The sequence below is a fragment of the Ranitomeya variabilis genome, chromosome 2 (assembly GCF_051348905.1).
Source record: "Ranitomeya variabilis isolate aRanVar5 chromosome 2, aRanVar5.hap1, whole genome shotgun sequence".
Classification (NCBI taxonomy): domain Eukaryota; kingdom Metazoa; phylum Chordata; class Amphibia; order Anura; family Dendrobatidae; genus Ranitomeya; species Ranitomeya variabilis.
Genome location: NC_135233.1, coordinates 126,530,386 through 126,584,860, shown reverse-complemented (window position 1 = coordinate 126,584,860; position 54,475 = coordinate 126,530,386). Strand labels below are relative to the sequence as shown.

The following is a 54,475-nucleotide window of genomic DNA, read 5'->3' as shown; positions in this document are numbered from 1 at the left end:
TATGCACAACAGAGCACAGAAAAAAAAAACATGGATAAGACAGGTGACATGAAGCAGAATTACCATGAGTGATAAACAGGTATGTCCAAAAATATTGGACCACTTCTTAGATAAGGAATGTTTTATTGTCCTCTGATTGGGGTCTGGGTCTGTTGTGATGACTCCCTCATAGTCTGAGGGGCAAGTTAGTTGATGTAAAAAGACATAAATCCATGCGACACATTTATTCCACCACTAAGACAGTCAAAGGTCGTCATCAGTTTATATTCCCAGACTCTTCTGTCTCTCTGAGTTTTGAAGTTACCTTTTAACACAAGTAATTTTTTTTTTTAAACCAAATATTTTTTATTGTGCAAAAGATATACAACAATATCCATTCAAATAACAAGGTACATCAGTGTTTTTGATTTTAAAAGAAACAAACCCACCCATCCCCCCCCCCTTAACTACCAACTCCAACCATACAATACTCTTGGAAAGAAAAGATTAAACAATACATATATATTTATTATTAGCATCATTTTACCACCACCCTTCAGTTGTTCCCATCCAGCCATGGCTGCCACAGCTTTTGAAAAAATCCCATCCTATTCCTCTTATTATATATGCTTTTTTCAAGCTGGACAATATGATTCGCTTGTGCGATAAACTCTCGTCTAGTAGGAGGTTCCTCCCTGATCCAATACCTTGCGATCACCTTTCTCGCAATGAACAATAATCTAGCAATTGCCATTTTGGCAGTTTCGTCGGTCAGGATTTCCTCCACGTACCCAAGTACACACACCACCGGATCCCTAGGAATCGAACACCCATAAATCACCCCTATCTGGTTCAGTACGACAACCCAGTATGCGAACAATCTGGGACACAGCCACATCATGTGCAGTATACCAGCCTGAGACTGGGAACACCTGGGGCACCCAGAATCGCCTCTGAGCCCAGCTTTAAACAACATGTCAGGTGTCCTGTAGGCCCTATTTATCACATATAGTTGCGACAGTCTCCCAGGTTCACTCATCGACAGCTTAGGTATGTATTCCAGAATAGACTCCCACCTATCATCGTCTATTTGCCCCAGTTCATCCTCCCATTTCCCTCTGGCCTTAATAGGGTAATCCATTAGAAAGGTATGTAATAAATCGCCATATACTTCGGATATTGCCCCTTTCGTTCCGTTGTTATTTAATATAAAATCCAACAATAGATCCTTCTGAATCACTATAGGCCCTCTCTTTTTTTGTGCCTGAAATGCGTGCTGAACCCGTCTATATTGATACAACTTTAAGCCCGGGAAATGAAATTCCTGCTGCAGCACATCAAAAGATTTAAGATTCCCACTGTGAATCAACTGACCTATCAACCCAATGCCTTTTTCCCTCCACTCTCCCATTCCTTCCATATGATTAAATTCTTGAAAAGAGAGGTTATCCCAGATAGGCGAAAACTCAGTGAATTTCACAACCCCCCTTATACCTTTAATCGTCTGCCATACCTTATGAATTAAATTTATGGTGTGAAAACAAGTTCCCAGCTTCTTAAATATACCTGCTTCTAAACCCTGACCCAAGGGCCACCTGCCAATAATATGTACCAGGCTACTATGTCCCTGACCTTTCTCAAGTCCTTCCCCCCCACCCCGAAGTCACTTAACCCAACCCCTAAGATGTTGGCTTTGCGCAGATAAAAAGTATAACCAGGGATTAGGCAGGGCAAGTCCCCCTTCATCTTTAGGTCGCTGCAGTATCTCTTGCCTAATTCTAGGGTTCTTCCCACCCCACACCAATTCCCCAAATAATGATCTTAGTTTACGAAATCTGGTCAGAGGGATCCATACCGGCGAGTTATGCAAAATATACAAAACCTGTGGCATCACCACCATCTTAACTAGATTTACTCTACCCACCACCGACAAATGTAGCTTATTCCAAGCTGAGATTTTGGCGCGTAGTTTGTTTATTAAAGGCTCAAGATTAAGTTCCTCAAATCTAGTTAAGGGAAGAGCGACCTGAATCCCCAGGTATTTAAATTGCGTCACCACCCTTAATTTCGTATTCTGCTCCACCTCCCCCGTACAGTCCACTTCTCTATCCACCTGCATAACACTTGATTTATCCCAGTTGATAATCAATCCAGAAATTTGCCCAAATCCTTCAATTAATGCAATCACATTTCTTAGTCTCCCCAGGATCCTCAAGAAAAAGCAAAATATCATCGGCATATAGAGCAATTTTCTCCTCCATTTTCCCATACACAAACCCCTTTACCAATTGAGATCTTCTGATAGCCGCTGCCAGTGGTTCCACTGCCAGAGCAAACAGCAACGGGGACAACGGGCACCCCTGCCGTGTACCTCGAAAGAGCTGAAAGCTCTCCGACAGTGCGTTGTTCACCCTAAGTTTAGCCACTGGAGAGGAGTATAGGAGCCTCACCCATGACACAAAAACTGGCCCAAACCCAAAGCGACCCAGAACCGACCACAGGTATTGCCATTCTATACTATCGAAGGCTTTATGCGCGTCGAGGGAAACTACCACCCTCCTACCAGCATTCTCCGCCGGTATCTGCATATTGAGGAATAGCCTTCTCAAGTTGATGGCAGTGGATTTACTAGGCATAAAGCCGGATTGGTCCGAATGAACCACCTTTTCTATTACCTGAGTCAGTCTGTTCGCCAAGGCCTTAGCCAAAATCTTAACATCTGTTATCAGAAGTGATATCGGTCTGTATGACTCCGGCAACCGTGGGTTTTTATCAGGTTTAGGAATGACCACAATAGTGGCCTCCCTCATGGAAGCGGGCAATATTCCCCTCTCCAGTGACTCCTCAAACACCCCCAACAATCTGGTCAACAACTCTTCAGAAAGGACATCATAGATCTCAACAGGGACGCCGTCAGCCCCCGGAGCCTTCCCCCCCGCCATTGACCTCAAGGCACCCTCCAACTCCTCCACCGTAAGCGGCCTATCTAACGAATCTCTATCCTCAGCTTCCAGCCTAGGTAAATTTGCCTCCTCTAGAAATCTATTAATTTCATCTTCCCTTTGCCCCGTGTGCGATGCATATAATTTACTATAAAATCCCTTAAACCCTTCCAAGATTTGGGCCCCCTGTGTTACAATATTACCATTTTCTAATTCCAGAGCGTGTACATGTGTCGAGTCCCTCTGAGCAGATGTTATCACCGACAGTAGGTGACCTACTTTCTCCCCTTCCGCATAAAAGGCCTCTCTTTGGAAAGCTCTTGCCCTCTCTGCTTTGCGTAAATGTAGTTTATTAGCCTCCTCCTGAGCCATCTTCATACGGTTCATGGTGTCCTGAGTACGTACATTACTCAATGCAGCCTCCGCTGCCTTCAATTCCTCCAATATGATTTTGTCAGACTCCCTTGTTTTTGTTTTATGCCTAATAATCTCTTTAGATAGTATTCCCCTCAAATAAGCTTTCATGGTGTCCCATACCACATTCTTCGCTGCACTACCATCATTAAATTTAAAAAATTCCCCTATCTCTTCCCCGATCTTTCCCATATCAAGAATTTTTAACCAGAAAGGGTTAATTTTCCACCCCAATTTAACCGCCTCCCCAGGGCCTTCAATTTGCAGTGTTACTACCAATGGACTATGATCCGATAGTATTCTGGGCATATAGTCTATCTCCTGTACCATCCTATCCATTCCTTCATTACCCAGGGCCAAATCAATACGGGATAGAGAGCCATATGTCGCCGAATAACAGGAGAAACAGTATATGTCGTTGTTACGAACTCTCCACAAGTCCCTCCATGCCACCTCTTTTAAATAGCTACCAAATGCTGTTAAATTCCCCTCCTTCCTCAACATGGCATGCTGCCCCCTGTCCCAGTGATCATCAATAATATTGTTCATGTCTCCCATTATAAGTAACGGAACTCCTCCCCACCTGCCGGATAGATTTAGGATTTCCTGTAGTTTTTCCCTGAGTACGGTGGAGGAATATACACCGACACTACACACAACAGCTTAGCATATATCTTACACACAAGGAATACATATTGTCCATCACTATCTACTACCACCTCTACCTCCTCGAACGGGACACTTGTATGCACAAGTATTGACACTCCTCTAGCATAGGCCGAGAATGTCGCATGATATGCCCTTCTCACCCATCTTTTCTGCAATAAACCCGTCTTTTCTTTTACTAAATGAGTTTCTTGAAGGCATATCAGCGAGGGTCTCTGCTTCAAACTATATTGCAAGATAGCATTACGTTTGGTATCGTTCGATAGACCCCTAATGTTCCATCTCTAAATTTTTACTTTATCCCCCATCATTTTGTATAATGGTAAAACTGCTCAGCTTCCTTCCGTTGGTCTCCCTTATCCCCCCAACCTGGGCCCACCTACCCAAAACTCCCTCCCAAATCTTCATTATACAAAACAAAACCCTCAATACCTTCCTCCCCCAAAACTTTTTACCAATCAAGAAAAAGTCTCCTACTCCCTCTCTGTATGAGACAGGGGAACGCGCTATCGCAGTCTCAACAGTGGCTCAATAGCCAACACCAACTCCCAATGGGTTTAACACTCTCCTTCAGTCGTTCCTCCCTCCGCCTTTTAAAAGCAGAATATATAAACAGTTGCGCCGCCGAACACAACTTTAACGCACAGGAACCACATATCAGATTCCTCTAGTAATAAACCAGAATAAATCAACAACTCGATTTTCTTCCCCTCCCACAACTATCACAACAGCCTGAAGTTCACGTCTGATCTTCCTCAGCGGATCTTTTCTGCTCCAATACGTTTAGCATTCAAATCCAGCCAATGAGACACCTCCTCAGGATTTTGAAAAAAGTGGACCTTTTCCATGGCCACCACACGTAGTTTCGCCGGATACAGCATAGAATAAACCAGACCCAGTTCACGTAAGCGTCTTTTTGCCTCTCCGAACTTCATCCTGAGCTTCTGTACAACTGTGGAATAATCAGGGTATAGAGATATTCGGTTGCCATCAATAGATAATTCCTCCATATTCCTGGTTTTCCTTAGCAAAATATCTCGGTCTCTGTAATTTAGGATTTTGGCTAGAAAGGTCCGTGGGGCGGAGCCAGGGGGCAGAGATCTGGTCGGCACCCGGTGAGCCCTCTCTACTGCAAATAATTTAGTGAGACTGTCCCCTCCAACCTTAGTTTTCAGCCATGTCTCGATAAATTCAGTGGGGTTGTTTCCTTCGGTCTTTTCGGGCACACCTACAATCCTCAAATTATTCCTGCGCGAACGATTCTCCAAATCGTCAGTTTTAAGTTCCAACTCCGCAATGCGCTGGACATATTTTTTCTCTCTTTTTGCCAGTTCGGCAATTTGATCTTCTGCACCTCCCACAGGTTCCTCCAGCATTTCAACTCTCCCTTCCATCTTGTGCATAGCCGAGCGAAAAGAGGTAACTTCCCCTTTAAGATCATCCACCTGGGCAGTTAGGGTTGTCAATGCAGTCTTACAGAACAGTACTGCAGAAAAAATATCTTTCAGGGTTGGCTCCCCAGCCCCCTCATCTCTCACAGACCCCATTTGTGCAGCATGTTCCTGGGTCAGATCAGCCACCACATTCAGTGGAGCAGTCCTCCTAGTTGGTGCTGTAATATGTGTTGTGGAGGCTCCGCTCACCATCTCCTCTGCCTGTGCCCCAGACCTCACATCCACCTGCTCCCCCATGTCTGCCGCTCCTCCTGTTACCTCTCCACCAGCTCCCATCATCAGACGCTCTGAGTCCTCTGTTCTGGCGAACTGCTCCAGCCTGGCGATCACTTCAAGTCGCCTCTGGTATGCAGCATCAGCCCTTGCCGCCTCTTCCACAGCGCTGCCGGCGCCATCTTGGGAGCGCGTGCTGCCTGCCATCCCAACCTCCTTCTGCCTCCTACGGGTCATTCCGAGCCTTCCTCGCAGTGCGGCCGGTACCCTCCGTTCCCCGGATGTTCAGGAGCTATCTCTCCGGTTTTTGGCGTTCGGCGGCGCCTCTGATATGTCCGGATCACCGTTCGGGCAGCAGGGAGAGATCCGATCCACGTCCTCCTACATCTCCCGCTAGGCCACGCCCCTAACACAAGTAATTTCATGTCCATAATGTTATGATTTGGGAGACAAAAAATGTATTGCCACAGGTAGATCCATTCTTTTTTTCTCTTGTATGGTGGTGAGAATTCATTCTTGTTCTAAGCTTTTGCCCCGTCTCTCCTACATACAGACCCCCAGTTGCACGTTTAGTACAAATAATTAAGTACACCACATTAGAAGTGATGCAGCTGAAGGTACCTGCGATCTTGTAGTCCTGATGTGAATTGGGGATCTTTATCTTGTCCGTGGTCATTATAAATGGACAGGTTTTACATTTTTTCTGATTGCAAGGAAAGGTTCCTGCAGCTGTTGGAGAGGACAGGGAGCTCTTGACAATGATTCTTCTTAGATTTGGGGGCTGTCTAAAACACAGTAGTGGGGGGTCTGGAAAATGGATTGTAATCGGGCATCTTTTTGTAGTAAAGGTTGTAATTTCCGTGCAGCTCCCCTTAGCACCTCCAGATTTAGATTGTAGGTAACTACTAGAGGTACCCGGTTATTTTCTTCTTTAGCTTTGTAATGTAGCAGGTGATTCCTTGATATTCTGGTGGCTCTTGTAATTTGGTTTTAAATTGTTCTTGGATGGTAGCCCTGATTCAGGAGCTATTTGAAGGAGTGATTACCCATAGAACTCCTCTCGAAAGATTTTCCCAATCCAACCACCATGTAAGGGAGCGTACCACCTCTAAGGTTAACACAACTGTCTGATTTAAATGTCCTTTTATTAATGTCCTCTTCTAACACAAATTTCTGAAGTTGTCTCTTGTGAAATTGTGCCCACTGAACCGCAGGAATACATGAAGTTAGCGAACCTAGCAAGGACATGGCACTTCTTAATGACATACTGCGATCGCTAAGTTCACTTTATCAATTATGGAGGCCTTCTTGTCCTCAGAAAGCCAACATGTCTGGTCGACTGAATCTAGAAGGAGCCCAAGGAATTTTTGACATGCTACAGTCTGGATTTTTCCCAATTGACAATCCAGCCAAGTGTTTGCAAAGACAACACAACTTCTTCCAACCTTTGCTCACACTGGAGGGGGGTCTTACCTACACTCAGCAGGTCATCTAGATACGGAATGACCAGTGTGTGTTTTAACCTAAAGGTACCTTCACACTCAGCGACTTTGCAGCGAGAACGACGACGATCCGTGACGTTGCAGCATCCTGGATAGCGATCTCGTTGTGTTTGACACGCAGCAGCGATCTGGATCCCGCTGTGATATCGCTGGTCGGAGCTAGAAGTCCAGAACTTTATTTTGTCGCTGATCACCCGCTGTCATCCCTGGATCCAGCCATGTGTTCACTTGTAACCAGGGTAAATATCGGGTTACTAAGCGCAGTGCCGCGCTTTAGTAACCCGATATTTACCCTGGTTACCATTGTAAAAGTAAAAAAAAAACACTACATACTCACCTTCTGATGTCTGTCACGTCCCCCGCCGGTGGCTTCCCTGCACTGAATGTGTCAGCGCCGGCCGGCCGTAAAGCAGAGCGCAGCGGTGATGTCACCTCTGTGTTCTGCTTTACGGCCGGCCGGCGCTGACACATTCAGTGCAGGGAAGCCGCCGGCGGGGGACGTGACAGACATAAGAAGGTGAGTATGTAGTGTTTTTTTGTTTTTTTTTACTTTTACAATGGTAACCAGGGTAAATATCGGGTTACTAAGCGCGGCCCTGCACTTAGTAACCCGATGTTTACCCTGGTTACCCGGGTGCTGCAGGGGGACTTCGGCATCGTTGAAGACAGTTTCAACGATGCCGAAGTCGTTCCCCTGATCGTTGGTCGCTGGAGAGAGCGGTCTGTGTGACAGCTCCCCAGCGACCACACAACAACTTACCAACGATCGCATCGCTGGTCGTGATCGTTGGTAAGTTGTTTAGTGTAACGGTACCTTTAGAAAGGACATTACTTCTAATAACAATTTAGTAAAAACCCTCGGAGCCATAGATAAGCCAAAGGGCATTGCTCTGTGTTGTAGATGATGAACCTGATCATCTATTGAAACTGCTACCCGAAAAAACTGCTGGTGTGACCGATGTATAGGAAGATGGTAATAAGCATCCTTAAGATCCAGTACTACCATGTAACAATTTGGAAATACATTTTTTATAGCTGAACGAATGGATTCCATTTTAAATGTTTTGGGTTTTATGAAGGTGTTCAGTTTCCTCAAATTATAGTTCGGAAAGACCCATCAGGCTTGGTAATCAGAAACAGGGGAGAGTAAAATCCTCTCCCTATTTGAGCTGACGGGACCTTGATTAGAACCTGTTTGGTTAAGAGGGATTTAATTTCAATTTCAAGTGCCTCTTGCTGTGGCCTGGATTTTAAGGTAGTTAGAAGAAAAGAATCCGGAGGTGTCCGGATAAAGTCTAAAAGTACCTTCACACTTAAGCGACGCTGCAGCGATACAAACGATGCCGATCGCTGCAGCGTCGCTGTTTGGTCGCTGGAGAGCTGTCACACAGACAGCTCTCCAGCGACCAACGATGCCAAGGTCCCCGGGTAACCAGGGTAAACATAAGTAAAAAAACAAACAGTACATACTTACATTCGCGTCCCCCGGCGTCCGCTTCCTGCACTGTGTGAGTGCCGGCCCTAACAGCAGAGCGGTGACGTCACCGCTGTGCTGTACTTTGACTTTACGGCCGGCGCTCACAGTCAGTGCAGGAAGCGGACGCTGGGGGACGCGAATGTGAGTATGTACTGTTTGTTTTTTTACATTTTACACTGGTAACCAGGGTAAACATTGGGTTACTAAGCGCGGCCCTGCGCTTAGCAACCCGATGTTTACCCTGGGTACCAGTGTAAAACATCGCTGGCATCGTTGCTTTTGGTGTCAAACACGACGATACACGCCGGTCTGATGACCAAATAACGTTCTGAACTTTCTTCAACGACCAGCGATATCACAGCAGGATCCTGATCGCTGCTGCGTGTCACACTCAACGATATCGCTAGCCAGGACGCTGCAACGTCACGGATCGCTAGCGATATCGTGTAGTGTGAAGGTACCTTTAGGTGAGGCCTAAAGATATCAAATTTATCTCCCTCCATTGTTTAATAAATCTTAGTAATCTACCTCCCACCGGTAGAATAGGATTAATGGAATTTATCCGCTGATTTAAAGGGGTGTTTATTGAACACATTTCCCTTTTGCCTGAACTCCTTGTTACTCCAGTGGTCCTTAAACGCTCGACGAGCTGTATTAGTGAGGTTAGCTGTTCTGGCTGCCAAGCGGAGCGAGTCTATTGAGGCATCAGATATAAAGGCTGCAGCACCCTTAATCAAAGGAATAGAGGCACGCAATTTTTCCCTGGATACGCCGCTCTTGATGTTTTTATCCAGCTGCTCCAGCCAAACCAGCATAGACCTACTAGTACACGTGGCTGAGATTGCTGGTTTAAATGCGGTGACACAAGGTTCCCATGATTTTTTAAGAAGTGCGTCCGATTTTCTGTCCATAGGATCAGATAAGGAGCCCGCATCCTCTACAGGTAAAGAGGAACGGCGAGAGGTGGATGCTACAGCCGCATCAACTTTAGCCCAGGTGGCCAAGTCCTCATTGCCAAAGGGGTAACGCCTCTTACAAGATATTGGTACAAACCCCTTCTGTCCCTTACTCCATTGCTTTTTGACAAGGTCTTTAATGGCCTGATTTACAGGAAATACATGACCCTTCCGCTGAGAGAGACCTGCGAACATAAGCTCCTGTGGCGTCTGAGGTTCCCTTGACTCTGATAACCCCATTGTACTCCTTACTGATTTCACCAAATTATTCACACCATCAGTAGGAAAACAGACATAGTCCTCTTCTTCTGAGGAACAAGAATTCTGAGATGTCTGAATCAATCTCCCCACTCTCTGCTCTAGGTGAATGTGCTCTCCTACTTCTCCTCTCCACATTCACAGATGGACCACCACCTAAGGACTGAAGCTCTTCACAAATCATTAGGCGTATCGCATTCATTTTAACAGACCCCTCCTGCTACAAGGTGTTATTTATACAACTCTGACAGTTTTTTAATATAAGAATCAGGCAGGGGCTCGGTACATATTGCACACTGCTTGTGCTTAGACTTCCTCGTCCTCTTTGCCTACAAAAAAAACATAAGCAAGAGACTACCATAAGCTTCCATGAAGCCCTTTATACACTCACCCGGAAATATATTTATATACCGGCTGTTGGGTTGTTTGCTCGGCCTGGGGTGTGGAACGGGACGACTTTTTCCCCGATTTGTCAGTGGAGTCACTCACTTTTGAGTGTCCACTACTCTTCCTCCTGGTATCACCCACGGGTAATATTAGCTCCTCCATGGGGCACTCTGTGACCTCCTCCTGGGACGACATGATAGCTCCACAGAGGGTTGTGTGCGCACGCTATCTTTTATAATACAGGCTCGTTCCAAAGTACACCCCTTCCTACCGTTCCTTGTTTTTTTATTTTTTTTGTTACCTCAACCTGTGAATCCGGGCTTCACCTCCAGGGTGGATCGGATCACTCAGGTGCCTCCATCATGGCGTGTCCCCCAGAAATAGTGCTCAAGCCCTGCGACCCCGGAAGTTCAACCAACTACTTCCAGGGCGCCGACGCCATCGTGTGCCCGAAATGCTGCTGGACCCTGGACGCTCTGCATCGGCAGCTTTACCGTCACATGCCGGCTCCTTCTGTCCACTGATCCCGCACTCTCACCAGCCCTGCACGGTACACTGAGAAGCTGGAAGGTTTACAGTGTCAGCGCTCCCCCGCACTTGTTTGCCGTTCAGGTCGGCCAGGCAGGCGCCGCTATGCACCTTCCCTCGGGTTACAAACCGCATCCCAGCAGGGATCTGTTTGATATTTCACCGCCGGATACCAGATGAGAGGGGAGCCAACAGGATCATTCCCCCGACTGTTTACCCGCTCTGGAGCCCCCACCGCTCAGCAGAGACAAACAGGCGGCAGTCCAGGCAGGTTTTCCTTTGTCCATAACATCCACTGGAGTCTTCTCTGTGGGTTCCCATCTAGAAACCGGAAACCAACTAAGGAGCGATGGGGGGCCGCCCCTTTTATCTCTGTAGGTTTCCTGTTCCTAGGGGCAGATCCCCTCTAGTGGGTGCTGTCGTGGCGAATAGAAAACATTCCTTATCTAAGAAGTGGTCCAATATTTTTGGACATAACTGTTTATCACTCATGGCAATTCTGCTTCACGTCACCTGTCTTATCCACGTTTTTTTTTTTCTGTGCTATGTTGTGCATAAATGTGATTCTTCAGAATTTGTATTAGTCTATGCCTGATGAAGAGACCTGTGTAGTCTCGAAAGCTTGCAATTTGTTACCTTTTAATGGCTAACTGAAATGATGGTATCAACCACTGAGGACTCAATTCTAAATATTTTTCTTGACTTGTATATTCCCCTTGTGTCTGAGGGCAGCCGGACTAACAAGATCTCTATTGATCTCACCTGACGAACTTATGCCAGGTATGTACATAGATGTCTTTGGTCATACCCCACAGTAAAATCTCCCAACAGGTTACAACTTTTTTTTTTTTAAATAACTTAAAGTGGTTGTCCGATGTAGAATGACTGACTGCAGATCTGTGAATCCTCCCAGCTCACAGCATATTGCATTGCTTGACCATCGTTCCTGGCACTGACACCAGGGAATCCTCGCAGCGCTGTATAGGTGTGTGTAATACAGCCATTAATTAAGAAAAATGTTGCCCACAATATTGTAAGTTTCTACATTTTTATGGCGAGAATGCACATAACCCTACTTGAAAGTCTGATTGAGAACTGTTTATTTTAATTCCCGGTTATTTCAGGCTACCAGTGTCAGCAAAATCTTGTTATTGGTAAGATTTGCATGAGAATCCGCCTACAGAGCTTAGTTTCAGGACAGGAGCCGTTACCAGTGTGAGACATGTACTGTAATGACTGACAGTTCTCTCCTAATCTACATGTCTCCCACTGGTATCATCTCCTTTCCTTTACAATATTCTCAGGAGGCAGATTCTCATGGAGATCAGTGTCTGCCCAATAGAATTTAACGGTTCATTTATGTATTAAAAGGGAATCTGTCACCTCATTTTTGGCCTATAAGCTGCAGCTACCGCCATCAGGGGCTTATCTACAGCATTCTGTAATAATGTAGATAAGCAGACCCCCCCCCCCCCCCCCATGTAACCTGAAAGATAAGAACAACAAGTTAATTAGTCACCCAGGGGCGGTCCCGGTCCGATGGGCGTCGCGGTCCAGCGCCTCCCATCTTCATACGATGACATCCTCTTTGCTTCCTGTCGCGGCTCCTGTGCAGACGTACTTATCTGTCCTGTTGAGGGCAGAGGAAAGTACTGCAGTGCGCAGGCGCCGGGAAAGGTCAGATAGGCCCGACGCCTGCGCACTGCAGTACTTTTCTCTGCCCTCAACAGGGCAGACAAAGTATGCCGGAGCGTGAAAAGAAGAGGACGTCATCATAAGAAGATGGAGGCCCCGGAGCGGGACACCCATCAGACCGGACCGCCACCCCCAGGTGAGTATAATCTAACCTCTTTTTCTCATCTTTCAGGATACATCGGGGGCATATCTACAGCATTGCAGAATGCTGTAGATAAGCCCCTGCTGCTGGTGGGCTTAGCTCATCTTCGATTTTGGGAGTGACAGGTTCCCTTTAAAGTGTTTTCTCCTGCAGTTCTACCACCAATTCTCTGAATGCTGAGCTCTGTATAGCCCCATATAAACAGCACTGATTGACAGCTTTGTGTGCACTGTGCATAAGCAGACAGCGACTCATGAGAGGTTGGACTTACCCGGCAACAGATTTACTAGTCCTCTAGTGATAATTGCTAATAAAACCAGTGATTTTATGAAAACTACACTAAGAAGCCCATTAAGTGACATCAGTAGTAAGGGTCTTTGTCTTTACATCATGCTTCTCAAATTTTGCAAAACCTTGGTAAACCATTTTTTTAAGTTTCTCATGGTCCCACAAAATAGGTCTTTTATCTGGTTTCAAAACCAGAACAAGCAACTCAAACACTGCATTGAAGAGAACAGCAAACAAGGATATTTGAAAAAGAAAACTTTATTTAGAACATCTCGTATGCTGAAGTTCCAAAATCTGCAGTTTTAAAGCTCTACAGTCAGATTGAAAAGTGCTTTCCTTTCTTTATACAAGCTGCTCAGGTAGGAACAGACCACAGCACAAATCATTTAACAGCACAACATAGAAATGCAGAATCATGTTAGGGCAAAACCACAAAGGACCCAGAAACCATACTGCAATTGATCAGATATAGCACATGTCAGGCGAGCCACCAGTCTGTCAAGAACATCACATCCAAATTATTTGTTTACTCAAGAGCGCAAGTAGCCATTTGGATCAGGCAAGTTGTTTTTTTTTTTTTTATACACCTGTTTTAAAATGGGTCTTTTCCCTCATGCACCCACAAATATCCCTGCACGTTTTGGATAGGAAATTCTAGTCGTGACAGGTCACATTCATTGAACATGTACTTTTAATTTAAGGGTACAAAAGTTTCACTTTCAGATGACAGGATATAACATACATTGTACGCTAGCCTACCAAAGTGACTTAAAAACAATTCAAAGGTGAAAAAAATATGTCTGGCAAGTAAATGCCATAGCAAGTCTGTAAAAAAAAGAAGAAAAAAAAAAAAAAAAAAAAGAAAGTGTAAAGAGTCTAGCCATTCCTCTCTGGGCTTATGCTCCTTCGTGGGCTCCGGGATGGTGAGCGGCTGCAATTAAGAGAAATCAATTACTATCAAGTGAATTAAAACTTCCCCAGAGACACATTTTTATAAAAAAACACTATAACTATGTGTTGAGGAATAGAAAGTGAGACATACCTTCTTTTGGGAGAAGCAGATCTCGACTTTGATCTAGGAGTTAAAAGAAATTAAAAAGAAAAAAAAAGAAAATTTAGAAATGTCTTCAAGAACCATCAATAAGCAATCCTTGAAGTCACTATTTTGCCGATACATTCATTTTACAGCTGTAAGACTCAGGTAAGCTTATCTGTTCATGTAGCAGCATATGGACAATAAATTGGTTCACCACATTTCACTAGAAATAGCTGCTGCTACAAAAAGGTGCACCCCAAATTTGTTAGTAGCTCAAATCCCCTTACCCTCATGTTAAAAGGGGTAATCCACTATTCAGATAACCTTTTCTGAATAACCATATTCTCTTGTGTAAAAAAAGGCCTAAATTTATCTCCAGTGCTAGCAATGTCCCAGGAAAAGATACAAGTCTTACGTGATGTTATGCCATGTGAATACAGTCAGCAGCGGCTTCATTCACTTTCTTTGGACAAAATGGATACATGGAGGAAGTGAGCTGTTGCTGTCATCTGACTTCCTCCAAAATGTCAATTATGTCCCAAGAAAGAGTGAAGTGGCTGCCGAGCTCACATCACACGAGCCCTGGAAAAGCCCATCGCTGAAACTGCAACAGAGTACAGGTTGTATTTATTTTATACGAGGGAATATAGCAATTGAGTAGTGGTTGTCCGAGAAGTGGACAACCCCTTTAACTGATAACATGCAAAAAAAAAACAGTAGACCCCCCAACAGATTTGATAAGATTATGACCATCTATGAACATTTATGGTCGCTCCAGTATGGAATGATCTATCCTTGTAATTATGTGCAGGCGCCAGAGGTAGGAGCCACATCTGACTTATGTAGTGTGATCCCTGTCCACAGTACAGTATATATTTTACAGTGGAGTAAAAATCCTACAATTAGCAACTTTAAGGATTATTTTTAGCAAATAACCAAAAGTTTTAGCAAATCAAGTTTATATTACATAGTCATGCACTTATTTAATAGCATTAAAGGGAACCTGTCATGTGAAAAAAAACCACCACACTTGACATGCAGATATGGGGTTAACAGCATTCTGAAGCTGTGCATCCATTGCACAGAGTCTGGCAACTGAGAGGACGTGAACATTATACATTATGCCTCCCGTAAGCATCTGGCTTCAATCACTGCCCAGTACATAGTGAGCAGCAGCTGTAACTAGGGCTCAGACTGACGGACAGCCTACGCAGCAGTGCATCTATCAGTGCACAGCTGTGATTCCCTTTAACATGTCACCATTTATGGAAGGAGACATAACTGTACTTGGAAACATTGTTATAAAAGTTCACATAACATCTAGAAAAGGTTGTGCTACAACATCAAACCAAAAGAATTTCCTGCCCACTACCCCATTTTTAAAAAGGGCTTGTACACTTCTAGCCCAGTTTTAGTTGCTGCATCTTACAGTGCCATAATTATGTAACTCATGTTCTTCAGATAGCATCTCTGTATACTCACAGGTATTCTGATAATCTCATGTGCCCTATTATTGGCTACCACCTTCACTGGTCAGTAGAAAAAAGTCAGTCCTGTTGTGACAATAGTTAAAGGGGTATTCCCATCTCCAACATCCTAGCCCAGGGGTCCTCAAACTATGGCCCGCGGGCCACATGCAGCCTGCCGAGGACATTTATCCGGCCCCTGCAGACATTGAACTTCACTACAGTTTAATGCCAGCAGGCCCCGTTATTGCAGGCAGAACGACGAGGTAAGGCGATGCGCGGCCCTCCGAATGCAGCACAGACAACGTGATTGTCACCACGCCACCTGTGCCAGAATAAGACGGAGTCGAGTGGGCGCCTCTTCAGAGCAGCGGGGTATTTGTTTTTTTTGTTTTTTATACGTCAGGTCTGGACTGTGCTGCCTATTGGGAACTCTCGCACTACACCAGTCTGAGCCTGAGGTAAAAGCAGAGTTCCACCAGTATGGGCACTGGTGAGACTGAAAGGATATGGACTGGCAAGGCTGCATTGATGGGCACTGATCAGACTGCATTGATGGGCAGTGCAGCCTGTGTGGGCAATTTTATTGCTGGTATATTGTCTTTGTAGAAAAAAAAAAAAATAGCCGGATTACTTACGGTAATGCTCTTTTAATGAGTCCATGACAGCACCCACTGGAGAGATAGGGATCCGCCCCAAGGAACAGGAAACCTACAGAGACATAAAAGGGGGCGGTCCCCCTCTCCTCCTCAGTTTAATTTCAGAGTACCCGGAGGACCGCCAGTGTTAGTCAATCATCACAATGTATCATCAGAATATAAACTTCATAGAAGTAATTACATTGGCTTTTATTAGGGAGGGATGTGACTGGGTGCTGTCATGGACTCATTAAAAGAGCATTACCGTAAGTAATCCGGCTATTTACCCTTCGCCATGACAGCACCCACTGGAGAGATTTCCAGAGACCAACACCTAGGGGGGGACCACCGTGCTGAGGATAGTCCTGCCAAAGTGTAGGTCAGAGTCAGAAGACAGGTCGAGCCTGTAGTGATTATAGAAAGTGGAAGGAGCCAACCAAGTTGCAGCCTTACATATATCTTCGATTGGCACGTTCCCTTTTTCGGCCCAGGAAGAAGCCATGGCTCTGGTGGAATGTGCTTTGATGCCCTCCGGAGGTTCTTCGTTTTTCATGGAATAGGCCAACCGGATAGCGTCTCTTATCCACCTGGATAATGTTGCTCTTGTGACTCCATATCCTTTCTTTTTGCCCTGGAAGGATATGAACAGAGCCCTACTCTGCCTCCAACTACTAGTTTTCTCAATATATTGCAAAACTACTCTCCTGACGTCTAGAGTATGGAATTTTTGTTCTTCAGGAGTAGAGGGATCTTTAAAGAAAGTAGGAAGATGTATCTCCTGTGACCTGTGGAACTTCCCTGCTACCTTAGGAAGGTATAGGGGGTCCGGTTTTAAGATTAGTCTGTCATGAAATGTGAGAAGGTAAGGTTGATCTATCGACAAGGCCTGAATGTCGCTGACTCTTCTAGCCGATGTTAAGGCTACTAAGAAGGCTGTTTTTAACGACAAGTGTTTTAAAGATGCTGTGTCTATAGGCTCAAATGGGGATTCTGTTAGAGAGTCTAAGACTAGATTTAGATCCCACGGAGCTACTCTAGGTATGTGGACAGGAGTAACTCGTTCACAGGCCGTGATGAAGCGGGATACCCATTTATTACCAGCAATATTATGGCCATAGAGGGCACCCAGAGCGGACACCTGGACCTTTAGTGTGTTAACTGACAGACCTAACTCTTTCCCTTTCTGTAGAAATTCTAGTATAGATTTTATTGGGACTTCAGAGGGGTTTGAACTAGTATGGAACTGAAGAAACTTCTTCCATACTTTGGTGTAAATTTTTGTTGTAGATGGTTTCCTGCTAAGCAGGAGTGTATCAATTAGGCCTTTTGAAAACCCCCTGGAATTTAATATCTGCCTTTCAAATTCCAGGCCGTCAGGTGGAGGCTGTCCACCTGAGGGTGGAAGAAAGGTCCCTGGGAGAGAAGGTTTGGGATTGAGGGAAGGACCCAAGGATCCGTCACCGACATCGACCGCAGGCACGAGAACCATGGTCTCTTGGGCCAGAATGGCGCTATTAGTATTATCCTGGCCTGCTCTTCCCTGATTTTCCGTATTACTTGTGGAAGCAGAATTATCGGAGGGAAAGCATACGCCAGCTTGAATTGCCAGGGTGTTTGAAGAGCATCTAGAATGTCCGGGTGATCTGCACGGGACCGAGATGCGAATTTCTGGACTTGTTTGTTTTGTTTTGTAGCGAACAGGTCTATTTGGGGTTTGCCCCATAACAATGTTATCTTGTGGAAAATGTGAGGATTGAGACACCATTCTCCTTGATGAAGAGTGTGTCGACTTAGGAAGTCCGCTTGTTGATTGTCCTCTCCTTTGATGTGGACTGCCGAGAGGGACAACAGATGCTTTTCGGCCAGGATTAAGGTACTGTTTGCGGAAGACATTAGAGCGTCTGATCTTGTGCCGCCTTGTTTGTTTAAATACGCCACTGTCGTAGTGTTGTCTGAACAGATTCGGACGTGGCTTCCTCGTAGCTGTGGGAGAAATTGACGCAGTGCATAGTTTACCGCATTCAATTCTTTTAGGTTTGATGAATATAAATCCTCATTCTTATCCCAGGTTCCCTGGCAGAATCTATCTCCCATGTGTGCGCCCCACCCGTGGGGACTAGCGTCCGTAGTTATCGTGTGGGATGGTGATATTACCCAAGGGACACCCCCCGCTAGGTTGTCTTTATTTAGCCACCATTCTAAGGAGGATAAGACTTTCTCGGATAAAGTTATTTTCGATTCAAGGTGCCCCAGAAATTTTCTCTGTTCCCGAAGTATCTGATGTTGTAATGTTCGGGTATGAAGTTGTGCCCACTGAACGGCTGGAGTACAGGAGGAGAGGGATCCTAGCAAGGACATTCCTGCTCTCAGGGACATTTGAGGTTTGTGAATGGCCGCCACAACTTTACCCTCTATAAGAGATATTTTTTCTTGGGGAAGTAGACATTTTTGCTTTATGGAATCTAGACTAAATCCCAAAAATGTCTGAAGAGAAAGTGGGGTGAGTCTGGATTTTTTATAGTTGACGATCCAGCCCAGGCTTTCTAAGGACGAGACAGTGTCAGCTAATCGTTCCGCACACTGAAGGGATGAGTTTCCTACAACTAAAAAATCATCTAAGTAGGGAATGATTAATGTGTCTCTCTGGCGAAGGTAGGCCATTACTTCTAACATTACCTTCGTGAAGATCCTGGGTGCCGTGGAGAGACCGAAGGGCATGGCTGTATACTGGAAATGATGAATCTCCCCCTCAAGAGTTACTGCCACTCTTAAGTATTTTTGATACCTACTATGGATAGGGAGATGGTAGTAGGCATCTTTTAAATCAATGCCGCCCATTCTACAATTTGGAAAAAGGAGCTTAATGGCCGATCTAATAGACTCCATTTTAAACGTATAATTTTTAATAAACGTATTGAGTTTTTTAAGATTTATAATTGTTCGAAATGAACCATCGGGTTTAGGGATTAAAAATAACGGAGAGTAGAACCCTTTACCCTCTTGTCCCTTTGGCACCCTAACTAAAACATTTTTAACTATAAGACTTCTAATTTCCAGTTCAAGGGCCTTCTGTTGCACTGGTGAGGAAAGGGCTGTTAAAATAAAGGAATCATGGGGAATTTGGAGGAATTCTATTTTCATTCCTTCCTTAATAATATTTAGCACCCAGGAACTTGACGTGATTTTTCGCCATTGGGGAAAGAAAAATTTTAACCTGCCCCCTACTGGGGTGTCTGGTGTTTCAGAATTTGTTGTCTCTACGGAAGGGGGGGCCTTTGAACATAGTGCCACCCTGTTTTCCCTCTCTTGTGGCCCATCGTGACGATCTTTCATTTTGTGTTCTTTTCCCGAACGGCCTCTTCCTAAAGGTCTTCCTATAGAAAGGAATTGAGGGGTCAGGGAAGGCTTTTTTCCTCTCTTTTGCTTTTTTGAGGATCTCGTCTAATGCTTTCCCAAACAAAAACTCACCCTCACACGGAATAGCGCAGATCTTAGCCTTTGACTGCGTATCCCCCTTCCAGCTCTTCATCCATAACGCACGTCTGGCATTATTAATTAGACCGGCTGACCTTGCTGCGAGGCGAAGGGAGTCAGCTGAAGCATCGGCCATGAATGCTGCTGCACCTCTAATTAGTGGTATCGCATCCCGCAATTTTTGTCTGGAGACCCCCTGTTCGATTTGTTGATCCAGCTGATCAATCCACACAAGCATGGATCTAGCTGTGCACGTGCTGGCAATTGATGGCTTAAATATGCCCGTGGAAGCCTCCCATGATCGTTTCAGTGACGATTCTGCCTTCCGATCTAAAGGATCAGAAAGTAGGCCCGCATCCTCGACTGGTAGGGCTGACTGTTTTGAGGTGGAGGCGACTGCAGCGTCCACCTTAGGGATTTTAGTCCATGAAATTAACTCCTCATCATTAAAGGGGTACTTCCTTTTGGAGGCTGACGGGAGGAAACCTCTCTGGTCCTGTTTCTCCCACTCCCTCTTTATCAGAGCCTTAACCGCAGGAATTACTGGGAATGCTCTTCTCTTCCTCTCCGCCAACCCTGCAAACATGATGTCTTGTGCAGTTTGGTCGTCTTTTGTATCCTCACAACCTATAGTATTCCTGATGGACTTTACTAGGTTGTCCACCCCATCAAGAGGAAAACAAGCTCGACCCTCAATGTCGGAATGTGTTGAGGAAGAGGATGACGCCTGCGAGGAGTCTGAGTGGATAACGCCTTCCTCCTCGGACTCAGAGCTGGATATAGCCTTTTCTTTCCCGGATTTTTTAGGGGGGGTACTGGCTTGTGAGATGGCCTGTAATTCCTCTCTAATTATGGCCCGTATATCTGTGACCGACATAGATGGACTCTGCATTGTTTCCGCCATACACTGATTGCAGAGTTTTTTGGGGTGGGAATCTGGGAGAGGCTCGTCACATAACGCACATTGCTTGTGCTTAGATTTCTGTCTCTTTTTGGCCTGGGAGAAGAAGACATTTGTGGAAAAGGGTGTCAGCTTTATAGGCAGAGGGGAAATCACACTCACCCAGTGAAGCTGTACGGTACCGAAATAGGAGGCTGCGACTTTCTGGATCTTGAATCCTTGGTCTCACTCCTGTGGCTGGCATCTGAGGACCTTCTGCTGGCTGGCTCACCTGCTGGGTCCACAGTCTTGCCTGGGGACGACATGTTGCATCGCCTGTGCGTTTGCAACTTCCCCCTTTTTATAGGCCAGGATCCGGTCAGTAAACTTTTTTTTTTTTTTTTTACTCTGCAGCGGTGCACTGCGCATGCGCGAAACCGCGCTTTTCCCTCCACCGCTGTGTGAGTGACCCGGAAGTGCTCCTCTACTTCCGGGTCATTCTGGGGATTCTTACACCGCTCCACGCATGTGCGGCCGCCATTATCCCGGCCTGCGCTATGGAGCGGTGTACCGGCTGCCGCTGCAGCTGTGCCGCAGATCCCGGACCCTTTTACCTGGTGGTCCGCGTCTGGAGCCTGTTTCAAGCCGCACCTCTGCAGCGCTGCTCCTGTGGAATCGGCGTCATCTCTCCCGGACTCAGCCATCCCACATGCCGGCCAGACGAGGGGGGAGCCGTCTAACGGAATCTCCCCCGACGCTGCATCTGGACTGCATCCCCTGCCGTTCGCGCAGAAACCGCACAGGCGGATGCTCCTAGCCCAGGTATGATTTCTGTAGTCTTCAGAGATCCTGTCCCCTGGGAACAGGAAACCTAAACTGAGGAGGAGAGGGGGACCGCCCCCTTTTATGTCTCTGTAGGTTTCCTGTTCCTTGGGGCGGATCCCTATCTCTCCAGTGGGTGCTGTCATGGCGAAGGGTAAAAATTAGTTATATATATTTTACTAATAGCAATTTGGAATCCCTGGGAACCCATGATATCAATAAAGATAACAATTGCTTCACTTATTACGCCCAGAAGTGACAAATATGGAACTGGACATTGACCATCTCATTAGCCAAAAGCCGTTCCATAGTTCCCATTGAACTACAGATAAGTTTGTTGATTTAACTTTACTTGTTCATTTTAAATATTGTATTTGTTCATGTTTTGTTCCTTTACTTCAAAATAAGACATGTGCAGTGTGTATAGAAATTTGTTCATAGTCTGAGGGACCACGAACTGGCCCCGTTTAAAAAGTTTGAGGACCCCTGTCCTAGCCCAATATGTAGTAGGTGTAAAAAGCAAATCTCAATGAGAAATGTTAGGGCTTGTTCACACGTTCCTTTTTTGCTGCGGATTTTTCAGGTCCTGTTTTGCAAAACCCGCAGTGCAAAACAGCGTTGCTTTTTCCCTGCGGTTTTTTGTGCGGATTCCACTGCGGGTTTCCAACTGCACTTTCGTATTGGTGCAGGTGGAAAACAGCCGCGGAATCCGCAGAAAGAATTGACATGGTACTTCTTTTTTTTCCGCAGAAAATCCGCGCGGATTTTCCTGCTGAAAAAAGGAACGTGGGAACTGTGGATTTCGTTTACCATAGGGTAACATTGTACTGTACCCTGCATGGAAAACGGCTGCGGATCCGCAGCCAAAACCGCATTGTGTGAACATAGCCTAACAGTTCTTCAGATTACCCATGTTGACAAATTCATGTGAAAGCCATTGCAGTAGTTTGGGTATCCATGGTAACAACCACCAAGTAACTAATTACTGCAATGGCCTGCACATGAGGCAAGTGACATACATTTTAGGCTCATATCAGAACATCTAAATGAATCATTAGAGAAGAGAAATGCACTCTTACCTGCTTCTAGGGCGTGACCTGGATCTGGAGCGAGACCTAGATCTGAAAAAAAAAAAAAAAAAAGCAAATATTTTAGATGTCCCGCCAAGTAATACAAATCCAACACTACACACAACCCAGTAAAGTTTTATAATTTACACTTACCGGGACCTTTTAACTGATGGAGATCGTGATCTGCGTGGAGTAACAGATCTTGACCTACGAGGTGAGCCAGACCTAGACCTACGGGGAGATCCAGACCTAGACCTACAAAACATTACACAACACAAGCTTCAGACAGTTTCGGAAAGAAAGCAAAGCATTTACCCTGCTGAATTTGTGCTCCATAAAGAAGGTAACCACCAAAGAAAAGCAAATACAAGTAGTTTTACACAGTGTGCTTGACAGCAGCCCATCTACAAAATACCCATAGAACAGGTTCTATAGAAAACCAGGGAAGTGCTACCCTTGTTGGCCCATTGGGGTCAAAGCAGAAAAAAGCAATTTGAAACAAAACAAAAGCACCCCAAACAAATGACAAGACCAACATTAGATGCAGAAAGTTTTGAATAATACTTTTGTTAGCTAGTATTTGGGCTAAACCAGGCATGAACTGGCTTCAGTACATAGAGAGCAAGGCTCTGCACCTTGCTGTGGACATGGATTCAATGTACTCCTGTAGTGCTGGCTCATGTACTAGTACTGATAAAGTTACTTTCTACAGTCGAAGGACCACGATGAGCTCTTCAAACTCACCTTCTTCCTCGGCTTCTGCTTCTAGAACGAGTGTATCGCCTTCCCCGGGATCTTGAGTGAGACCGTGACCTGGATCTGAATATTTAAAAGTAAAGTTAAATTCTATTTAGAAATAGTCAATTTGGTAGACTACAGTCAGACAGCATTGAGCGTCTGATATCAGGAAACCTATTTTGCCTTGAATAGATCTACCTAGGAGAAACTGGTTAAATAAAAGGAGTTTCACTTTACAATAAAGTTAAAATAAATAAATAGAAAAGAAAAACAAAATAGATAAAAACAAAAAAATAAATAAAAAATAAAATAAAAAACAAGACTAGAATTTGTAGTAAATAAACCTTGCAAGTCTGCAGGTCGACCCTCTTTGGCCTCAAGGTCTAGAAGATCTAGACGTCTAGAAGGATCTACCAGCCGATCACTTCATCTACTGTAGGTCTTCAATATAACGACGATCATACTGACAGCCATATGAGCCAGGTGAGGCTTGATTGACGTTTTTTCTAGTTGGGAATGTGGTCAATCTGTAGTTCTTTTCTAATGCGGAGGGGAGCCCCAATTGTATGCCAATATTACTCTGATACGGCGATCACAGTAGATCGTAGATTTCAAGGCCTCTACAGAATCTTAAAGGATGATCTAGTTGTAGAAGGCTTGAGGGGATCTGGCCTCTTATTGCTGATCACCTCAAGGTCTAGCAGAATCATAAGGTCGGATTTGCAAGGCGCCTCAGCATGAAATCTTAAGGCTCGTGACATTCTGAATCAAGTCGACTGACTCAAACGAAGAAACCTGTAAGGTTTTGACCAGGTTGATTATTAATATATTTGAACAGTGCAAAGTCATAACATAAGCCATAATGCATAAAAAAAGCAGCAGTCCACAATGAAATCTATTAACAGCTACAGCAGCCCATTACTAACAAATGCTCATTTCCTCCCCACACCCAACTATCACACCAAGTTTCCTGTAGGCTGCAAGCACATGCACACAAAGCTACTCGAGGTCCTATTAATATTTAATCCAAACATGTCAAACATTTGGCCTTAGGGCAAAAATTTTTAAAAAAGTACCATCACAGACATTTTGCCTAGGTGACAAGTTTAATTTGCCTCTTAGAACTTTGTTGAGCAATAGAAATCTTATGTATCAGTACTGCGCTGAAGAGAACCATCTTTTCTGCATATTAAACAGCACAGGGTGGCCTGTTACTATGACTGCCAACAGACTTGAGGACATTTGCGCATGCCAAGAACTATTCTTTAGTGTGAACCTGCTAACCACCTTCTTCTTCCCTAACACTGCACTAGGTCCCATATTCTTCATTCTATCCATCAAAAGCAGCTGCTGCTTTAGGACTATCCCTGAACATCTAGCTACTCGTCAAAAACCTAGTGTATCTGCTTCTTCTATGTCGGCTGTACCTTAGGCAGTCATAAGCATAGTGACCCTTTTCACCACACTCATAACATCTATCACTTGGGTCAAAAGGACGACGTGCTGGGGGTCTGTCATAGCGAGATCGCCGCGGCATGCCTGTGGACAGCTCTACTCGAACTCTTGAGCCACAAATCACTCTGTAAAGATAAAAGCAATAACTCACAATTACTGTATTGTTAGAAACATGACGAAGATATACATGGTATTTCGGGGGGAATTTAAAAAAAAAAAAAGGGAGGAACATACTTTCCATCTAATCCACGCACAGCGTCTTCAGCATCCCGTGTGTCTTCGAACTCTACAAAAGCAAACCCAGGAGGGTTGCGGGCAATCCAGACTGTACGCAGGGGGCCGTAGTAACTGAATGCACGTTCCAACTCTCCTTTGCCAGCTCCAGTTCCTAGATTACCGACATAGACTTTTGCTTCTTAAAAAAAAAAAAGAAAACCAATATAACAAATCAGTGTGAATGTAAGGCCATGTTCAGTATTTTAACTCCGTATTTGTAAGCCAAAACCAGGAGTGGAACAATCAGAAGAAAATTGTAATAAACACATGCAGCACCTCTGCATTCTCCTGGTCTTGGCTAGGGTGCTTTCGCACCAGTTTGTTGACTCCCTTCAACCCTAAAATGGGATTCAGGCATGTAAGCCAACAGAGCCACAGAATACAATGGTGGTGACGAGTGTCCGCATCATTGTCGAGCATATACGCCTACTTGGGACGGACAGCCGTATGCAGTCTACTACATCTGGTTGTCCGCCTCAGAAGACGCATGCCAACCAAAATGATGCAAGGCAGAATACATTTACTCTGGCGGCACCATTACAGTCTATGGCCCCATCGGTGCATAGACCCAAAGACAGTTTTGCATTTAGATGTAAGCCATGATGGGACTAATGGTAATGATCTGGTTACAAAACGCAGTGTGAAAGCACCCTTACAAATGCTGTGTCCTAGGGGGCTGTACTGTTGCTTACAATGAATTGTCTGTCAATATTTGATTTGTGGGGGAAGGGGCTGGACCAGAATTGAACCCCACTAATGAAAGCCACAACAAGCAGCCTCCTTCATTGTTACCAGGCCGTGGGACATAATTCCAATAGTGGTCATGCCCAATGCAACAAATCAATACCGCTCAGGCACATTGACAAGACAAAGTTGCAATATCAAAACAAAAAATACCTTCTACAGGATGAAATGTTATATCCTATACATGGCAAGATAAAGGAGGTCTTGATTTCTCATTATCTGATTTGGACGCTGTAGGCTATATTTCTACAAAAGTTGCTAGTCTCAGACCCAAACCAAGGTATAAAGTCACGTCTGTATCCAGGGTTTAGACCAAGATAATAAGCCATTGCAGAAATCCCAAGGATGGGGCCCTGAAAAACGGCGTAATGTGGCAAAGGACAGACGTGTGCACCTCCATTCAAGCTCTATATGACTGGGTGAGTAGACAATGCATGGAGCTGGGTGCAGATGCTTGACCTTCGCACCATTCAGAAGTGCTTTAGAGAGCCTAAAAAACCCACCACATATGGGAGCAATGCTGCCCTGACAAATTAAAGGGGTTGTTCACTACTAAGACAACCCCTTCTTAAACTAAATGTTTGGCTCCAATAAAATAATAAAGTCTATACTCCCCTCCCGTTCGGGAACTTGCAATGTCGGGGATGTGATGCGGTGGAATGACATCGGCACCCAATCAGCGCTGGCCTCACTGTCTCTGCCTTCAGACATACTGAACATGAATTCATGAAGTCCAGGATCAGTTGCAGCCTGATGTTCAGTTTGGAGACAGTGACACCAAGCCAGGACTGATTTGGTGCCGAGGTCACAACACCACAGCCTGAAGAGGAGTTCAGACAAGGCGGGAGTGGCGAGAGCACAGCGGCGAGTATAGACTTATTTTATCTGGGGCGAATATTTAGTTTAAGAAGGAGATGTCTTAATAGTGGGCAACCCCTTTAACATGAAATTAAAAAAAATAAATTATAATTGATAAATATGTCCACTTCTGACCTGGATGTTTTCAGGCCTGGTTATTTCTAGCAATCTGCTCTCACAATACACTAAGCAGCATTCACACAGCCATTATCCACACAGATCATACTTCACAAGGATGTGTGAATGCCGCCTTGCCAGGGACACTGCGTAGGAGGCGGTGACCCAAACATGGAGGCTACAACAGGGGCAGGATTCAATTCAGTGGCTGCAAACCAGTCTAGAAAGCAGAGAAGACAAGATATGAGGAGCAGGAGGGGAACTACAGGCCAGGAGGGAGGCCGCAGACCGGGGGAGCATGGTACGGGGAGCGGGCGGGGAACTACAGGCCAGGAGGGAGGCCGCAGACCGGGGGAGCATGGTATGAAGAGCAGCAGGCAGGGAACTAACGGCCAGGAGGGAGGCCGCAGACCGGGGGAGGATGGTATGGGGGGCGGGCGGGGAACTACAGGCCAGGAGGGAGGCCGCAGACCGGGGGAGCATGGTATGAGGAGCGGGCGGGGAACTACAGGCCAGGAGGGAGGCCGCAGACCGGGGGAGCATGGTATGAGGAGCGGGCGGGGAACTACAGGCCAGGAGGGAGGCCGCAGACCGGGGGAGCATGGTATGAAGAGCAGCAGGCAGGGAACTAACGGCCAGGAGGGAGGCCGCAGACCGGGGGAGCATGGTATGGGGGGCGGGCGGGGAACTACAGGCCAGGAGGGAGGCCGCAGACCGGGGGAGCATGGTATGAGGAGCGGGCGGGGAACTACAGGCCAGGAGGGAGGCCGCAGACCGGGGGAGCATGGTATGGGGGGCGGGCGGGGAACTACAGGCCAGGAGGGAGGCCGCAGACCGGGGGAGCATGGTACGAGGAGCAGCAGGCGGCGGGGAACTAACGGCCAGGAGGGAGGCCGCAGACCGGGGGAGCATGGTATGGGGAGCGGGCGGGGAACTACAGGCCAGGAGGGAGGCCGCAGACCGGGGGAGCATGGTATGAGGAGCGGGCGGGGAACTACAGGCCAGGAGGGAGGCCGCAGACCGGGGGAGCATGGTATGGGGGGGCGGGCGGGGAACTACAGGCCAGGAGGGAGGCCGCAGACCGGGGGAGCATGGTACGAGGAGCAGCAGGCGGCGGGGAACCAACGGCCAGGAGGGAGGCCGCAGACCGGGGGAGCATGGTATGGGGAGCGGGCGGGGAACTACAGGCCGGGAGGGAGGACGCAGACCGGGGGAGCATGGTACGAGGAGCAGCAGGCGGCGGGGAACTAACGGCCAGGAGGGAGACCGCAGACCGGGGGAGCATGGTATGGGGAGCGGGCGGAGAACTACAGGCCAGGAGGGAGGCCGCAGACCGGGGGAGCATGGTACGAGGAGCAGCAGGCGGGGAACTACAGGCCGGGAGGGAGGACGCAGACCGGGGGAGCATGGTATGGGGAGCGGGCGGGGAACTACAGGCCAGGAGGGAGGCCGCAGACCGGGGGAGCATGGTACGAGGAGCAGCAGGCGGGGAACTACAGGCCGGGAGGGAGGACGCAGACCGGGGGAGCATGGTATGAGGAGCAGCAGGCGGGGAACTACAGGCCAGGAGGGAGGACGCAGACCGGGGGAGCACAGGACTGACCGCGGGTACAGTGATGTGAGGCGCCGCCCGCCTCACCTCGGGCTCTCACTCTCCGGTGTTACACCCTGCACCATAAACGGAGCCGGGAGCGGAGTTCCGCACACAGCCTGCACGTGGCTCCCGCCGCCAGTGCGCGGGACGTAGCAGGTGTTGTGTTTTCTGCCGCCCATTAGGCCTGGCTGGTCGGCACACCGACATAAGGAGCACATGTAATGTAACACGAGGAGCCTACACCGCGATCCGCCATTACCGAGCAGCGCTGCACAAAGCGCCAAACACGTGACAGCGCACACTGCAAAATGGCGACTGCAGGCCTACCGCGCTACCAGAGGCAGGAAGAAAGGAAACCCGCCCGCCTCGGAAACCTCCCCGGGTACCTCGTACACACTTACCGCCACTGTACCGGCCGTACCGCGACATGTCCGCACAATGCAAGCTAGCACACCTCCGCCGTAGTCTCTAGAGCGCTGCAGCGCGTCTCCCCGCTCTTTATCAGCCACCAACGGTCGTTGAAGCCAGCTATTGGCTAGTAGGCGATTACGTCACGTGCAGCTCCTCCTCCTTTCGGGAGAACGTGCTTTCCTGCAGTTACCTGGCAACTAGGGAGGGGGCGTGGCGTGCGGCGCCTTTGTTGTGCCCATAGTGTGTAATGGCGGCCACTGCTGTGTTCTCAGTCCTGTCTGACTGCCCCTAGGAAACCGGTGAGGTACAGTGGCCCCCACGGGGAAAAAAAACGGTGGTTATTACAGCCTGCAGCCAGTCACACGCTTCTTATAAGGCTATGTGCACACGGTGCAGATTTGCCTGTGGTTTCCGCAGCAGTTTTCCATCAGGTTTACAGTACCACGTAAACTTATGGAAAACCCAATCCGCTGTGCCCATGGTGCGGAAAATACTGCGTTGAAACGTTGCATTGTATTTACCGCAGCATGTCAGTTCTGTGTGCGGATTCCGCAGCGTTTTACACCTGCACCTCAATAGGAATCCGCAGGGGTAAAACCGGAGGTGAAATCCCCACAAAAAACGCAGGAAATCCGCAGTGCGTTTTACCTGCGGATTTTTGAAAAACAGTGCCGAAAAATCCGCACACGAATCCGCAACGTGGGCACATAGCCTCAGGCATCTAGTCACTGAAAACTGAGCGGATTGAGGGCACATTTTATTTTAAAGGGAGTGTGAACAATGATGACGAGTCCTCACTTCCCTGTTAGGTGACTGTCGCCAACTCTCCCATACACAGGAGCACTGGCCCTGCTGCCCATGTGTACTCTGAGCCGCAGCCAGAGCCTTATCCCCCCACATCATTCAGGCCCCCCAGCCACAATAGTGTCATGTGTACAGGACAGGGTATGAATCACCAGGGTCAGATACCCCACAAGGCAGTGGTCGCAGGACTGCAGCTCCGCCCTTGTTCTGTACCCCACTGATCTGATACTGACCCATCTTGGAGCCAGTCGTACACACAGGCGCTCCACTGGGCCAGACATTCATGAGAAAGCTGCAGCCACCCTATCACCTCTGCAAACAAGAGGGTCAGGCACTGAAATTCCCCGTCCTTCTTGCAACCAGGGCTGTGGAGTTTGCAACATAGACCAACTTCTAATATATAATACATTGAGTAGAGTAGTACAATGCAGTATATGCTGTAAATGTTTCCATAAGAATTTGGTAAAGTTAATAATAATAATCTTTATTTATATAGCGCGAACATATTCCATAGCACTTTACAATTGAACAGTTCATATACAACAGTCATAAGTAAGGGCCCCTTCACACTGTGCAATCAAAGTCTGAACGAGCGTTCGATTTGTGACGTTTATCCGTCCTCGTTCCGAGGTTGCAAAGTGTGACATGGCGTTACGATTTGCGACGCAGCCCAGCATCGTACGATGTGAAAGAAAGAGCAGAACTTTCTTTCGTCGTAAATGTCTCGCTGTGGCGGTCGAAATCGTAGTATGTGACGGCGGTCATACGAGCTCGTAATGCGACTACGTGGGTTGGGCTTCCGCATACCTGTCTCCTGATTGGGCGTGACGTTTTAGCACGCCCATGCTGGTAATACGTCACGCTCGGAGTCGTAGGACTATGGCGGTGTGAAGGGTAGCGTACGATTGCGACGCGTGACGTTCACATCGCAACTACGTCAGAAAAAGCGTTAACATCGTAGAGTGTGACCGCTGGCTACGAGCTCGTACTGCGATGTCGAATATGACGCAAATGCGTCGTAATCGTAGCAGAATCGACCAGTGTGAAGGGGCCCTAAGAAATCAAAGATAATACAATTAAAGCAAAGATAATGATGACCCTGCTCGTAGGAGCTTACAATCTACAATGAGGTGGAGGAGACACAAAGTACAGGGGCTTATTTGCAGTGATGGTCCAGCCATCTTGAGAGAATGGGAGATAAAGGCTGCAGGAGCTGGCCACCAGCCAATATTTGTGGTGCTTTTGGGTGCGGTGGAGTTTGGAGTGTTATTTTCAGATAAATATTGAATGTGATATATATATATATATATATATATATATATATATATATGGACTTCGATTAGGGAATGTGATAGGCTGCTCTAAACAGATGTGTTTTTAGTGAAACTATGGAAGTTGTGGTTAGTCCTAATTTCTTGGGGTAGTGCATTCCAGAGTGGAAGTTGTGGATAGTCCTAATTTCTTGGGGTAGAGCATTCCAGAGTATTGGCGCAACTCGGGAGAAGTCTTGGAGACGGGAGTGGGAGGTACAGAGGTTAAGAAGTTATGAAATGTCTGTTCGCTTCCTAATCTCAGGATCTCGGCTTGTAGTTGAGATGATTCTGTGCTCCACTATTTATGTACATGCTCAGTAGTGACCAGTTCTGTGGAGTCAAAGTCTGGGAAATTGAGGAGTCAGAGGTTTTCCCCTTCTTCTTAGAACCATAACTTTTTTTTTATGGGATGAAATATACTTTTGAATGGCAAAAAATTCCAACTTAGGTAAAATTGCAAAAATTGTGCAATTCCACAATTATTTTTTGTCTTTTTTTTATTGGGGTAGATATGATGTTTTGATCACCTGTTATTGCAATGTTGCAGCAGCCAAAAAAAGTAATTCTGGCATTTAAATTTTTTCTTGTTACGCTGTCTACCGATCAAATGTATTTTATATTTTGATAAATCAGCCATTTCTAGATGCAGACATACCAAATATGTGTATAGCTAAAGGGGGGTGATTTGAACTTTTTTTTAAGCTTTACTGTATGTAATAGTCCAATTGCTTGTGCTATACATAGTGAGGCTTCAGCACTGCCTAAGGCTACTTTCACACTAGCGTTTTTTGCAGTCCGTCGCAATGCGTCGTTTGGCCGAAAAAACGCATTCTGCAAAAGTGCTTGCAGGATGCGTTTTTTCCCCATAGACTAACATTAAGCGACGTATTGACACACGTCGCAACCGTCGTGCGACGGTTGCGCCGTGTTGTGGCGGACCGTCGGCACAAAAAACCGCTACATGTAACGTTTTTTGCTGCCGACGGTCGGCTTTTTCCGACCGCGCATGCGCGGACGGAACTCCGCCCCCACCTCCCCGCACCTCACAATGGGGCAGCGGATGCGCTGGAAAATGCATCCGCTGCCCCCATTGTGCGGCGTATACAACGCTAGCGTCGGTAACCTCGGCCCGACGCTAGTGTGAAAGTAGCCTTATATAGCAGAAATCATGTTCTGCTATCAACACCAGCCTTCAGCAATGGATCGTAATCACAGGCACGGAGTCATCACCCTACCCCCATTTTGTTCTGACCACCCATCAGCACCTTGCATTAACATCATGGGCACATCAATGAGACTGTGAAGTGGCGAGCGCCCACCAGTGCATGTTAAACAGCATTACTTTACCCCTGGCTGTTAAGACCACATGAAGGCTAAATAAATCAGTCGTCACGTGTGAGGAAAGATTCAGGCTAAGCATGTGTGCCCACAAAAGGTAGGGGCACATCTGATGTCAAGTTACATATGTTGTGGTTAACACTAGTGATGAGCGAGTGTGCGCGTTTCTGAGTATTTCAGCATGCTCGGAGATTTAGCTTTCTTCTGTCGCAGCTGCATGATTTGCGGCTGCTAGACAGCTTGAATACATGTGGGGGTTGCCCGTTTGTTCGGGAATCCCCACATGTATTCAAGCTGTCTAGCAGCCGCAAATCATGCAGCTGCACCAACAAACTAAATCTCCGAGCACACCGAAATACTCAGAGACCACCCGAGCACACTCGGAGAAACTGGAGTAATGAGCACTCGCTCATCACTAGCTAAAACCTTAAATGGGTTGCCCACCTTTAGGGACAATTTTTTCAACTCTTAAATGTATAGAATTGGGGCTACAGAAATAATTTTTGAAACTTGGTTCAATAAACGATTTTACACTGTTCTTCTATAGCCGCTGTATTACTGTCAACTGCTGAATGAGTTATCACTGTCTGCCACATTACCTTTACTTTGTTTTTTTGGGAACATGATTTTGTGGTACTTATTATAGAAGTATGACAGGTTCTTCTCCTGTACTTTAAAGTTTTGCTTTCCTCACTGCACAGCTCTCCAGTCCATACAATGGCTGCTGGTGGAGGAACATGTGACCAGACCTGTCCATCAGTCTCCTCCAATTGTAAAACACTTTACAGGGCAAAACTGCTTTTCTATGAAAGGACAGGTCTAGTCACATGTTCCTCCACTAGCACCATTGTAAGGCCGGGAGAGCTGTCCAGTCTGTGAGGAAAACCGCAGTAACAAGAGCAGGAGAAGAAGCTGTCATACCTGTATAATAGTGCCACAAAATCATGTCCCCAACACATCTGTGAAAAAAAAGAGAACTCACTCTGCAGCCAGCAATAGACAGAGTAAGGCCGGGTTCACATTAGCGTTTGAGTCCACAGCGTGGTGCTGCGGACTTCTTTCCTTAAGCTCTGCCTACTTCCACATGCGTCCTGCGTACCTATCTTTAAGGCTACTTTCACACTAGCGTTTTTTGCAATCCGTCGCAATGCGTCGTTTGGCCGAAAAAACGCATCCTGCAAAAGTGCTTGCAGGATGCGTTTTTTCCCCATAGACTAACATTAAGCGACGTATTGACACACGTCACAACCGTCGTGCGACGGTTGCGCCGTGTTGTGGCGGACCGTCGGCACAAAAAAACGCTACATGTAATGTTTTTTGCCGCCGACGGTCCGCTTTTTCCGACCGCGCATGCGCGGCCAGGACTCCGCCCCCACCTCCCTGCACCTCCCAGTGGGGCATCCGCTGCCCCTGTTGTGCGGCGTATACGCTAGCGTCGGTAACCTCGGCCCGACGCACTGCGACGGGCTGAGCCCGACGCTAGTGTGAAAGTAGCCTAACAGTGGGTACGAAGTGACATGCGTTGTATGCGGACGCATCCACGTGCGTTGTTATAGATACGCAGGACGCCTACGGAAGGAGCTAAGTAAAGAAGTCCGCAACACCACACTGCTGACTCAAATGCTAATGTGAACGTAGCCTAATACAGCAGCTATAGAAGAATAGTGCAACATTGTTAATGGAACTCATGTGTAAAAACTTTTTTTGGCTACTTTCACACTAGCGTCGCTTGCTGTCCGTCGCAATGCGTCGTTTTGGAGAAAAAACGCATCCTGCAAAGTTGCCCGCAGGATGCGTTTTTTCTCCATTGGCTTAAATTTGCGACGTATGGCCACATGTCGCATCCGTCGTGCGACAGATGCGTCGTGTTTTGGCAGACCGTCGGCACAAAAAAAGTTCCATGTAACATTTTTTTGTGCGTCGTGTCCGCCATTTTTGACCACGCATGCGCGGCCGAAACTCCGCCCCCTCCTCACCAGACATTACAGTGGGGTAGCGGATGCGTTGAAAAACTGCATCCGCTGCCCCCGTTGTGCTTTTATTTCACAGCATGTGTTGGTACGTCGGCCGAAGCATGGCGACAGCCCCGTACCAACGCTAGTGTGAAAGTAGCCTTTAGCCCCAATTTCATCCATTTAAGATTTCTCCAAACGTGGACAACCCGGTCAGTGATCTGCATAGCTACATGTTTCCATAAACATGACGGTGTAGTGTGGTCAGGCGCTGTGCCTCCGCCATACTGTGCAGGCTGTGTTATACAGCCAGCGCCCACCTCTAGCAACACTGATGACAGCCCGGGTTGCCACCTTCAGTGGTTGTAATGGTGCAGGCAGCTGCATGACCCCCGCCCCACCAGTAACTGTGGGGCTCCAATGTGTCATGGAAGCTGGGAACCGGTCACCCCCAAAATCAAAGATGAGCTAAGCCCACCGGCATCAGGGGCTTATCTACAGCATTCTGTACTGCTGTAGATAAGCCCCCAATGTAACCTCAAAAGATGAGAAAAAAAGGTTATATTATACTCACCCTGGAGCGGTCACGGTTCTGTTCCGATGGGCATCGCGATCTGGGGCCTCCCATCTTCTTACGATGACGTCCTCTTCTTGTCTTCAGGCTGCGGTGTACTGTCTCTCCTGTTGAGGGCAGAGCAAAGTACTGCAGTGCGCAGGTGCCGGGAAAGGTCAGAGAGGCCCAGCGCCTGCGCACTGCAGTACTTGGCTCTGCCCTCAGCAGGGTGGACAAAGTATGCCTGTGCAGGAGCCGCAGCAAAAGGACAAGAATAGGACGTCATCGTAAGAAGATGGGAAGCCCCGGACCGCGATGCCCATCGGAACAGAACCGTGACCGCCCCTGGGTGAGTATAATCTAACCTTTTTTTCTCATCTTTTGAGGTTACATTGGGGGCTTATCTACAGCAGTACAGAATGCTTAGCTCACCTTCCATTTTTGGGGTGACAGGTTCCCTTTAACGTAATGTTGATGGTCCAGTGTACAGCCATAGACAGAGCGGTCAATACTCGCAGATAACGCGCCCTTCTCCACCGTACGTTGCCGCCTGGTCACACAGGACAGTGTTAGGACGGACTGCACACACGAGGCGCAGCTTTAGTGCCTGTCTGTGCGTGTTATACCCGCCGTCTGTTCCCACTCCCGCCATTACTGACTGGGAACTGCCGCGCTGAGCATTCTGGGACGGGTGAACGAGGCGGAAGTGACGTCACCGCGCGGCGAGCTCCAGGTGTGCGGGGGTCACGTGATGTGCCCGGGGTGCGCGGCCGCCTCACTGCGCAGGACAGGACACTGTATGGACGCTGTGAGTAGCACATGATGGCGGCAGGCTGCGGGGGGAGCACAGACGTTACTGGTACCTGTGTGCTGCCTGTACATGGGCTCCTCTTCCCGAGCTGGTACACGCTAGTGTCCGCTGTTGTCAGCCGTTTGTGGTGATCTGATATCTCCAGCACTGTGAGCACCATGCTCTTTGTGTCAGGGGTTTTCTCGCTAGGGGATGGAAATATCAGAAGGCTGAGGGTACACAGGTCGCCCACCTTTATGGATGATCATTTTTTTTTACATAAATAATTTTTGCATTTGAGTTTTATGTACAATATTTCACTATTTACCTCCTGTAGCCAGTTTGTTGTGATGTCTATTGCTGGCTGCAGAATGAGCCAACTGAAGATCTGCCAGTGAGCTCATAGGATTTGCAGATCATCTTTTATCTGTCTCTTAGCTGCTTTCTAAGCGCTGGCCCATGAACACCAAATATTGCAGTTTTTAATGAAACCCAGTTGGAAAAAATGTTTTTGAGATACAATCATGTGCATTAAATAAAAAAATCCTCAGTAAAGGTGGACGATTCTTTTAACATGTTCAATCGGGATGAGGCTCTGTCCACAGCAGATCGGAACCAGAATTCAATGTCCCAAATCCGCTGAGAGTCATTGGGCGCCATTATTAGGAGCAGAACAATGCAAGAAAGCCGTAACCTGACCTCTGCTGCCAGATGGAGGCCGCCCGGCGTCTCTCTGCATGGCCGTCTATGGAAGGGTGTAAATTGGGCGCACTCCTGATGCAGGAAAGGGGAGCCCGAAGTTCACACAGGCTTCACTCCACATGGAAAAAGAGGCGGACACCATGTTAATCACCGGGAGCGTTCACATGAATGTTTTTCCACACTGGGCAGCAGTCTGTGGAAGAAAATCTCAGCATGCGCCAGTCTTACTGTCCTCGGCTGGTTGTGTCGTGTCCCCAGACCATTCAGGTCAAGCATGCACTAAAGTGTGGGGGACTGAGGGACACTTGTGATTTATGTGTAGAGGCGGTGGGGCCATCACAGGAATGTCAGCAAGTGAGCAAGGCGAGATACAAGCAGGCAGAACATGTACATAGATCATCATGGCCCTACAATGTCTGGACCACTCATTGGTATCTAACAGTATCCTATTATTTATTTATATAGCACCATTAATTCCATGGTGCTGTACAAGAGAAGGGGTTACATGCAGGGTTACAGTACACAAATTTCTGATGACAGACTGGTACAGAGGGGCAGGGACACTGTCCTTGCGGACTTACATTCTTCACCTCTATTATGTAGAGGTGATCAAAAAGAATGAATCAAAGGCCCTCAATCCAGTGGCCACTAATGATGAGCGAGCTCGGATAAGGTGTTATCCATTCTCAGGTGCTAACAGAGTGTCTTCGGCGTGCTCGAATAATGTTTGGGTCCCGCGGCTGCATGTCTAACAGGCAGGCAATCCCTGCATGTATTGTGGCTGTCGAGCAGCCGAAAGACATCCAGCTGTGGAGACTGGAACATATTTTTTCAAGATCAAAACGCTGAAGTCACTTGGTTAGCACAAGAGCATGCTGAGATAACACCTTATCTGAGCTCATTTGCTCATCACTAGTGGCCATGTTAGTAGTCCGTGGCAGATAGATGGGAGCTCTGAGAAACTCCTCCCTGCTGACATCCCCTGCGCCTCTGGATTTGTAGGCCTGGCTCGGCGTCATTATTGCGGTGTGATGCATGGTGTCGCATCATGCCTGCTAATAAGCGCTGAGGATGCTGTTAGGAAGGAGGAGGTTTGCGGAGTTCCCATCTGGTGGCCATGGACTCCTGACATTGCTGCTGGACGAGGGGCCTGCCACTCTTTCTGATCATTTCTAATGGCCAGGTTTGGATTGGCTTCTCCAAAGCATTGCATTGACAGCAGAGTATTGGTGCTGAATCCTTGGTTCCTACAAATAAACACAACACAGTTATATGAAAAGATGGCTGGAACGTGGCCGCATTATGTGCTCGCATTGCAGATATAAAGCCCAGAATAATGAATGCTCCCACAGATTGTTTCCATTAGTCTATAAGAGTTTTTGTGTATGTTCAGATTGCTGCTCCATCCGTCACCCAGTTTAGTAATGGCAGCGAAGACACTTTCTATGGTTCGTGCTGAAGATGATATTTTTTGTATAAATCAGGTTTATTGAAGCAAATAAACAATACGAAGATGATATTTTTTGATTGGTGTGTTGTGTTTTTATGTTTTGTCCACCTATGTAATCTTTATTGATGTTTTCTCTTTCAGATATCAGCCAGTTGTTGTACAGTGCAATGGATACGGATTTAGCTCCTGAAGGTAAAATGCAATATATTGTAACATACTAGAATTAAAGGGGCTTTCCAAGATTTTGATGGTCTATACTTAGGGTAGGCCATCGGCATCACAGCATTGGAGTTCTCACTGTGGACTTCCCAACAAATGAGCAGATTAAAGGTCCTGGGGCACCAAGTCCCCCTCATTTTTTCTTAATGGGTATAATTTCTTTTAATTTTGTAGTTTATGCGCCTGATTCAAGGCAATCTGAACTGTAATACCAGGAAGTACTGTAACCAGTAATAGGGGACACTGTTCTCTCCGACATACCTTCAACAGTTTCACGCTCTATTGCTAAGAAATATTAAAAAAAAAGACAGCCATCACTTAACAAAAATAAAATGTGTGGAGGCCTCTCATGGTCCTCAGATTGGTGAAATATATAAGGTAACGTAAAACCGAGAACACAGTCTGGCCTAGAAATAAGACTTCTATTGTTATATTCCCTTTTACATGGAGGCATATGGAATATTCTGCTTTACTTTATGAGGGAAAAAAAGCGTGTGGCTCAAGAGGGTGAAAATATCTTTAATAACACAATGGACCCGATTCATCAAGTTGTTTATGCCAGTCCTGGCCAGCTTCACCATAGTGTGCAGAACCGGGATGGTAATTGGCAATGTTTGCCCATCAAAGTTATCAAAATTTACAATACAGTGGCGTAAATTATGCCAGAAATGTCCTCGTTGTGACGGAGGCACTCGGCAGCTGTCAAGATGAGCGCAGCTCATTAAGTTGTTTGCACTTTTTAATGAATTCGGTACATCATGCTCCTGCAGTGCCTTCATTGAGGGTATGTGCCCATGATCCGGAGTTGCCCCGGGTTTGACACTGCTTACTTATGAAGCGTCAAACCCGCAGCGGCCAGATGTTACACCATAGTGGATGGGATTTCAGCACTTTGGACACAACGGATATGCGCTGCTACTTCCGGATCATATGCACCCGGCCTAAGATTGCCGTACAAAGGAACATTCTTCATGAATCAGGCCCAATGTGTCTGGCTAGGCTGGAATATCTCGGACTCTATTTTTATATCCGGTATGTGTGTTTTACGTTTTTTTTAAGTGACTTGGTATCAAGCATTATACAGTGCGCAAATAAATAAAGAAAACACTTAACAGAATATAACTCCAAGTAAATCACACTGTCCACTTAGGAAGCAAAACTGTTTGACAATCAATTTCACATTCTGTTGTGTAAATGGAATAGACAACAGATGGAAATTATTGGCAATTTTCAAGACACCCTCAATAATGGAGTGGTTCTGCAGGTGGGGACCACAGACCATATCTCAGTACCAATGCTTTCTGGCTGATGTTTTGGTCACTTTTGAATGTTGGTTGTGCTTTCACACTCGTGGTAGCATGAGACGGACTCTACAACCCACACAAGTGGCTCAGGTAGTGCAGCTCATCCACAATGGCACATCAATGTGAGCTGTGGCAAGAGGGTTTGCTATGTCTGTCAGAGTAGTGTCCAGAAGGTGGAGGCACTACCAGGAGACAGGCCAGTACACCAGGAGACGTGGAGGGGGCCGTAGGAGGGCATCAACCCAGCAGCAGGACCCAAACCTTAGCCTTTGTGCAAAGAGGAGCACTGCCAGAACCCTGCAAAATGACCTCTTGCAGGCCACAAATGTGCATGTGTCTGCACAAATGGTTAGAAACCGACTCCATGAGGATAGTCGGAGGGCCCGATGTCCACAGATGGGGGTAGTGCTCACAGCCCAACACCGTGTAGGACGCTTGGTATTTGCCACAGAACACCAGGATTGGCAAATTCACCACTGGCGCCCTGTGCTCTTCACAGATGAATGCAGGTTCACACTGAGCACATGTGACAGAGTCTGGAGACGACGTGGAGAGCGATTTGCTGCCTGCAACATCTTTCAGCATGACCGGTTTGGCAGTGGGTCAGTAATGGTGTGGGGTGGCATTTCTTTGAAGGACCGCACAGCCCTCCATGTGCTCACCAGAGGTAGCCTGACTGCCATTAGGTACCGAGATGAGATCCTCAGACCCCTTGTGAGAACATATGCTGGTGCGGTTGGCCCTGGGTTCCTCCTAATGCAGGACAATGCCAGACCTCATGTAGCTGAAGTGTGTCAGCAGTTCCTGCAAGATGAAGGCATTGAAGCTATGGACTGGCCCGCCCGTTCCCCAGACCTGAATCCGATTGAACACATCTGGGACATCATGTCTCGCACCATCCACCAATGAATAATGAGAGAAAAAGCATCACTCCAAATATGCATACCACATACACAAAAATAAGAGACATGATAATAAATCGTATATGAAAAACAAGATTTTTATTGACACACAACACACAATATAAAACAATTAAAAACAGCAAAGAGCCTTGTCCATACACAATCATATAAATCTGAGTATAAGAGTGAATACCCAACAAAATAGTGTGATAAGGACTACCTAAATGCAGGCCTGTGCAGCTATAGGCAAAAGGGGTTAATAGAAGTAAGCACCATCCACCAATGTCACATTGCACCACAGACCATCCGCCACCTCATCAGGAGCATGCCCAGGCGTTGTAGTGAGATCATACAGGCACGTGGAGGCCACACACACTACTGAGCATCATTTCCTTGTCTTGAGGCAATTCCACTGAAGTTGGATCAGCCTGTAACTTCATTTTTCACTTTGATTTTGAGCATCATTCCAACTCCAGACATCCGTGGGATATTAGTTGTAATTTGTGTTGGTAATGTTTAGGTTTTATTGTTCTCAACACATTCCACTATGTAATGAATAAAGATTTACAATTGGAATATTTCATTCAGTGATATTTAGGATGTGGGATTTTAGTGTTCCCTTTATTTTTTTGAGCAGTGTAGAAAATATCTTAGTTCATAGAAAATTAAAGTTTTCATATGCAAAGCTAGAAACCCCTTCAACCATTGATCTTTCCATCGTTTTTATAGTATCCGTATATTCGTTCTTTGCATACTCGGTCTCTATAGTTTACAAGTACATTAGGCTCTGTTCACATCCAGCCAAATCTGGAAATAAAAAACAGTATTCTTCTTTATTACAAAAGCTTAAAATCCTCTTGGAGTAAAAATATATGTACAGCAGGCACACAGACCGACGTGCTGCAGGCTAACATCGTTTTTAATCATGGTTCCAAGAACAATGTGATTGCAACGTGTAGGTTTCTGAACCTGCTCTAAATAAGTTTTTAGCTAAAGATGGATTTTAAAGGGGTTTTCTCGTATCAGAAAAGTCCCCTGGCTGCAGTTGTTTAAAAAATAAAAAGAAAGTTTGCTTTTTTTCACCCTCTCCAGGTCCAGTAGTGAGTTTCCGCCGCTTCTCTGTGTTTATTTTCTGCTGTGCCGACATCACATCGACAGCGCTGCAGCCAATTTGTGAACTCGGTCTCAGTTGACTATAATGTAAGAGCTGTTGAGCTCACTGATTGGCTCAGCGCTGGACCCGAGTTGGGTGAGGAAAGAACTGTCGAGGACATGGAAAAACATCTTGAGATTTTAAAATAAAGAATAATTCAGTTTTTTTTAGTCTCTAAATTGGCTGCCACATCTTGCTTGGACTCTAATTATTGGCACGGTTAGTGACGCTGTCCATTATCTCACCCAGGATGCTAGTTCAGTTTCTCTTTCAAATGCATTTGTTTGCATCTGTCATGGTTTCCATTTCTAATGGACACCATGACGCAGTGTTGGTTTTGTTCTCTGTCAGGACTGCATTTTCTTACAATAATAGTTTGACGTATGTGGCGCTGAAGGCAAGAATTATAGGTCATGCTGTGGTATTCCTTCTATCAAATCTGCGTCGGAGGCTCACAATACAGAACGGTTTCAGATTTTTCTAACATGATCTTAGTTACAAACTTATTCAGATTAGCTTGTTTGAAACTAAATGTAATCAAGGACTGCCATCTCCAACTGTATCCGCTGCGCAGCTTCGAGAGGGATTGGCGGTAGCATTTTCGATGCATATTTATTATTCCATTGAAAACAGACAAATGCTGCCTATACTTCCTAAGAGAATACAACAAAATAAGCATTACTCCCTTATTCACTCCTTGCTGATTCTGCACTTGGGATCACTGGGGTCAATCTCTGCCTTGATGGACATCCAGGTTTGGCACTATAGTCTTTTCTTTTTATTGTTATTATTTTGTTTACTTATTTTTATTTAATAGAGGAACAGACTATTGTAACCAGTTGGACGGAGAAAACCCCACTGGAATGGCAAGAATATGTGAATAAAGAGGTCACAGTTATAGCTGATGAGAAGAACGAATACCAGGGTTGGGCTGTAACCATTGATCCAGTGTCTGCAAGGTAAAGATCATTACATTGGCTGAACAACAAGGGCATAGCTGGTAATGGACTTATTGGCTTCAGACACACAGCATATATTCTAGAGGAGCTAAATATTCAGGTGGGTTCATGGGCCCCCAGGTGCCATAAAGGCATGGATACTCATTCTAAAACACCTTTTCTACCTATGGACCTGCACTGCAGTGATTGTCAATGATTGTGAGGTTTTATTATGTAGATTTCTTGTTCTTTTGTACAGAAAGGTCACATTACCAATTCTGCAGAACTAGCTTTATGACCTCAGGCCTTAGAAAGCAGGGTTGGGCATGTTGAGTTTCAGCATAGCTCAACCATTTCTGTTTGCAAAAAAGCTTTTGTTGTAGTTTGTAGACCCATATACCTATCGCCTCCTAGTTTTTGGGTTCTAAAACTATCTTTGAAAAAGGGTCCTCCTTCGTAGGGTTGGAAAACAAAAAAAACATTCAGCTCCCATGGGCCAAATAAAATAATGGATGGCTTTATTGAATAATCATTCAAAAATATGAACAAACAGTGTAGATATGCAACGCGTTTCAGATCAATTTTGATCTTCGTGGCTCCTTAATAGGGTTGTCCAGGCTTGGAATAAGAGTTTCAGTCTCTCTGACTCCAGCTGCGGAAACCTGCAGACTAGACTCCTGATCTTCTCTCAATTAGCTCCTATTGAGAAAAGCCAAATGCATTTAGGGGGCAAATTACACGACCGCCCACTCGCAACGGGAATATCAACATATCTAGACAAGGGTGCACACCGCAATTTGGTAGTCTGCAGCCACATGGAGTAACTGCAGACTCTTGTCTCAAGCATGGACAGCCCAATAGAGGCATAGAACATGATCACTTTTTCTCAAAAAAATACAATTAAATGGGATGTAAAAAAACCCCCAAAACCCTCCCATACTATGTGTGTGAATGCTCCCTTCAGCACTAATTCATGGCATATCTCTTTTAGTGTTGTCCTGGTTAACTTTGAAGACGATCAGAAGATATCCGTCCGCATGGTGATGGGGCACGCAGTGCAAAAGGTGGAAATACTGAAAGACTCTGATGAAGTCACCAAACAGAAACTTCAAAATATCTTCAACCTTCAGGAAAGCAGCAGCGCCTACAAGAAGGAGGATCTGGAGACCAAAAAGCTCAATCTGAAAGGCTGGCTGCAGCAAAACAACATTCCCGTCACCGAACAGGGGCAGTCTACCAGGACATTGTGTGTAGCGGGTGTATTCACCATTGACCCTCCGTATGGCCCAGAAAACTGCAGCAGCACTAATGAAATCATATTGTCTCGCATACAAGGACTCTTACAGGGTTATATGGCAAACCAATAAATTAAAACCATCTCCGCCACATTCTCTCCCATGTATTTTTCTTGTCATGTGTAGCATGTGGCAAGAATACCTGTGAAATGTAGGACATCCCATAAAAGGGTTCTGCCACTTTCACAACAGTTTTTTTTCCTGATGTATCTAAAATTAAACATTTATACTCATTTTGGGGGGAATTTTATCAAAGGATGTTCTCAAGTGTTTGGTTGAAAATGATGCAGCATGCCATTCTTACCCCAAAATGTGGAATTTGCTACTTTGTGCCACTCGGATGAATGTAATCTGGGCATGGTTTGCTATGCAAACAGGCTTTAAGCCGTATTTATGACTTATGACATTTTAATAAGTTGCAAACTCACTCCAGTAAGGGGTGGAATAAAAAATTTGAAAAATCGGCCTCGGACAGTGTTACCGTATTTTGTGGATTATAAGATGCACCAGAAATTGAGAAAAATCGGGAAAAAAAACTTTCGATAAAATGGTGGTGCTTCTTATAATCCATGTGTCTTTTTGCTTACCGGGGGGTGGTGGCTGCAGTGAAGCGGGGTCCCAAGGTCGCTGATGGAGGATGCAAGAGTGTAGCGTTGCTGGGATGAGGGGGTATTTGGATGGGCAGCGCGCCGCTGCTGGTGTTCGGTGCTGCGGGGGCTCTGCTGGCATTTTGTGAAAGCCCAGAGCCCCCGCACTTGCATGGTTTCTGATGCACTGGACTATGGGGAAAATAGCTGCCGGGGGAGGCGCATGCGCAGATGGAGATCTTGGCAGATAAGATCTCTGAAAAAAGGCCAAGAAAGCAAATATTCTGCTGGGGTGTGTGTGGTGCAGTATATAGAGGATCTGTCAGCTCTACTCTGTGGTGTGGTATATAGAGGGTCTGTCAGCTCTCCTTTGTGGTATTTTTACATAACTGCATGGTGGGCCCTGAGAATGATTTTTCTCTGGTGGGGCCAAGGTACTCCAGTCCAACGCTGATGTAGGTGTAATGCTAATATTAGCAAATACCTCCCATTAGAAATATAGTATAGTTCTGCCCCCTTAGGCTGGAGTCACACATGGCGTAAGACAATACGCCACATATTATACGTCCGTACTACGGCCGTAATACGGAGAAATGTTCCCAAAATAGTGATCCGTAGGCAGGGTGTGTCAGCGTATTTTGCGCATGGCATCCTCCGTATGTAATCCGTATGACATCCGTACTGCGAGATTTTCGCGCAGGCTTGCAAAACCGACATCTAATGGATTTATGTGCTCAAATGTTCGGGAAAACATATATACAGTATGTATATATATATATATATATATATATATATATATATATGTCATTGAGACACATATATATATATTCTGTATTTAGATTTCATTCAGCGCGATATCTGTGAACAGCCGGTAATTCAATTGCCGGCTTTTCATTTCTCCTGCACAAACCCGACAGGATATGAGACATGGTTTACATACAGTAAACCATCTCATATCCCCTTTTTTTTTGCATATTCCACACTACTAATGTTAGTAGTGTGTATGTGCAAAATTTCAGCGCTGTAGCTGCTGAAATAAAGGGTTAAATGGCAGAAAAAATTGGCGTGGGCTCCCGCGCAATTTTCTCCGCCAGAATGGTAAAGCCAGTGACTGAGGGCAGATATTAATAGCCAGGAGAGGGTCCATGGTTATTGGCCCCCCCGTGGCTAAAAACATCTGCCCCCAGCCACCCCAGAAAAGGCACATCTGGAAGATGCGCCTATTCTGGCACTTGGCCACTCTCTTCCCACTCCCTGTAGCGGTGGGATATGGGGTAATGAAGGGTTAATGCCACCTTGCTATTGGAAGGTGACATTAAGCCAGATTAATAATGGAGAGGCGTCAATTATGTCACCTATCCATTATTAATCCAATTGTTGGAAAGGGTTAAAACACACACACACATGATTTAAAAGTATTTTAATGAAATAAACAGCGGTTGTTGTAATAATTTATTGTTCTCTCAATCCATCAGGAACACCCTCGCTTGGAAAAATAATAAACGCACAAGATACATACCTTCTGGTGAACCGTCTCGTCCCACGAAGTAATCCATCTGAACGGGTTAACTAATATTACAGGCAGAGCTGCGATAAACCACTCGCTCGTGCCTGTAATCCCCGGGTGCTGAAAGGAAAGCAGGATCTGTACTTACATTGAGTCGCGGTGAGGCACCCTCTGGTGGATGTTCTCATGAACTGCAGCCTGGGAACTTTTTCCCACGCTCCAGGTCATATGAGGACATCCACCAGGGGGCGCATCACCGCGACTGAAGGAAATGTAGGTCAATGACCTACATTTCATTCATTCGCCGGGGATTACAGGCACGAGCACAGCTGCATTAGCAGGGCTCCTGCCTGTAATATTAGTTAACCCCTTCAGATGGATTACTTCGTGGGACGAGACGGTTCACCAGAAGGTATGTATCTTGTGCGTTTATTATTTTTCCAAGTGAGGGTGTTCCTGATGGATTGAGAGAACAATAAATTATTACAACAACCGCTGTGTTTATTTCATTAAACTACTTTTAAATCATGTGTGTGTGTGTGTTTTAACCCTTTCCAACAATTGGATTAATAATGGATAGGTGACATAATTGACGCCTCTCCATTATTAATCTGGCTTAATGTCACCTTCCAATAGCAAGGTGGCATTAACCCTTCATTACCCCATATCCCACCGCTACAGGGAGTGGGAAGAGAGTGGCCAAGTGCCAGAATAGGCGCATCTTCCAGATGTGCCTTTTCTGGGGTGGCTGGGGGCAGATGTTTTTAGCCACGGGGGGGCCAATAACCATGGACCCTCTCCTGGCTATTAATATCTGCCCTCAGTCACTGGCTTTACCACTCTGGCGGAGAAAATTGCGCGGGAGCCCACGCCAATTTTTTCCGCCATTTAACCCTTTATTTCAGCAGCTACAGCGCTGAAATTTTGCACATACACACTACTAACATTAGTAGTGTGGAATATGCAAAAAAAAGGGGATATGAGATGGTTTACTGTATGTAAACCATGTCTCATATCCTGTCGGGTTTGTGCAGGAGAAATGAAAAGCCGGCAATTGAATTACCGACTTTTCACTAACAGCGCGGCGTATTTCTCGCAAGTCACACTGCAGGTCCGTGTGGAATCCGTATTTTTCTCGCCCCCATAGACTTTCATTGGCGTATTATTTGCGCAATACGCTGACAAACGCAGCATGCTGCGATTTTGTACGGCCGTAATATACGGCTAATAGGAGCAGCCCCATTGAGAAGCATTGTGCTGTATGTAATGCGAGTTTTACGTACGTAGTTTTTGCGCACTTACGTACGTAAAACACGCATGTGTGACTCCAGCCTTACTCAACTCCATATCTGGCTTCATAGCTAGGTCTTAAATGTTGGATCCTGATTTCCAAGAAAATCCCACCGCCCCAAGATTGTTAAAGAAACGCACAAAATACTTTCATTGGATGTTACACCGAATTTTATTCCAAATCACATTATTATTTCATTCAGTGTCTGAAATTTAGAATTAGCCAATTACTATGGAAAAGACACTGAAAATAGGAAACCTCCGACTCACGAAGAATCATCCTTCAGCACTCAGGAGAGGAAAACCCCCTGTGGATGAATCCTCTAGGGAACCATGGCTGGAGGAAGGCCCTTCTCTTGGGCTTATAAGATTAATGCCAACACGAAAACTACCAGAATTTGTACATTATATCATATTCACAGACATACAGTTAGGTCCATATATATTTGGACAGAGACAACATTTTTCTAATTTTGGTTATAGACATTACCACAATGAATTTTAAACAAAACAATTCAGATGCAGTTGAAGTTCAGACTTTCAGCTTTCATTTGAGGGTATCCACATTAAAATTGGATGAAGGGTTTAGGAGTTTCAGCTCCTTAACATGTGCGACCCTGTTTTTAAAGGGATCAAAAGTAATTGGACAGATTCAATAATTTTAAATAAAATGTTCATTTTCAGTGCTTGGCTGAAAACACTTTGTTGGCAATGACTGCCTGAAGTCTTGAACTCATGGACATCACCAGGCTCTGTGTTTCCACCTTTTTGATGCTCTGCCAGGCCTTCACTGCGGTGGTTTTCAGTTGCTGTTTGTTTGTGGGCCTTTCTGTCTGAAGTTTCGTCTTTAACAAGTGAAATGCATGCTCAATTGAGTTGAGATCAGGTGACTGACTTGGCCATTCAGGAATATTCCACTTCTTTGCTTTAATAAACTCCTGGGTTGCTTTGGCCTTAGGTTTTGGATCATTGCCCATCTGTAGTATGAAACGACGACCAATCAGTTTTGCTGCATTTCGCTGGATCTGAGCACACAGTATGGCTCTGAATACCTCAGAATTCATTCGGCTGCTTCTGTCCTGTGTCACATCATCAATAAACACTAGTGACCCAGTGCCACTGGCAGCCATGCATGCCCAAGCCATCACACTGCCTCTGCCGTGTTTCACAGATGATGTGGTATGCTTTGGATCATGAGCTGTACCACACCTTCCCCATACTTTTCTCTTTCCATCATTCTGGTAGAGGTTGATCTTGGTTTCATCTGTCCAAAGAATCTTCTTCCAGAACTGTGCTGGCTTTTTTAGATGTTTTTTAGCAAAGTCCAGTCTCGCCTTCTTATTCTTGATGCTTATGAGTGGCTTGCACCATGCAGCGAACCCTCTGTATTTTCTTTCATGCAGTCTTCTCTTTATGGTAGATTTGGATATTGATACGCCTACCTCCTGGAGAGTGTTGGTCACTGGGTTGGCTGTTGTGAAGGGGTTTCTCTTCACCATGGAGATTATTCTGCGATCATCCACCACTGTTGTCTTCCGTGGGCGCCCAGGTCTTTTTGCATTAATGAGTTCACCAGTGCTTTCTTTCTTTCTCACGATGGACCAAACTGTAGATTTTGCCACTCCTAATATTGTAGCAATTTCTCGGATGTGTTTTTTTCTGTTTTCGCAGCTTAAGGAAGGCTTGTTTCACCTGCATGGAGAGCTCCTTTGACCACATGTTTACTTCACAGCAAAGCCTTCCAAATGCAAGCACCACACGTCAAATCAACTCTAGGCCTTTTATCTGCTTAATTGAGAATGACATAACGAAGGGACTGCCCACACCTGTCCATGAAATAGCCTTGGAGTCAATTCTCCAATTACTTTTGGTCCCTTTAAAAACAGGGTGGCACATGTTAAAGAGCTGAAACTCCTAAAGCCTTCATCCAATTTTAATGTGGATACCCTCAAATGAAAGCTGAAAGTCTGAACTTCAACTGCATCTGAATTGTTTTGTTTAAAATTCATTGTGGTAATGTCTATAACCAAAATTAGAAAAATGTTGTCTCTGTCCAAATATATATGGACCTAACTGTAATATGCATCCACTATAGATATGAGAGTGAGAGTAGTGACATCACTTAGTCACACAGGTTAAACATTACATCAGCAGAAAACAGACAGTAATGGAGAAGGTCAAAGCCAGTACCTTGTGCGAGCACCGTATAGAGAATCCTAATGCCACCTCTCCAGGTCTTACACAGAAAGGTGAAGGCGGCGAGTACCGAACATGAGGGAGGTCTGGCTGCAACGTCAGTCATGGCATTGAGTCTTAGGGATTGGCTGATCTGGCTGGCTAGGCAGATGTCCCCTTCCTCCCTCACAGATTGTGAAGTGATGAAGCTCCAGGTCTCCAGACACATCAAGTATGGCGCCTCCTACGGCCGCCTGCCCATATGTTCCACAATCTTCTACAACTCCTGGCAAAAATTATGTAATCTCCGGCCTTGGAGGATATTCATTCAGTTGATTAATTTTGCAGAAAAAAAGCAGATCACAGCCATGGCACAGAACTAAAGTGATTTCAAATGGCAAAAAAAACACTCCAACACATCACTAGTATTTTGTTGCACCACCTCTGGCTTTTATAACAGCTTGCAGTCTCTGAGGCATGGACTAAGGGTACTTTCACATTTGCGTTTCCCTGATCTGCGGACTTCCTCCGTGAAGCCCCGCACCTCCGCCGCTAGCTCCGCCTACTTCTGCATGCCGCCCGCATGTGGCCTGCGTACCTATCTTTAACATTAGGTACGCCAGTCGTGCGGCTGTATGCGGAGGCTGCCGCATGCCTCGTTTTGCCACTGCGGATAAAAAAAAAAAAAATGCTACAGGCTGCGTCCTACGCTGGTCGCCGCAGCGTCAAAACGACGCATGCGGCAGCCTCCGCATACAGCCGCACGACCTGCATACCTTATGTTAAAGATAGGTATGCGGGCGGCATGCAGAAGTAGGCGGAGCTAGCGGTGGAGGTGCGGCCGAGGGCGGGGCTTCACGGAGAAAGGCCGCAGCCGTCCGCAGATCAGGGAAACGCAAATGTGAAAGTACCCTTAATGAGTGTCAAACAGTACTCTTCATCAGTCTGGCTCCAACTTTCTCTGATTGCTGTTACCAGATCAGCTTTGCAGGTTGAAGCCTTGTCATGGACCATTTTCTCCTACGCCTCATTGGGGGACACAGGACCATGGGTGTTATGCTGCTGCCACTAGGAAGACACTAAGTAATACAGAAAGAATAGCTCCTCCCGAAGTATACACCCTCCTGCTGGCTCCAAGTGAACCAGTTCTTGCTTAGTGTCTGTAGGAGGCTCTTGGGTCTGCTTCCAGACCCCGTTTTTATTTTCATTCTTTTTTTCCCTTAACGGAGCGAATCGGGGCGACGGACCCTTTCTAGGTTCCGATCTAACACACACCAGAACACTTACCTGCTCAAGGCCTCCAACAATTGCACTAACCAGGGTGCACCAGGCCCAAGTAGAGATAGCAAATACACAAGTGCAAATAATACTAATGCAGCCAACCTACAATCAGGAATTGGCCGCTTGGAGCACCCATGCAAAAAAATAGTCTGTATGTGGCATATTCACACAGGAATGCAAAGTATATGGTGCAAAGTCTATTAATGACGCCATATGTATAGCGGGCTAATCATGATGCATCCTGTGTGAACAGAGGCCACAGTGTACAGAGCCATCTAGGGCCCAGTCGCACCCTGGAAAAATATAAAGTGCCCAAAAACATAACAATGTATGCAAGGTATTGGTTGATATTATGGCCACAATATTTTAAGCTGCCAACCTTTTTTTTTTGTTTAGTACAGTGGAGGTTTTTCCTCTAATGGTGTTTTTTTAGGTTCCGATCTCCCCCGAACCATCAACAGGCAAGAACGCAGAGCGTCCCTCCCCGTACCCTTTCCTGCACCGTTGTATGCCAGCCCTGAGCTCACTTTACGGGCGACGGTTCCTTCGTGTTCCGATCTCCCCCCCTCCGTAGCAGGCGACCACATGGAGTAGCCCTCCATTTACCTCTCCTGGAGCCAGGTGCATAGCCGGACATGATGTTTATGGCGTCCGTGCAGCCCCCCACTGCATCACCACTGTTATAGCGGATGATGGAAAGCTGCAGAAGGCGACGGTGGATTGAGCACCGGCCCACCGCATCTACCCTGAGTACACCTGCGGGGCCGAGGCGCTGGGGGATCCTGGTTCCTGGGATAAGGGAGGTCCGCAGATACCTTAAAGCCCGGGTCCATGCATCACGTTGCACAAATAGCGGTTGCGGCGTTACAGTCCACAACCGCAAGCTTAAAATTTAGCCCCCGGTTTTTCCCTCCAGGCCGAAACATTGACTCCGCCCGCCGGCAGTTACCGCCGCCCACTCTCTGCGTCTTCTCTTCCTGATCTCGGCGGCCATCTTTTGACACCACACAGGCTGATGCAGCAGCTCTGCTCCAGCATTTTGAATCACAGCTTCAGGGAGCGATTTCTGTGGACATTGCGGACCTCCCCCGGGGACTCAAGACACAGGACCTGGGTAAGCTACAGAAACATAGCTTAACCCTTCCCCTGCTAGTAAGTGCTCTCCTCAAGGCTACACTATGTCTCAATCAAAGCCTAACAAAAAGTCTGGGAAAACCCACACTGTTTTTTGCCGCTTGTACCTCTTGTAAGGTATCTCTACCTCGGGGGTCACAATACTGCGTTATGCTCAGCTTGTGAACCGTTGACTGCTCAGGAACCACCTGTTACTGATACCGAACCCAGTGAGCCTAGTCCCCCTGAGTGGGCTACCTCCCTTACCCGGTCTATGGCATCCCTGGCCAAATCGTTAGACCCGTTCCGAGACCCTTCCACTAACCAGGGTACTCTTACGGCCAACGCTTCCGATGATCAGAACCCCTTGTACACTAGGGGTCATACCTTACCAAGGAGCTCTCGCTCTTCCAGGAAAAGGGCTCATGCCTTGTCCCCAGACCATCACCGGGTATCGGGTTCTGAGAGTTCCATTTCTCGCTCCCCTTCCCTTGGGGCTAGTAGAGAACCTGTCTCAGAGGACGATTCTGACACGTCCCTAGATCAGGAATTTCAACACGATCAGGAGACTCTCGACTCTCATTGAGTCAGTAAACAAGGCCCTGAAGCTAGATGAGGAACCTTTATCTAAAAAGGATCATGCTGTGTCCTTTAAGAGGACCAAGCGGGCTCACAGAGTGTTCGCCAATCATCCCGAATTTAAGGAAATCATTGAATCTCATAGGATCCGTCCAGATAAACGCTTCACAGGGCAAAAGTCAAAATATCCCTTTGCTCCTGATCTAAGAAAAGATTGGTCACAGTCTCCTCCGGTAGATCCTCCAGTATCGCGCCTAGCTACTAAATCTATTTTATCCTCAGAGGGCGCCTCGATTAAAAACCCCACAGATCATCAGATCGACAATATGGCTCGTTCAGCCTTTGAAGCCTCAGCAGCCGCACTCTATCCATCTTTTGCCGCTACATGGGTGGCTAAGGCTATGATCCATTGGGCTGAGGTCTTGTCTTCAGCTGTTCTGAATACCAATCTTCCCCCCGAGGTAGCAGACCTTGCTACTCAGATAGCCAGAGCTGGGGATTTTCTAGTGATGGCGTCTCGATGCCGCTGACTGCGCTTCTCAAGCAGCAGCAAACGCCATCACCATTCGGAGGTCCTTATGGCTCAGGGACTGGCGTGCGGATTCTGCTTCCAAAAAGTAATTGACTTCTTTACCATATCAGAGCGGTCGCCTTTTTGGCGAAAAACTCGATCAATTAATTTCCGACGCCACTGGAGGGAAGAGTAAATTTCTCCCACAACAGAGACCCTTTCGGCCCTTTCGGAACCAGCAACAGCAGGCTCGGTCCCGATTTTTTCGTTCCAACTCAAATTGGTCCTCTACTTCCACATCTTAGGACCCGGCAAGGCACAGCGTAGGGATAGAGGTCCCCAGACCTCTTACAAACCTTCCCTTTCATGGAGAGGCAGGCCTAGGCAGTCAGGATCCAGGAGGTCCAGACCGGGCAGATCTCCGACTCAATGACTCCCGGTGGTATCCGGGGGACACCATCAAAGTAGGCGGCCGCCTACTTTCCTTCAGCAATGCGTGGCTCTCGGTTGTTCACGACGAATGGGTCCGCGATCTAGTGTCCTCCAGATACAAGATAGAATTCTCTCTCTCCCAACAAATCTTTTTTCCTGTCTTCTCCTCCCAGGGCAAAGGCATCAGAGTTCTTCCAAGCCATAAGCTCTCTAAAAGAAGACGGGGTTATTATCCCTGTCCCTCAGAGCGGAAGGTTTCTAGGTTTTTATTTAAACCTGTTCATTGTTCCAAAGAAGGACGGTACAGTACGGCCCATACTGAACCTAAAACTGCTGAACAAGTTCGTCAGGGTACGACGGTTCCGAATGGAATCGCTTCGTTCTGTTATTGCCTCCATGGAAAAAGGCGAGTTCCTGGCGTCTATAGACATCTAGGACGCGTACCTTCACATTTCAATTTTCCCCTCTCACCAAAGGTTCCTTCGCTTCGCAGTTCAGGAACAACACTTCCAATTTGTTGCTTTGCCCTTCGGCCTCGCCACCGCTCCCAGGGTATTCACCAAGGTCATGGCGGCCGCCGTGGCCATCCTTCACACCTGAGGCGTGGTGGTGCTACCGTATCTAGACGATATCCTCATCAAAGGCCCCTCTTTCCGCGCCTGCAAGGAGGCCGTGAACATCACAATGGATTCTCTTTCTCGCCTGGGTTGGAAGATAAACTTCAAATAATCTTCCCCAGTACCGGCTCAGCGAATTTTCTTTCTAGGAATGTGTTGTGAATTTGCTTTTTTGCTCCCTCTAGTGGTTACTAGTTTTTTGACTCTGGTTTTTTCTGTCATTCCTTTTATCCGCACCTGGGTCGTTAGTTAGGGGTGTTGCTATATAAGCTCCCTGGACCTTCAGTTCTATGCCTGGCAACGTAGTTATCAGAGCTAGTCTGCTGTGCTCTTGTCTACTGATCCTGGTTCCAGTTATATCAGCTAAGTCTGCCTTTTGCTTTTTGCTATTTGTTTTGGTTTTGTATTTTTGTCCAGCTTGTTCCAAATCTGTATCCTGACCTTTGCTGGAAGCTCTAGGGGGCTGGTGTTCTCCCCCCGGACCGTTAGACGGTTCGGGGGTTCTTGAATTTCCAGTGTGGATTTTGATAGGGTTTTTGTTGACCATATAAGTTACCTTTCTTTATTCTGCTATCAGTAAGCGGGCCTCTCTGTGCTAAACCTGGTTCATTTCTGTGTTTGTCATTTCCTCTTACCTCACCGTTATTATTTGTGGGGGGCTTCTATCCAGCTTTGGGGTCCCCTTCTCTGGAGGCAAGAAAGGTCTTTTGTTTTCCTCTACTAGGGGTAGCTAGATTCTCCGGCTGGAGCGTGTCATCTAGAATCAACGTAGGAATGATCCCCGGCTACTTCTAGTGTTGGCGTTAGGAGTAGATATATGGTCAACCCAGTTACCACTGCCCTATGAGCTGGTTTTTTGTATTCTGCAGACTTCCACGTACCTCTGAGACCCTCGCCATTGGGGTCATAACAGTTTGCCAGGCCAGTATTAAATGTTTAATGCATTGCAGAAGAGGGATTATAAGAAAGAAGATTCTGAGTTTTTTTTTTTTTTTTTTTTTTTTTCTTCTTCCCCTTTACCTCAGAGTGGCTATGCTTGCTGCAGACATGAATGTCCAGACCTTGATTACAAGTGTGGACCAGCTGGCTACTCGTGTGCAGGGCATACAAGACTATGTTATCAGAAATCCTAGGTCAGAACCTAAAATACCGATTCCTGAACTGTTTTCCGGAGACAGGTTTAAGTTTAG

General features: G+C 46.4%; 2 protein-coding genes across 11 annotated transcripts; one reads left to right on the top strand and one right to left on the bottom strand.

The window, feature by feature from the left end:
* Positions 1-13,141: 13,141 nt before the first annotated feature.
* SRSF7 (serine and arginine rich splicing factor 7) lies at positions 13,142-28,626 on the bottom strand. Of its 2 annotated transcripts, none has more exons than XM_077282938.1 (8): positions 28,471-28,626; positions 24,715-24,895; positions 24,453-24,605; positions 23,032-23,106; positions 22,441-22,542; positions 22,297-22,338; positions 13,944-13,976; positions 13,142-13,832 (listed from the first exon to the last, which is right to left on the bottom strand). In XM_077282938.1, the coding sequence occupies exons 1-8, from the start codon at positions 28,496-28,498 to the stop codon at positions 13,778-13,780; spliced, it is 669 nt and encodes a 222-aa protein (XP_077139053.1). In that variant the 5' UTR covers positions 28,499-28,626; the 3' UTR covers positions 13,142-13,777. The 2 variants fall into 2 exon arrangements, with proteins under 2 accessions (XP_077139053.1, XP_077139054.1); XM_077282939.1 differs by having other exon boundaries at positions 24,715-24,892; positions 28,471-28,610.
* On the top strand, positions 27,883-43,657 carry GEMIN6 (gem nuclear organelle associated protein 6). Of its 9 annotated transcripts, none has more exons than XM_077282940.1 (4): positions 27,883-27,944; positions 37,524-37,574; positions 41,778-41,919; positions 42,890-43,657. In XM_077282940.1, the coding sequence occupies exons 1-4, from the start codon at positions 27,887-27,889 to the stop codon at positions 43,263-43,265; spliced, it is 627 nt and encodes a 208-aa protein (XP_077139055.1). In that variant the 5' UTR covers positions 27,883-27,886; the 3' UTR covers positions 43,266-43,657. The 9 variants fall into 9 exon arrangements, with proteins under 9 accessions (XP_077139055.1, XP_077139062.1, XP_077139064.1 ...); XM_077282947.1 differs by lacking the exon at positions 27,883-27,944 and adding an exon at positions 28,059-28,083; XM_077282949.1 differs by lacking the exon at positions 27,883-27,944 and adding an exon at positions 28,265-28,287.
* The last annotated feature ends 10,818 nt before the right edge of the window (positions 43,658-54,475 follow it).

Bases quoted from the DNA above. Each gene is read 5' to 3' on its own strand.
- GEMIN6 (XM_077282940.1), top strand. From the start codon at position 27,887: ATGGGGAGCGGGCGGGGAACTACAGGCCAGGAGGGAGGCCGCAGACCG. The intron at 37,575-41,777 runs GTAAAATGCAAT...TTTATTTAATAG, and splicing joins TACGGATTTAGCTCCTGAAG to AGGAACAGACTATTGTAACC. The intron at 41,920-42,889 runs GTAAAGATCATT...TATCTCTTTTAG, and splicing joins ATTGATCCAGTGTCTGCAAG to TGTTGTCCTGGTTAACTTTG.
- SRSF7 (XM_077282938.1), bottom strand. From the start codon at position 28,498: ATGTCGCGGTACGGCCGGTACAGTGGCG. The intron at 24,606-24,714 runs GTATGTTCCTCC...TTATCTTTACAG, and splicing joins GTGCGTGGATTAGATGGAAA to AGTGATTTGTGGCTCAAGAG. The intron at 13,833-13,943 runs GTATGTCTCACT...TCTTAATTGCAG, and splicing joins TCTGCTTCTCCCAAAAGAAG to CCGCTCACCATCCCGGAGCC.